Source organism: Cryptomeria japonica, chromosome 9, assembly GCF_030272615.1.
Source record: "Cryptomeria japonica chromosome 9, Sugi_1.0, whole genome shotgun sequence".
NCBI lineage: Eukaryota > Viridiplantae > Streptophyta > Pinopsida > Cupressales > Cupressaceae > Cryptomeria > Cryptomeria japonica.
Window position 1 is genome coordinate 352001840 of NC_081413.1, and position 72089 is coordinate 352073928.

Here is a 72089-nt window from a genome sequence, read left to right on the forward strand (position 1 = left end):
AATGCCTTGAGCATCCCGTGGTTCACACGGATATCAAGTAACCTCATCAAATGAGTCAAGCCGCATAAATCAACATGAGCCTACTCAACCTTAGACAAATCCTGAACTAAAGCCATCGTGGGTGGATATACACATCTAAAGAGCACAAGAGGTAAACAAACCTACAAAACCCAACAATGAACATCAGAAAACATTCCAAGTTAGCCTACAAGAGAAGTTAAACATCACGCAAATCCAAATAATTTAAATACAAAACCAAAATTTCATGTTTAAACTTTCAAAAATTGTCACTGTTTTTTGAATGACAAAACATAGTTAAACAAAATCTCGTACGAGTCAGAAATGGCTCTCGTATGAGAAAACAGCCCCAAACGATAAAGTTTTATACATCACACGACAAAATGGTCTTTTAACCAGCCTGTCGTACGACACAAGGGTTGCTCCCGTATGACAATTCTAATGGGTTTAAACAATAAAACAAAATTTGCCAGTTTCTCGTACAAGATTGGATCCTGTCTTGCACGATAAACCGAGAAACTTGACTTAAAACCCGTCAAAAACGTGAAAAATACACAAAAAAATTCAAAATTGGAAACATACAGAGGCTCAAGATTGATCACTTATCACTGGCTCATAGTTTCGGGAATGATTATGTCTTCTTTGGTGCTCAAATCGATGCTGATGAGTAGGGACCACCATTTTTCTTCGCAGAAGGCTTTTTGAATTTTCAAACTTGGAGGGCTAAAATGAATTGAAAATGACACTTTTGTCCTATATATAGCCTAAAACCTAATTTTTCAACTTGCTCTGATGGACACAAAAATTGTACCCTTGGCTAATGTGCCTGTTCTGATTCCATTTTCAAGATTGAAATCGAAATTCGAGATCGTCTTGCTAGTCAATTTCACACTTTTGACCACTTAGCGCTTTTTTTTTTCTTTCTTCATTAATGCTCATTCCTTCTTCAAATTGCGCTCAATTTCAACGTTGAATCTTAATTCAATTTCAATTCTACACATCCAAATTTCAATTCTACCAATCAACTCTATGCTCAATTTCTCATCAATCATTGCCAAAATCTTCAGAAAAATCCTCAAAATCGATTTGTGCTCAAATAACTTATTTTCGCCAAACAATTGCCTATAATCAACTACCCTCGCTATCTTTCGATTTCGCTCCCGAGGGGCCATACTCATGACCTTATGACTTCACATCTCACAAGTCAAGAATTTTTTTCAAATCTTCATCAAAAGTTGAGCAAAAATCATTCCAATTAAAGAAAAAAAATCCTTATTGCTAAGGGGCATCTCAACTTCATCACTTCACATCAAGTTGAAATCTCTCGATCATCTGAATCAATCAATCACTAGGGGCATATTAGTTTCATCGCTTCAAATCAAGCTGATATTTGTCTTTCATCTGAATTAATCTCTTAACATTAATCAGTTTCATCGCTTCAAATCAAACTAATTATTTGTTTAAACTCAATCAAAAATTTAAAGAGTTTCTTTGGTCATTCTAAATCTAAGCAGGTGTTCAGTATTCATTTCTTGATCAAGCTGGATGGTTTATTCTTCGCTCATCGTGTCTTGATCAATCAAGTTCAAGATTGATTTTTATCATCATTCACTGTATCTGAGATCAATCAAGTTCTAGATCAGTAAGATCCGCTTCTTGATCAATCAAGTTCAAGTTCGGTATCTTTGTTTTCTATCGTTCCTCAGTTCAATCAAGTTCGGGATCGGTATCACTTTAATCAAACCTCATTTATCTTTGTCACTTCGAATCAAGCTAACACCTCACTTAACACCTCACTTTTTATCTAGTTCATGATCAATCAAGTTCAGAACTGGCATCTCCTAGACATCACACATTCTTTGAATCAAAGCGCTGCTTGCACATTAATTCAAAGAGGGGCAAATGTAATACCCTAAAATTGGTCATCTAAACCATGGGCCCCTAATCTCGACAACATCACCAAGGTCCTAACCAAAGACAATTAAATCAATCTTGAGCACATTATTAATTCTTTAATTATAAAAAATCACATGGCAAATCAATCACTCAATATTAATTAAATATTTATTTAATTAATTGAATTATTTCAAGAATAATCATTTTGATCAATTGTCCTATTTTAATTTATTAAATATCTTTTCATATTTAATTAATTAATAAATTTGCCATTCAATCATGCGAAAGGATTAATTTATTACAAAAGATGAATTAATTTATTACAAAGAGTTGAATTGAAACAAAACAAAAGTAAAAAAAAAAAGAATTGAATTGAGAGAGAAATCAAACTTGAGATATTATTTCTTTTTCTAAATTTAGAACTTGAAATCAGAAAAGCAATTTAATTGAATTGTTTAATTATTCTCTAAAATTGGAACTCAAAGCTTTTCAGAAAAAAGAAGTTCAGTTTCATTAAGAAAACTCTTTTCTTGATTAAATTGAAGAATTATCTATTTTTATCAGATGTGCTTGGAATTAATTTATTATTATTTTCCAATGCAACTTGGACTTCTAATTTGAATGCATTTCAATTAAACTATAATTGGAATCTATCTCAAGGTTAACTCAACTTGATTTCTCAATTATTTTCAATTAATCCTAAATTGAGCTTTTTGTAATTCTCTATAAATTCAGTCTTCAGCTCTCATTCCAATTCACCCCAGAGATTTTTGAGAACACGCTTGGAAATTATTATCATGCTAATTTCGCTCTAGAGTCATTGAACTCATTGTGCTTTTTTAGATTACTTGCATCCATTTTTACATTCATTATTGCTTGCATGCATTGTTGCTTGAATTTGCTTGAATTACTCATCCATCTTGCATCCATATAGCTTAATATCATATAGATTAAATCCTTCATCTTGGTGTAGTCTAGTCACTGGTATTTCTTATAAAAATCTGAGAGCAATCTTATACTCACATCTTTTAGAAGGCAATTAGTCACTTTGCTATGGTTTATTTCTTATTGATTATTGATTACTAACCATGCATATAATGACTTAATTGAAGTGTTGTGCTTGCAGCTACAGGTTCACTTTTTCACACACACACCTATTACTATCTATTGTGATAACACTGCAGCAATTGATATATCTAAGAATCCGGTATTACATTCTAAAACCAAACATGTTTTTATCAAACTGAATTTTCTAAGGGAAAAAGTTGAATCAAAGGAAATAAAACTGGTTTATGTGAATACTAAAGAGTAGATTATAGATATTTTCACTAAACCTTTGCCTAAGGAGACTTTTGAATATCTCAAAGATTAGCTTGGAGTCATACCACCACCGGTAGAGACTTAGACAATTGATGATTGTCATCAACCGATAGAATTAATAGAGAAATCTTTTATTTCAGTCTTTGATGAGGAAGCTACTTCTCAAGGGGAGTAGTTGGTATATTGAATTGATTGGTATTTTGTATATGAACTGGGTTTTATTGTAACTTTGGAATTTGATGTCAAAGGGGGAGAGATATATATGGAAAAACACATTATCTTTATTATCTTTTTGGGAGAGATTGGTATGGAAAAACTTTGGAAAACACATGTTGCTCCCAAGGGGAGATATTGTTATTTAGGAGAGATTATTACTTTCTGGTTATAATTTTTTTGGAGATTATTGGTTTTTGGTACTTGGCATTTCTATTTTGGCACTTTGATGGTTTTTCCATCTTGTGTTTCCATCAATGACAAAGGGGGAGATTGTTGGTATTTTGGTATGGTTTTGTCATTGATGTCAACACCTACTAAAACACTAGCACTTTGGAGATCCAACAACATTCACCAGCAAGAAAGTAACTATTGCACAGTTACTGGTATCTAATACACCGGCAAGATATAATGATCACCGACACTTGGAATGGCATGGAAAACACTTGGTAATGTTGAAGACATCATCTAGACATCTTGTCCTGGAGTTTTGCTCATTGGTATATTCATAGTTGCATATTTGTTGTTACCGGCAAATAGGTCTAGGGTTACACCGACAGGTTTATCTTCTCCAGATCAACATGGCACGCTATGAAGATGATTAATTATTGTTGTAAATGAATTAAGATGACATGTTCAATCGGTTATTGCATTGGATATTATATTTTTTGTAAAATGTTTTATTGTAATATCTTGTAGAGCCAACCTACTAAAATTGGTCTTAAGTTATGGTATAAATGTAGGATCTTATTTGTAAGATCAAATGTGGAATGCGCAAAAGGATTGTGTGAAGGTATATGCAAGATTAAGCAGAGCTATACATGCAGACATCATTTGAAGATTGAAGGAGGGTTTTTGTGGAAGCATATCAGCATTACACCGATACTGAATTCAGCATATGAAGATGCTATTTTGTGCAGTACATTCTTATTGGATTTAACCATCCAACTGTAGTCAGTGTGACTCCCATTTTGTGATTGAGTAGTGAGCTCTAAGCTGTTGGCCTATCTGCATGTGTAGACCCCATTTATGTACACTTACTATCTGCAGTAGTATCATCTGATTGTGGGTAAGGTTTCCCACTGTGGTTTTTCCCCTTATAGGGTTTCCACGTAAAAATATTGGTGTTATGTGTTGTGGATGACTTTGTGTTTATGTTTCATGCACTAATCCTTACCGGTATAGCAATTAACTATTATAACTGTCTACCGGCATACTTAACTAGTTTACCAGTATTAGGCATTAAGTTGGTTAAATTGCAACTGATTCACCCCCCCTCTCAGTTGTCTTTGGGACCCAACAAGCCATTCTTTGTAACTTCCCATATATCTCTTCTAATGCAATTCAAACATGTCTGCATTTCGATCTTTCATATACCATAGTTAGTTCCATCAAGTTTAGGACTGTCCTTTCTGAAAATGGTTGTTGCCATAGGATCTCCTCAAGCTGTTAGACTTCTACAAAAATAGGACTTTGCTCTGATACCAATTGTTAGGAACTGAAAGGGAAATTGAGTGGGGGGGGTGAATCAGTTGTCAATTAATTTCAACCCAATTATAACTTGATCCAAATTAATACTTAATACTAGTAAACCAAACTTAAAACCGGTTAACAGATTAGCAGTTAATATCAATACTGGTGAAACTTAATGCATGAAACAAAAAGAGAAACAACATCCACAACACATAACACAAATATTTTGACGTGGAAACCCTGTAAGGGGAAAAACCATGATAGGAAACCTTACCCACAATTGGATGATACTACTGCAGATAGTATGTGTATACAAATGGGGTCTGCACATGCACAAAAGCCAACCGCCTAGAGCACACTGCTCAAATGGGAGTCGCAATGACTATAGTAGGATGGTTAAATCCTAGAATAATGTACTACTTCAAAGTGCATCTGCAATGCTAGATTCAGTACTGGTTTAAGCTCTGATAAAGACCTTTAAACCTTCCTTGAACCTTCAAATGATGTCTACTTGATTCGCTTTATGATATGCTCATATGATCTTCAATATTCACGCATACCAAGTTAAAATACCATACCACAATTCCACTACATAACCATACCTTCATCTCATAAATGAGATCTTACATTTAGACAAAAAAAAACCAAATGTGTAGGTTGGCTCACTAAGAATATTAAAACTAAATCAATTATAAATAAGTCTTGATGTGATACAACATGTCGGCTCAATACATTTACAACAATATCCAATCAATAAATCATCTCCATAATGTTTCCTGCTGATCTAGAATAGATAACGCATACCGGTCCATAACCTAGACCAATCTGCCGGTAACACCAAATATGTCAACCCGATTAGCCCAATAACCAAAACACCAAAACCAAGTATCCAAACCATGTCTTTGACATAATCAAGTGATCTCTAGATGATAACAAGTCATCATCAGTACTGGTGAACAATATGATGAATAGTAAGAGGGGGGGTGAATTAGTATACCAAAAATCTTTGCACTCAAACACTTAAACAGTCTAGTGATAAACTGGTAAAATAGTTTAACAGACAAACCAGTTAACACACATGCAAACCAAAATGCAAATAAGACATTCACCCACAGAAGCAATACCACCATAACACAAGATATTTGACATGGAAACCCAAATGGGAAAAACCATGGTGAGATGGAACTCACAAGTAACTATCTGCAGAATAGGAACCAGACCGGTTAAGGTCAGACTGGTTAAGGTCTTACAATGTTCTTTACCAGAACAGATCCTGTTAGGAATCTCAATCTCTGTTAGGAGATAAGTTTGATTAAAGACTACCTTGCTAGAGGATTTTAGATGCACAGATGTGAACCACCTTGTTAGAGGATTTACAAAAGTCTTTTGGGCCTACCTGGTTAAGGCTACAGACTTGTCGAAGATCTGAGTAATCAACAAGTGAGTGATCTAGCAAATAGCACAAATTGCTTGATTAGATCCTTGATAGCTCGTTCCTAATGCATTCCAGCATTACTTCAGTATTCTACACATTCATACTCTCTCTGACTCCTCAACCACCTTAAACCCTAGCAACAATATCAACTTCACCAACAACAATAGCAAACGCCTAAAACCCTAGACATGGTGTCCTTATAAAGGAATCTGATTTCATGTTGGTCCAATAGGATTACAATACAATTTCCTAGGCTCAATGCATCTAGACATATTTGGTAACACGACACAAAAAGCACCGTTAAAGTGTCAGCACCGTCAAACAATTGGTGGATGGTAACTCATCACAAAATGTCAGTTGGTAACTCATCATAGAGTATTATCGGTTCATACAAAATACAGGTTGCCGGTTTGATAAAAATGAAAACTAGCAAAAATGTGTTATGTTGCTTTAATCTCTCGTACCACTTGGGATCCATGAACCGCTTGGGGTCGACATGTCACTTCAGACCAGTAAACACATTCTGCAAAACACCAATAGTCTAATGACTATAATACAACATACCATTTGCAACATATTCTGGTTGAGCTAAAGCTCATATATATAAAGGAGATCTCAATGCAGGTGTGTGTCCATCAATGACAATCACATCATAAACATAAAAAATGCCAACAATCTCCCCCTTTGGCATTGATGGCAACACTTAGGAAAATAAAATTTTGACATCTAAGTGTTTTACAACAAAATCATGCCATTAGCAAAATTGCTCCCCCTAAGCATATACACTATCCCTTTAACAATACAATGTATAACTATTTTGCACATAAAGATATCAGAGCATACATCAAAATTTTTAAATACCAGATACTTCTCCTCCTTAGAATACTTCTCCCCCTTTGCCAACAATGACAAAGTACAGCTGAACAACCCCTATTTTCATTTGGTATTAAAATAATAAAAGTTTATGACAATAAGGAATAAAACTTGTCAAAAATAGATTTAAAGTCCTGCAAGAATTGTTTCATAGATAAAGACCAGGACTCAAGTAGGGAGGTGGCTACTTCTCTCTCTGTCTACATCTGGGAGACCTGTTCCTCCATGGCATCAATTGAGCTCATCTCCTATGTCACTATTAAGGCATCCAGATTTAGATAGCACTTCTGAAGAATTTGCAGCCATGGGAGTAGAACCTGTTGTAGCTCCTACAAATCTCAAGACCGAGTGCTGATATCATGCTCCATTTTTGCTATCTGGATGTGAAACCGGTGAATGGTTTGTCCATAGGCTGTAAAGGAGTCATAAGGTGGCTTGAATGTGCTCATGTAGGACTGCAAGTCAGATTGAAGCTTTTGCTTCTGTGCAAGCACATCGTCACAGAACAGATGGGGTTGGCAAATCTTACTGAGTAGAAGATTCCCCTTATCTAGAGCGTCCCTTATATCCTTTTGTGTTTTTTGGAGTTCAGTCTGGAGCTCATTTAACTTCTTCACTAGAGCATTATTTAGAGCCTTTTGATGCTCTTTCTTAGCATTTTCCTCTGCTACCTCTTCTAAGCTCTACACTTGATCATCTACTACTATGCATAGGAGCTTTATTTGTACCAATGATGAGTCGGTACTGGGGAGGTTTGTACCGGGTAACAAACCAGTAAGAGTGTCCACCGCAACTTGGATCACATCTTCCTCCTTCCTCCTTAACACCTCAAGGTGTTCTTGAGCAACCTTGATGCTCTGCAGTAGCTCCATTTCACTTGCAGACTGGAGGTTAATGGGACTAGTAAGGTTAGCCAGTTTGGCTTGACTACCGGTTGCCTTAGGTGTCTCCATTTGCATGCTCTTTGCCACTTCTCCTGCCTTGTCCTCCTCTATTTTCTTCTTTTCTGCTTCTCTTCTCTTTTCCTCTTCCTTCTCTTCCTCTTCCTTCTTCCTTTTCTCTATTTCCTTCCACTTCTCCTCTTCCTTATCTTCTTCTTCTTTCTTCTTCTTTTCATCTTCTTGTTTCTTTTTCTCTTCTTCCTCTTCTTTTCTTTTCTTTTCTTCTTCTTTTCTCTTTTCTTCCTATTTCCATTTCTCCTCATCTTCTTCCTTCTTCTTCTGCTCCTCTTCATCCTTCTTCTTCTTCTCCTCTTTATCCTTCTTCTTCTACTCCTCTTTATCCTTCTTCTTCTTCTCCTCTTCATCCTTCTTCTTCTCTGCTTCATCCTTTGCTTCCTCCTTTTTATCCTCTATTTCCTTTTTCTTTATTTCCTGTTCTTCTTGCTTCTCCTATCATGTAGCTTGCGATGGTGTACCTTGAGCAATATCTTCTCTATCCAGAGCATCGACATCAATAGTGTCGATCGGTTCAGCATCCAGATTTCCTTCATCATCAAACACTTCATCTGGTTTAGTTATTGTTGGTTCTTGCTTAGCCTTCCTATTGGCTTTAGCCAGTCTATGCATCTTCAAGGCTTGTAGAGCAAGGGTGTGTGTATTCTTGAGCACTTATTTACCCTTCCCTTCAAGTAACAGGAGTCTTCTTCTTCTCATGAAGAAGAGGCCTTTGTATTTATTCATTACTTCAAACAGTTTTGAGTTTGATACATCAAGAAAGTGTTCAACAAATTTTTTTTCTCTCATTTCCTATTCTTGCTCTATGGCAATGCGCCATTTATTGTGTAAGGACTTATACAAAGAATTTGGTGTCTCAGATCTAATTTCTAAAGGCGACCGGTCATTAACACATAAATACTGAATTATTTCTTTTTCAACCACTTCCTTTTCATCATCATTAAAGTTATCAAAACAATCAATCAAATCATTCAACACTTTTCTCCTAATGTTTTTGATAGTTCTTTGATAATGTGTCAAAGGTTTGTAGGAGGAGATGTCAATATTTACCGGTGCCGATGATGTCGGTTCATTCTTTGTCTTTTTCTTTGCTTGTCGTGTCTTCTTTGGTTTTTCTTTAGACACAGTTTCTTTTGAGTCTAGAGAGGTATTCCTTGTCTTCCTCTTTCTCTCAGACACTTTAGCAGGTGCCGCTTTAGGTTTCTTTTTAGCCCGTGATCGCTTGGCCACTATAGGACTGGCTGTAGTAACCGGTGCCGATACTAAAGGCACTTCTTTTGCCTTCTGCACTGAAGGTTCTTTTCCTTTCTTTGCTGAGGGTTCCTCAATCGGTGTTATCCTTTCTAGGTAGGTGCCAGTTCTTTTTTCCTTTGGATCAAGCAATGAGGAAATAAGGGTAGAGGCATATCCTTCCAACATATCATTCATTACCTCATAGCCCATAGGCTCCACTTCCTCCTGTCTGGGCTCAACAGCCTCCATTATGCATTGATCCACTTTAATGGTGAAACGGATATCATCTTCATATTTCTTGACAATATCACCTGATATTCTCACCCTTTGACTCATTTTGCATCTAACTCATCAAAGTACTTGTTCAGAACTTCAGGGAAATCGGTTCCAACTACTTGAATGCTTTCCTTGATTTGCTTGGTTACTGGTTGGTCAGCAGACCACTGGACATCACCTACTCCTAGAAAGTAGCCTTGGAAGTAAAAGAACAACCCAACCAGTAGTTGTCCAAACTTGAATCTCAATGCATTATCCTGTTTGATCGATTTAAGATTCAATAGGAGTTGCCTTTGCATATCGATGTATAGGTCAAATGATGCATCCTCCTTGATCATCTGGTAAGCAGCATTTACCACTGCAACAAATACAGAGTTAATTTTGCTAGCTAAGAATGTCTAGTATCCAATCACCATACATGCATATTTCACCAGATCGTCCTTGATAGATTGATGGTCATACCTTGTGAGTCACTCACTAAACCGGTGAGCTTGGACATTTCAGTTTTGCTTACCGTCCTAGAATCGGGTGACGACATGAATTGCTTATGGTGTTATATCATGTGTTTTTTCCAGGTACATTTTGTCACCATGAACTCTACTCAGAATGATCCTAATGTGATCATCTGTGAAATCCTCCAGAAAATAAATAGCATTGTGGAGCTTTTTCCTCTCCAAAATACTCTACTCTGGTTTGATCTTCTTATCTTGTCCACAAAATAAACCTAGCTGTGAGTGAATTTCTAGAGACCCTATGTCTTTGATTTTACAATCTATGTAATCTGAGATTCCCTCTTCTACTATCACACTAGCTGGAACTTGTGATAGGGCATTATATCTAGACTTGCGTTGAATAAAGCTTGCTGAATCTACAGATGTACTAGAGGTAGTATGGGATGCAAAAGCCATGATAGAAACTGAAAAACTTGAAAAATACCTTTCAAAAATTATGAATTTAGGGCTTTCAGATTCTTCTCCACCTCACACTCCGTCGGTTACAGAATCACTGCTTTGCATTCTTCACTTGACCATTTGTAATTTGAATTTGAATCTCCTTCAAGGTTCCTTAAATTTCTCAAAATCGCAACACAAATCACTTTTCTTTTCTCAAAAACTGATAGTGAGAAATGATTTGAAAAATCCTTTTAAACATATTCCTCACCTACCGCAATTAATGCTCCACCATTAGGGCTAAAACCCTAATTTGCCTTTTACTGTTTCCGGTCTTCTGCCAAATGACAGGTATCACATACTGGTTAAGGTCTTTTACCGGTGTAAACTGGGGGTTCAAAACATTTCACCGTTTTCTCCCCCTAAGCTTTTTTGAAGCTTAGTTTGTCGATTCCGTGAATTCTACACTAGGTGCAGAAACCGGCTCCTCTTGTAACACTGCTGGTTTCTTCTTCTAGGTCTTGTTCATATCCGCTTGAACAGTGTCAACATCAATCTTTCCTTTCGGAGTGACTGGTATATCATCAAATATGTTTTTCCTTGACCTACAGAATCTGGTAATGTGACCCAGTTTGTTGCAGTGATAGCAGACTAATCCAGGTGCTCTCCAGGGTCCATTGTTCATGTTTCCATTCTTCCTTCTACATGTTGCAGTAGTGTGACCATGACCATGAAAAATCCAATAGTTTGCTCTCTATCCGGTTGCCGCTTGATAGCCACCGCTTCTTGGCTGATGATTGAAGGCATTAAACCAGTTGTGATTCCGGTTCACAAAAGGTTCAGGACCAACTCCTTGGGTCCTCTAAGGATATCTTCCAGTGTTATTCATAACAGAGCTGCATTTAGATGCTCTATGCCTAAACTTGTTGCATGTGTAATAGTTACCATTGAATTTATAGGATCTAGGCTTATCATTTAGAAAATAGGGAAAATTATTGTAAGCCTTACTCCTACACACATTGGTAGTATGTCCTTCTTTAAGACAGTTAAAGCAAAAAGGTTTAAACTTTTGTTTACCTTTATCCTTTGATGTCGGTTGATTCTTTGATGTTCCAACATTTTTACTAGAGGTCTCACCTTCCTCATGACCGGAATAACCAAGTCCATCAGTATTCTTAACCGGTTTGACAGATTCAAGCTTTTGCTCTAGCTTGACAGTACTCTTGTTGAACTTTGCAAGTATTTCCTTTGACTCAGAGAGTTCTTTGGAAATAGCAGCATTTGTTTCCATCAGGCTTTTATTCTTAGAGATGGCAATGTTCAGTTCTCCTTCCATATCTTCCTTTTCCCCTTTTCTCGCATGGAGTTGAGTAGTTAGGGCATTGATCTCTTGCTTTAGCTTGGAGATTTCATGATCCTTGTCTTTGACCAGATCTTCAGCTTTCCTTCAGTTCTGAAGCTCTTGGCACATTCGAATAGTCAATCCTTCCAATTCTTTTCTTAGGTTGGAATTGGATTCCATCAACTTTTCTACATGTTCTCTCCTTTTTGCTTGAGATGCCTTGTATTTGACCATAAGATCATCATAAGATTGCTTAGATTGAGTGAGCCAATGAGTAAGTTCCCTCAATGTGTGTTTGTGAGGCCTCACCTCGACTCAGTTTGACATTCAGTGGATTTTATATTTAGACTATTATGGATACTTTATTTTGATGCATTTTGAAACTTAGAACTTATATGATTTCAGGATTTGGATAACATTGCTATGTTTTGATGATTTACTTATATGCTTTATGATATTGCAATGATAGATGTCGTTATTGAATTTGCAGAACTTTACTATGATAATAGAACTATGATGTATGGTTAAGTTTATGTGAACTAGGATGAAATTTGCTTATGTAAAATTTCTTGATAAAAGATGTATTTAATCTGTGTAGATGAAAATTGTATGCAAGTGATGATGTGTATTGTTATTCCTTTGAATTATATTATATGCAGATATTTGAGAGTACTAATGTGTAAATTGAGATGCGCAGGAAATTAACCATGTGACCATGGAAAATTTATGGAGAAGCAAACCTAGACTTATGTATGTTCGTAAGCCAGGGGTTGTCTATTTGGAGAGACAACACCTTGTTTGTGTTGTATTTTTATTCATAACAGTATATGTTGCATGAGTGTTAAGTGTTATTTAAATTTAATGTGTAAAAACCACAAGAGACAATTTCATGTTTTATTTTGTAAAAGTGTTTTATTTGTGTCACTTGACACATGTGGATTTAAATTTAAATGTTTTATTTTTGTCTCTTGGTGGGAAAGTGTTCAACTATAGTTTTTTCAAATAATATAACATGTTGTCATAAATACCTTGGGAAAGGAATCTTTGGAGGGGTCAACATATGTTTGACCCGAAAATAAACTTTAGAGGGGTTTAAAATGGGTTAAATGAACACCTAGGAGTAGTTTAATAGGGTTTCCTAAGCCCATAAGGTATACCTAGGGGTTAGGGGTAATTTTAGGCAAGTTTCTACTTTTAAGTGACCTTTTTGACACTTTAAAAATTGGCTTTTTTGAGTTGTGCGAAAATTGAAATTAGAAGTTTGATCTTAGTTGTAAACTTTCCTTTTCGAATGAGTCTTTTTCCCATTCTGCCTTACTTTCCTTTTTGGTTTTTAGAAACTTGTGAGAACTCAGAGAATGAGCTTCTTAAGCAAGAATTGGAAAATTTGAGGGTAATCACCCACTCTCCATTTTTGGAGACAAGAGAATTTTTGAAAAGAAAAGAATAGTTTGGAATAGAAAATTTGACTAAGGGTAGAAGAAGAAGATCCATGGATTGGGCAGCTCTTCCTCAAATATTATACTACCATTGGGCAGATTAAGGTTGGTTTCATTATCCTTTAAAATGTCTACTTTCTTGTATGTGTTTGAGAGTATGATTTGTGTAAGAAATCTATGTTCTTGAATGTCTTTTTTTTTTAATTTCATTTGGTATTTTTCATTATGCTTTGTTGTGTTTTGGGAGTTTTCTCAAGACCTCTTACTCTTGGGAGAGAGGAGGATCTTGTGGGTGGTAGTAGTGACAACCCTCGAGTGAGAGACTCTCATTTGAGAGCGATCACAAGGGATTTTTGTGTGACCCTTGCTGCATGGCCTGTTTGTGCAATGGGGGTCATAAGGAGGGATATAAGGCTAGAATGCCTTTGGGGGGCATAAGGAATAAGGGGTTGAAATTCTTGATGTATTTATTGTGCCATGAGGTGGCTTCTGATTTTCCATACTTGCAGTTCTCCTCAGGGTATTGGTCCACTACCACCCTTAAAAAGGTCATCACCAAAGTGTGGTGTTGTGAAGCCAAGTTGGGAGTGTGTCTGAATATCTGTGTGTGTATTTATGCCTTCTATGTGTTTGCATGTTTGTTACCCGTCTAGGGCTTGGTTCTCCGAGCTTGGGGGTGGCTACCAATTAGCCTAGGCTGGGAGGTGAGCACTCCGTGGTCATATTTGTGATTTATTATGCAGGAATGTCAGGAGAAAAGAATAGTAAAAGAGAAAAGTTGCAGAAGATTATTGTTGAAGAAATCTAAATTTATTTGCAGTTATTAGTTTTGATAGGAGAAATATGCCTTCATTCGTTGAAATGAGAGGCAAGTTGTAAATTTGAAATATAGACATGAGAGTTGGGATTGTAGTTGAAAAAAGAAACATCCTGTAAATTTTGCAGAATATCTTAGAGTTGTAAAAAGCTTGTTTTATTTCTATTCCTATTTTTTTTTTAAAAGCTACTTTTGATTTGCATGCAATAGTCATTTTAATATGAAAATCAGTTTATTTGATTCAGTATTTTCTCTTATCTATGAAATTGCCTACATTCTACTTGCAGCAAAATATGAGAAGTATTTATTGTTAGCATTTAAATGAGTGTATGCATGTTGCTTTAAAGGTGTATATTGCAGTTTAATCTTCCTATTGTAAGATTTAAGTTTATGGATCCTAGAAAATAATAGTTGCAAGAATGAAATTTCATAATTAATTGTAGGAATAAAATCTAAAGCATTTTCTCTCTTCTAATCCTTTAACTTTAGTTTAATAAACTTTAGATTGTTAAGTTGCTATTAAATTTATTGATATCTGAAAATTTACCAAGCTACATAAATAGGAGTCAAAAGCACAAAGATAGTTGTTTTATTTAAATCTGCCGTTATTTTAATGCAGGAAATAAATCTATAGCTATTTACTTTGTTGTTTTCTTTTTATATTTTTTTACCTCAGACTTTAGCAAAATCATATTTATGCCTTTGATAATAAACAGTAAAAAAAATCAGAGTGTTAAAAATATATAAATTCCATCCAAATCCTATATTCACAAAGCAAATGGACCAAAAAAAAACATTATACATTTCTGTCATAGAAAATATAAATAAACTTCTATCAATGTTTATAAATATACATAATAACAAATATATATATATATATAAATATATATATAAATATATAAATATATATATATATTTATATATATAATATATATATATTTAAAAAAAAAATTTAACAAAATTTTTTTTATCAAATTTGAATTAAGCGGAGGGTTCGGCTGGGGGCCGAGCTCACTGTGCAATGCACAATGGCCGGCGATCGAGCTCACTGTGCATGGCACAGTGGCCGGCGGCTGAGTCCACTGTGTATTGCACAGTGGCTGGCGACCGAGCTCACTGTGCACTACACAGTGGCCGGCGGCCGAGCCCACTGTGCCCTACACAGTGGAGACTTCGGCGGCGCCGACTCCCGCCTCTCGCCTCCTCCCTGCGTTCACTCATCCTGTCCACCGCCCATGGCCACCCTGCATAATATTGGGTCCAAAAAAAAAAAAAATTAAAAGGGGAGAAAACCCTAGCTCGGTTAGAGCTAGGGTAGAGGAGGAAAATAAACAAGTTTAAGGGGGTTTTAAAAAAAAATGTCAAAGAAGTAATTTTATTTTATGATTTAAATTAGGGTTAACATGAAAATTATTTTTAAAGTTGTGGAAAATTTATATTTAAAATTAGTTAGGTTTTCAATTTAGATAGATGGGGGAGTTTTAATTCCAATTAATTATTTTTAGAATTAACTATTTGTGAAGCCTTGATTAAATAGAAAGGGAAATTAATTCCTTGAAAACTAAATTTGACTTTAGAAAGATAATTTTCCTCATCGAATAATGTCATTAAGAAATTAATTTGACACTTTAATCCATTAAATTAATTAATGATTTAAAATGTTTTTTAGACAATATGGGTTCATTGGAGATCAATTTTTATCTACGTCTACCATTTAAATGAGTTTAATAAATTAAACTAACGACTATATTTGACGAGAAAATAAAATTTAAAACATTTAGTTTTCCGCAAATAAATTTTAATTAAATTTTGATACTTGGTTTAGTATCAGAATTAGCTCGAATATAGATATGGAAAATACATTAGTGCATGTCGTGTTAGTGAACTTTGTTAATTAACTAGCTGTTTTAAAATAAAAAAAATCATTTCATTTTTGCCCTAAATTTTGGGCATGACAGTATTCCCCCATATCTCTTTCCAAGTGGTTAAACTTATAGAAAGGTAGGCTCTGATACCAATTGATGAATACTAAGAGGGGGGTGAATTAGTATACCAAATCTTTGCACTCAAACACTTAAACAGTCTAGTGATAAACTAGTAAAACAGTTTAACAGACAAACCGGTTAGCACACATGCAAACCAAAATACAAATAAGACATTCACCTACATAAGCAATACCACCATAACACAAGATATTTGATGTGGAAACCCAAATGGGAAAAACCACGGTGAGATGGAACTCACAAGTAACTATCTGCAGAATAGGAACCAGACCGGTTAAGGTCAGACTGATTAAGGTCTTACAATGTTCTTTAGCAGAATAGATCCTGTTAGGAATCTCAATCTTTGTTAGGAGATAAGTCCGATTAAAGACTACCTTGCTAGAGGATTTTAGATCAACAGATGTGAACCACCTTGTTAGAGGATTTACAAAAGCCTTTTGGGCCTACCCAATTAAGGGCTATAGACTTGTCAAAGATGTGAGTAATCAACAAGTGAGTGATCTAGCAAATAGCACATATTGCTTGATTAGATCCTTGATAGCTCGTTCCTAATGCATTCCAGCATTACTTCAGTCTTCTACACATTCATACTCTCTTTGACTCCTCAACCACCATAAACCCTAGCAATAATATCAACTTCACCAACAGCAACAACAAACACCTAAAACCCTAGACATGATGTCCTTATAAAGGAATCTGATTTCATGTCGATCCAATAGGATTACAATACAATTTCCTAGGTTCAATGCATCTAGACATATTTGGTAACACGACACAAAAAGCACCGTTAAAGTGTCGTCACCGTCAAACAATCAGTGGATGGTAACTCATCACAAAATGCCGGTTGGTAACTCATCACAGAGTATTACCGGTTCATACAAAATACCAGTTGCCAGTTTGACAAAAATAAAGACTGGCAAAAATGTGTTATGTCGCTTTAATCCCTTGTACCGCTTGGGGTTGACATGCCACTTCAGACCGATAAACACATTCTGCAAAACACCAATAGTCTAACGACTATAATACAACATACCGGTTACAACATATTCTGGTTGAGCTAAAGCTCATACATATAAAGGAGATCTCAATGCAAGTGTGTGTCCATCAATGACAATCACATCATAAACATAAAAAATGCCAACACCATATAACCTGCTGGTGAGCATATACAAGTGATTGTGCATAGGTCACTGACCTTATCGGTGAACATAATGTGTCGGGTCAACAGTAAAAGAATATAACCATTGTGCCAAATCAACAATGTAGATCTCCAGAAGGATAAGTGTTGAAATCAATGATAAAACCAATGCAACACATCCATAATACCAACATTCTCTTGCAACAAGGTAGGACATTTTTCTTCTAGATGCAAGGAGAGAATGTCTAAGTATGATAGACATGATAAAATTAATATGTATGGTAGAAATGATAGATATGAGAAGCATGAGAAGTATGTTAAGCCTTACAAGTCTAACTTGAAGTATGAGCATTAAAAGAACTATTATTATGTTGCTGATGAAGGTGTAACAGATGAAGAATTAGAAGGAGATGAAGTTGTGTTTATTGCTATCAAAGAATATGGACAGGTTCCTATTGATTCCATAAGCTGCATTATTGAGGAGAAATCTTTAGCTACTAAATTTGAAGAGAAAGATGAATGGGTGAGTGATAGCAGTTGTTCACATCATAAGATCGGTGATAAAAGCAAATTTGTGAATATGGAAAGATATGATAGTGGAATAGTAATATTTGGAGACAACAAAGCCTATGTGATCTGTGGTAGAGGTTCTATGGTAAGCATAACACTGATGATGTCTTGTATGTTGAAGGTTTGAAGTATAATCTTTTAAGTGTTGGACAAATGGTTTACAAAGGTTATGATTTACAATTCAAGAATGGAAAATGCAAGATCCTAAATGCCTCTGGTATATATATTGCATCTGGAACTAAGACTAAAGGTAATATCTTTCATTTGGATGCTGGTAAGAAAAGTTGCCTGATTGCTCAAATTGATGAAAGCTGGTTGTAGCATAGGACAATGTGTCATGCTAATTTTGATTCAATGATTAAGATCAGTTCTACTCAAGTTGTTACAGATTTTCCTAATATTGTTAAGCCTGCTAATCTAGTATGTAATGAATGTCAAATGGGTAAGAAAACAATAATTTCTTTCAAGAGAAAGCAATATACATCTAAGGGATTGCTAGATCTTGTGCATATTGACCTATGTGGACCTACAAATGTTAGAAGTGTGTAGGGTGACATAAATTTTATGTTACTAATTGATGATTATTTTAGAATGATGTGGGTTGTCTTTTTGAAGGAGAAATCAAAATCATTAGATAAATTCAAGATATTCAAAGCAAAGGTTGAGACTAAGACATGATTGAAGGTGAAATGTCTAAGATTTGATAGAGGAGGAGAATTTTGTTTTGGTGAGTTTGCTTCATTCTGTGAGAAGCATGGAATTAGAAGACAATTATCTGCTCCTAGAACCCTACAACAAAATGGAGTTGTTGAAAGGAAGAACGTGACTGTTTTGGATGTTGCAAGGACTATGTTGATTGAAGGGGATGCTCCGAAGACCTACTGGAGAGAAGTTGTTAGCACTGTTGTTTACACATTCAACTGAGTTCATATAAAAGGTGATACTAGTATTACTCCTTATGAGCTATGGTTTGGTCATGTTCTTACTATGAGATATTTAATAATTTTTGGTAGCAAGTGTTATATCAAGAGAGACGAGGATATAGGAAATTTTAATGCAAGAAGTGATGAAGGAATTTTCTTGGGATATTCAACAAAGAGAAAAGCCTATCGGTGCTACAATAAGAGACTGAGGAAGATAGTAGAAAGTGCAAATGTGAAGGTTGATGAGAACTATGGAAAATAAATCAGAGCATACAGATATGATGATGGTCAACATATTGTTTTAACACATATTTAGATTGAATAATTGAAGGAGAATGATTTGGTAGAAATAGTTAACCTGGATATTGTTGGTGTCGGTGGAGAGATGCATGAACCCAAAAATCAGAATAATCAGAAGACTTTGAGGTATGTAAGATTAAATCATTCTGAATATCAGATTATTGGAGATAGAAATAAATGTGTGATGGATAGAAGAAGGCTAGCCGCTGAAGAGGTATATTTGATTTCTAAAATTGAACCTAAGGATGTTGTTGAAGCTTGCAAAGATGACAATTGGATAAGAGCTATGGAAGAAGAATTGAATCAGATTGAAAAGAATAACACATGGGAACTTGTGCCTAGACCTAAAGATAAGAATGTGATTTGTAATCAATGGGTATTCAGGAACAAATTGAATGAAGTTGATGAAGTTGTCAGAAATAAAGCAAGATTGGTATGCAAACGTTATTCACAGAAAGAAGGAATTGATTATGAAGAGACTTTTGCTCTGGTAGCTAGACTTGAAGTTGTTAGACTGTTTCTTGCATATGCTACCTATAAATATTTCAAGGTATATGAGATGGATGTCATCATCCTTTTTGAATGGTGATCTTGATGAAGAAGTCTACATTGATCAATCTGATGAATTTTATTATTAGATGATGGAGACATGGTATGCAAACTAAAGAAATTTTCTTATGGATTAAAACAAGACTCTAGAGCTTGGTATGATAGATTTGATAATTATTTGTTAAAATCGGGATTTAATAAAGGTACTATTGATAGTAATCTATATTTTAAGATTGAGAATGATAACATCTTGATTGTTGAAGTTTGTGTTGATGATATTATCTTTGGAGCAGATGATAACTTGAGCATGGAGTTTGCTGATGGTATGCAAAAAGAATTTGAGATGCCTATGATAGGAGAGATGCATTCTTTCTCAGGTTTGTAGATTTCATGGACTAGAAAAAGGTATTTTTATATCTCAAACTAAATATGTGAAGGAATTGTTGAATATGTTTGGGTTGGATGACTCCAAACCGATTTGAACTCATATGGTGACTGGCTATGAATTGTCTAAAAATGATGAATCACCGAAAGCCAATCATCTTTATATAGATCTATGGTTGGTGGATTGCTATATCTTACTTAGACTAGACCAGACAGTATGCATGCTATGTGCATGGTTGCTAGATATCAAGTTGATCTGAAAGAGAGTCATGTCACTACTGTAAAGAGGATATTCAAATACTTGAAAGGGACTATGGATTATAGTTTGTGGTATCTGAGGAATGATGTTTTCACACTGATGCTGATTGGGCTAGTGTTGTTAATGACCGGAAGAGTAACTTCGGTGGTGCTTTATTTTTGGGTAAGAAATTGGTTTCATGGGTGAGTAAGAAACAAGATTAATTGTCTTTATCTATCACTGAAGCTGAGTAGATTGTTGTTGCCACTAACTACACTCAGGTAGTTTGGATGAAGCAAATGTTGAAGAATATTAGAGTTATCTATGATGAGCCTACTATCATATATTGTGATAATTCCAGTGCTATTAATATGTCAAAGAATCCTATGAAACATGCAAAAACTAAACATGCATCAATCAAGTATCATTTTTTGAGAGAAAAAGTCAGTAAAGAAGAAGTAAAGTTGGAATATGTGTCTACAAAGGAACAAATTATTGATATTTTCACTAAGCCTTTGCCTGCAAATACATTTGTCTATTTCAAGGACAAGTTAGGGGTATCTACCCCTCTTGATGAGAACTAGATGCATTGAGTTGCATCAATCCGGTGGACTTCATAGTCTTATCCTTTTATCCGGATTGATGAGTTGGTGTTGCTCATCTGGTGGAGTATTATATTGGATTGGTTATCTATTTATGATGGAGATAATCATGATTTGTTTATCAAAGGGAGAGAGTAAGTTTGGTTTTTTTTTTCAGATCTTTGGAATTGTTGTCAAAGAGGGAGAGAAGCATGTGAAAAACTATTTTTTCTGCTTGATCTTAGGAGTTTGTTGGAGATGTTTTCTTTCTTTGCATTGATTGTTTTTCACATTCATATGTTGTCATCAATGCCAAAGGGGGAGATTGTTGGACATTGTCGTTGCTAGGATATATTGTTGTCATTCATGTCAACATATTCTTGGTATGGTGATTGCAGATTGGTTTATTGGGATCATAGCTTGGTTTATGGAGCATTTCTAGTATCATTGTATTCTTATGTATTGGTTTTTGTGATCTAGATAATTTAGTTGATCATATCATATGATCCGGTTTTGCAGTTTATTTTTTTAGATTAGTCCTTTGCAGAGTTCAGTATTTCCTCCAGTATATTCTAGTGTGATCATATCTTGAGCTGATATTTTGGGAGATTGTTTGGGATGGTCTTGTGTATCTTCATTTCAGATTTCCTGTGATTTGGTGCTCCACAAGTTATCTTTCTTTGTGATAGTTGTTGTTGTTTGAGTATTCTTGAGGTTAAGATGTTGATCGATGAAGATTTGATAAGTGGTATTGGTACAACTATTAATAATTATTCTAACGTGCTTGCTGGTGTTTCCTAAGTATTTCCTACTTTTTTTGATGATCCGCATTGATCGTTATGTGTGTTCTTGGTGATTTTGTTGAACTGGTGATGTTCTTCATGTTATGCGGTTTTCCTGGTGGTGTAGCATGTTGTAATTGATCTTGGTGTGATTATCGGTGGTGTTGAGCATTTGGGAATTTGGTTTAGGACCATGTTATGTCATGTATATTATTATATTAGTTCAGTGGTTGATCTTTGTATCATGTGATGCAATTTTGTAATTGTGAGCTGAGGGTTTAGCCGAACTTCTTGTCAAGGTTGATGAATTGTATAAATAGGTGATATAGTCATTTAATTTAGGTATCAAGGTTGAATTTGAATTATCATAGAGTGGTATATGTGCAAACAAGTGATTCATCCTTTGGCATTATTATTGAGTAGATATTGGTGTTGCAGAGAAAACAATTGTGCTTAACCAAAACTGTCATTAGGCATTTGCAGATGCTATTATTGTAGTTTATTCCTTCCAAATTATAGTTTGAATCTTGTTGTAAGTCAGTGAGACTTCCCTGAGGGTTGTATCCTTCTAGGTTATTACATTTGAGTAGTGAGCTCTAGGTGGTGTGCTTGAATGTTGGTGCATTCCCCATTGTAGTATTTTCACATACTATGACAGAGTATCATCTTATTGTGGGTAGGTTCCCACCATGTTTTTTCTCTTAACCAGGTTTTCCACATCAAAATCTTGGTGTTGTGTGTTGTGCTATCAATTTTCTTATCTTTGTTGTTGCTACAGTTTATCACATGTGTATTTGAGGTTGAGTTTGTTAATCTGGTAGAACACAGATTCACCCCCCCTCTTAGTTTTCTCTCATTGTTGTTGCTAATAGGTCACACATATGTCTTTCATGTATCACCTTAGTTTCACATAGTTTGATGCTATGGTCCCCGATCCTAATCATATTCACTCATTAAATATTGAAGTTGTCATCAAATGTTATAAGGTCAAATAGGTACTGATGTAGAATGATTCTACCTTGAACCTATTTACTTTAAAATTTGTTACTCAAGAGGGGTACACTATCACAGATATGCACAATCAATGTATCACTATCAAGCCTTATGAAAATGCACAGAGAAGTTTAGTAGGGATGATCAATCTCCCAATTCAAGTCAGCCCAGTAACATAGAGCACTTTATGCCATGTCATTGATGTTGATTTACCTTTCAATATTCTCCTTGGTTGCCCATGGATTCATGCCATGTAGGTCTTCCCTTCGACTTATCATTAATGCTTCAAATTCCCATATCAAGGTTGTGAAATCACAATCTGTGGTGACGCCCAACTGTTCAAGAATTATCTTGCTCTCGAGGTTTCCTCACTCTATTCCTATCATTACCTATGCATCAATGTTTGAACTTCACAAGCCTCATCATCTTCCTTATATGTTAACTTGGATTCCATACTCATTGCTACAAAAGAAAAGACTTCCATCTCCTCATCCCAAATCAAGATCAACACTAGTTGTGGTGAATATGTTGTACAAGGAACTTTCATATTAGGTGCCTTACCTCTGGATCCACATGCTCATGGAAATCCTACTAAGGAGCAGAAGAAGAAGGAATATATATTCCAACAATTTGGTTCCACCACACTCCAATATTAGGTTGAACTAAATCACAAGGCTATAGAATGAGATATTAACCAATGGCTCTTCAAGGATGTCCCCATAGATAATGATGCTCACCTCAAGTAGCTCAAGGAGAAATACCCTGTCACCCATAAATGGGCTACTAAAAAATGAAACTACCAAGGTGGTGGACTAGGCCAATAAGAAAAAGGAATCAGAAGACCTATTGATCCAAATCCTAATGTAAACCACCAAGGGCTTGGTTTTTGACGTCCCTCACATGAAGCCTTAGGTTCAGCTGGCACTTGCAGAAACAATGAATTTTTTTGGTCAATACCAAAGACATGCCTAAGGAGGTTGTCAAACAAGCATACAATGATATAGATGGCTCCTCATCCTTTGGCACATCCTACCTCTTTGACACATTTGTCCTCCTCATTGACCTTCCCCTTCGCCACCCTGAAATCATCGATTGGGGCCAAACTGTTGTACATCTAGACACATTACAGAATGATACAATGCTCTTATAGTTTACAGGAGCAAAAAAGTGTGCACCATATTATCATTCCGAGGAGAAAATTTTCTACATGCTAGATCATCAAGGCTATTTTGGGGAAAAAGAAATCCTTAACCACAAAAATGAAAAAGAATAAAAAAACCAAGAGTCTTGTGGTGAAAACCTTTCCAAGGAACCTATAGACCATAAAATAGTAAAAATAAAGGGTGTATCTCCTGGAGAAAACCTCTCTAAGGTGATAGAAGATGAGGATTCTCTTCTTCTCTTCATTAGTGATAATGGTCCTAAGATATTGCCAATCCTAATACATCATACCAAAGAAATAAATTTGGGCACCACAAAACATCCACACATCATTCATGTTGTTGCCTCCTTATTTGACAATGAATTCCAGGTGTTCTCTAAGATACTTCATAACTGGCTCATTAATTTTTCATTGGTCTTATGCAGGCATGCCCGGTCTTGATCACGAATTGGTAGTTCATCACTTCGTGATTGATCCAAATGCTAAACCAAAAAAAAAAAATTTGTTCAAAATGCATCCTAGAATTGCATTGTTGGTCAAGGAAGAGTTAGAAAAGCTCCTAGAGGTCAAGTTTAATTGATCAATTGATTTCTTAGAATGGATTTTCAATATGGTACCTATTTTAAAACCTTGTGGTGCTATTAGAGTGTGCATAGACTTAAAGTATCTGAACAAAGCATGTCCCAAGGATGACTCTCCACTTCCCAACATTGACATCCTTGTTGATCTTACAATAGGCCATGAAATTATTTCCCTCATGGATTGATTCTTGAGATAGAACCAAATAAAAATCACAGAAGAAGATCAACATAAGATAATCTTCATTACCCCATGGGGAACTTTCTGTTACTAGGTCAAGTCTTTTGGTCTCAAGAATGTAGGTGCCACATACCAACATGCTATGATGGTGATTTTTCATGACCTCATGTATAAGATATTAGAAGACTATGTGGACGAAATACTAGGTAAATAAAAGAAAAGAGGAGAACATTCGTCTATCCTAGAGAAGATATTTGAGCACCTGGCTAAGTATAAATTGTACCTAAATCCTAAAAAGTGTGTGTTTGGAGCTACATCAAGTAAGTTCTTAGGATTCATAGTCTCTAGGTGCGACATCAAAATTGATCTTTAAAAAATCAAAGCAATCTTAGAGATGCATCCTCCCAGAATGTTAAGAAATCTACATAAATTGCAAGGAAAGTTACAATATGTCTGCTGCTTCATCATTCAAATTGTAGATAAGTGTCAACCTTCTACTCACCTTCTCATAAAAGGTGCAAAATTAAAGTAGGATTCCCAATGCCAGCAATCATTTAATAAGATAAAGGAGTATTTGGCTCATCCCCTAGTTTTAATGCCACCCATTCTAGCTTGTCCTTTTCTCTTATATATTTTAGTTACTCCAACAACTCTGGGGGAGCTTCTCACCCAACATTATGATCAATGAAAGGAAAGATAAATTTACTACATCGATCAGACCTTGGTTGGATATGAGCTAAAATATTCTCCCTTAAAAAAAGCATGTCTTGCGGTTGTCTTTTCCTTGCAAAAGCTTCAACATTACATGTTAAGTCATCCAATCAATCTCATTAGAAAAATTGATCCCTTGAGGTATCTACTCTCCAAGACAACTCTCACTAGTCGCATGGCTAAATGGGTCATGTTAATGAATTTTACATCCAATATGTAGATGGAATGGAAATCAAAGGCTAGGTTATCTCTAATTAGTTGGCTAAATCACCCTTGGTCGATGCTTATCCCCTGGTCACAGAATTCCCAAGAAAGTACGTATGCAATGTCACAACACAGTATCCTTGGAAGCTATACTTTGATGGATCCCATACTCAGAATGGCTTAGGAGTAGGTTTCTTGTTTGTCACTCCTTAAGGCAATCTCATCCCCAAGTCATTCCGGTTGTCTTTCCCATGTACCAATAACATTTTTGGAATATGAAGGACTTATCACTAGTCTAAAGTTAGCTATTCCATGGAATATCACAAATCTCTTGGTTTATGGAATTCACAACTAGTCATCCAGGAGGTAAATGATGATTATAAAGATAAAGATGACAAGCTCTTGCCATATAAAAGAATGGTCGATGACCTTAACCAAAATTTTTGGAGTATAATATTTGGTCAGATCCCTAGAACATAGAACAAAGTAGTTGATACAATGACCACCATTGGGTCTCTTCTCACGATTGACTCAGATGGCCCTAAATATAAGTTTTTAGTAAAACAACTTCTTTAGCCCACATTTGAAACACCGCATATGGAAATGGTTTGCAACAGTATTGGACCTCGATCACCTTGGTACCATGACATCTATGCATACATACAAGATGATACCCTTCCACCCAACATATCCCATAATGATCGTCATAACCTCATCCATCATTGTGCCCAATACATCCTTATAGGAGATAATCTATATCATCATGACTACCATGATATCCTCACTCGATGTCTAGATTTGGATGAATTTAATCTTGTGATGAAAGAAGTGCACACTAGAACTTGTGGTTCTCATATGAGTGGATATGTTCTTTCCAAATAGATCTTAAGAGTGGGCTATTATTGACCCACCATGGAGCATTATTTCTATGAATTTGTTAAGAAATGTGTATCTTGCCAACAACACAGAGATCTGATTCACGTTCCAGCTTAGGATTTACCATGACCTTTCTCTACATGGGGCCTCGACCTCATTGGTAAGATACATCCCCCTTCCTCAGACAAACACACGTTTATCATTGTTGCAACAAAGTATTTCACCAAGTGGGTGGACGCCATCCCTCTCAGCCTCACTACTAGTGTCCAACTGTCCAAATTTATCCTCTACCACATCATTTGTCGCTATGATATCCCTTTCACTATTATAATAGACAATGGAACCCCCTTAAAAAACCAACATATGTGTGATCTCTATTCTACATTCCATATTCAACACCATTGGTCTACCCCATATTACCCTCAAGGGAATGACCAATCGAGGCAGGTAATAAAACATTACTCTGTATCCTAAAGAAAGTTGTCAATGAAATTGTTTGTGACTTGCATCTCCATCTCAGTCCCACCCTTTGGGCCTATCGCACCAGTATCTAGACTCCCATTGGAGCTACCCCATATTCCCTTGTCTATGGTGTAGAAGTGGTCTTACCAATTGGGGTCGAATTTCCATCACTGTGCATATCCTTGAAAGAGTTTATTTCTCATGAATACTATAGAGTGGTGAGACTAGCTTAACTTGATCTCCTTGACGAACAATGTCAGAAATCATATCATCATTTGCAAGTTTATTAGAATAGATTAAAAAGACAATATCAAAAAAAATTTCACCCTCATGAGTTTGAAGCAGGTGATCTTGTGCTCTACAAAAATCCATGAAATCAATAGGATTGAGAGAAGAAAGGAAATTTTGAAGCTAACTAGTTATTCCCTATGTGGTACAAACAAAGTATGGTTATGGGGCATCTCAACTATCAACTCTGAAAGGGGAGCCTTTAAATGATCCCCTAAATATCCTACACCTAAAAAGATTCTATGCCTAGTTGGTGGTAGTGTACCTCATGTTCAAAAATAAAAAAAATTCAAAAAAATAAATTTGTCCAATGGCAAAAACTTGGCAAAGAGGCACCTTGGACATGTACATATGGTGAAAATCTAGCAACAGGTGCTATATGTACAAGGGTAGTCCCATTATCCTTTGGACATCACATCCATCTTTCTATGGAATGGTATCCATTGTTACCTACCCCCATTTACATCTCCATTGCATCCACCTCTTTTTCTCATGCGGTATTGCATGTTACCCACATCCTCCTTATGCATTTCTCACCTTCATCTACCTTGCCTTGGGCCTACCTTGTGTATAGTCCTTGTAAATACCCCTCCACACTTGGTCCTCTTTACATAGTGTCAATTTTCTTTGTGGCCTTTGTATATAGGTGACTGTAAAGAGGCATGCCTTTTTCTTGCGCATCCTGATCATATCCCATTAACTAGTTCCCCAAAAATTATCTTTTAGCATCTTGGTCATCACATTCCTATCAAGTGCCTTTTGTCAGTAAATTTCATTGATATGTCATCCCATCATCCATCTTTAAAGGATGTATCCTTCCTCTAGTCAGATCGTATCGTCAATCCTCATTTGTCAGTCATCCTTTTGATATAATATATCTAAGACACTTGTGTTGGCTTTTGATTCTTTTGGATCTTTGTTTATCTTTTTAGCGCTCTTGAAGTTTTGTCTTCTCTCAATCACCATGATCTTTTATATCATGGTGTGCTGGGATTAGAAAATCTTTGGATGTGTCCCTTATTGTATCCTCATGAGGTCTCAGCTATCTCATGTTAAACTGGGGCATATCTCCTACTTGTGGTTATTCTAGCATTGTTTCATGCAGGGCCTTTGTAACTTTGTGTGGTGTTGTATTAGCCTTGCATGTTTGTTTATATGTGTCATTCCATGCATTAGCTGTGAACTTCCACCTTGGTTCCTCATACCCTGGTGACTCACAAATAATGTTAAATCAAAATAAGTGCTCACTAGATGGCGTCTCGTTTTGCATGGGTTCTCACACTCCATGATATCTTCATTTCCATTGCATTGCATTTTCTTGGTTCTTTTCATCCTCTAGTCCTCATGGTAATGTGTGCATATACCTGAGTATTTCTATCGATCTTTCCATCCTTGCCTTGCCTCCCTAGATTATTATGCATCACCTCTTGCATCATATATGGGTTAACACCTAATCCATACATAGTTCATGTGCATCACATCCATTACATATGGTATACTGATCACATACCATGCATATCATATAGTAATAACCTCATAAATCACATCATACATCACATCCTACATCATAAATGGGTTAGCACATAATCCATGCATTGCATATTACATAGCCTCATGCTATATCTCATCATAATAGCATCACATATTGCATCACAAATTTGTCAGTACATAGCATATAAAATCATATCATAAACCATATTACATAATGAAAATGATCCATGCATACATTGCACCTTGCATCAAACATGTTAGTATTTTATATCATGTGCATCCATACACTATAAATCATACATGCATCATAATCATATAAAAGTACCATATATATAGCTCAAAATGAAGTATCTGTCATATATCATCACTATCTAAATGTATGTCAAAAGTATCTGTACATGCATATACATATGTACATCATCTGGTACATCTAATCTCAAAGAATAAAATACATATCAAGGAATCAATTAATAGTGATCACCTCGCATGCTCATACAAACTGCATGGGGTGTCAAGAATCAATACAATCAATGAATGAATCTCTAAATCTGGTATATGGTACAACAAAATAATCCTCTACATCAAGCTGTAACAAAATTATCTGAGGTGGCTAGATAGGTCCCTACCCTGTGTTAGGTATCAGGAAGGACAAATGAGAGGGGGGGGGTGAATCAGTTGTGAACTAGTTGTCAATAAATTGTAATCCAAATGCAAGTTATTCCAATTTAAACTTAATGTTGGTAAACCAAACTTAAGTGTTGGTAAAATAGATTAATAGATATAGCAATACCGGTATAGCTTAATGCATGAAACATAAAGAGAAACAACATCCATAATACATAACACAAAGATTTTGACATGGAAACCTGGTAAGGGAAAAATCACGATGGGAAACCTTACCCACAATTAGATGATACTACTATAGATAGTATGTGTATACAAATGGGGTTTGCACCTGTAGAAAGGCCAACCACCTAGAGCTCACTGATCAATCACAAATTAGGAGTCACACTAACTATGCAATTGGATGGTTAAATCCAATGATAATGTACTTCTCAAAATAGCATCTTCAATGCTGGATTTAGTACCGGTTAAGCTCTAAACATGAGTGTCAAAACACCTTCATAACCTTCCTTCAACTTTCAAATGATGTTCACGTGATTCGCACAAGGATCTGCTTATTTTCACTCTTCAATATTCGAACACACTCATACCATATCCTATATCCCGATCTTCAATAAGATCTTACCATCATTTATACAAAACCTAAGACCAAATGTATAGGTCAGCTCACTAAAGATATTACATTTAAATCAATTACAAATAAGTCTTGATGCGATACAACATGTTGAGTCAATACATTTACCAATCAATAAACAATCTCCATAGCATGTCGGGCTGATCTGGAATAGATAACATGTACCGATCCATAACCTAGACCTATCTGCCGGTAAAGGCAAATCTGTCAACCCGATTAGACCAATAAGAAAAACACCAAAACCAAACTTCCAATCTATGTCTTCGACATAACCAAATGATCTCCAGATGATAACAAGTTATCATTGTTGCCGATGAACAATATAATGTGCTGGTGAATGCATATCGGTGACTATGCATAAGCCATTAACCATATATCGATTAACATAATGTAAACCTCCAAGAAGACAAGTATTGACATCAATGACAAAACCAATGCAACACATGGAAAAGTCATCCATAATACCAACAATCTCCCCCTTTGGCATTGATGGCAACACTAGATGGAAAAACATCTAAGTGCCAAAAACAGAATACCAAAAATAGTAAACCAATCAATATCCCAAAGATAGATCAATACAAAGTTTGTTACAGAACCAAAACCAAAATAGATATATCCAAATATTATATCTCTCCCCCAATGAATACTCTCTCCCTCAAGAAATAATATTTTTCCATAGATATCTCTCCCCCTTTGACATCAAATGGCAAAGCAGTTAAGAATTCAAATTTAACATTCAGCCAACTACTCCCCCTGAGAAGTAGCTTTCCTCCATCAAAGCCGAAAAAAGATTTATCTGTTTCGTCTCTACCAATTTGATGACAATCCTCAACATCTAAGTCTTTTCCGATGGGGAAATTACCCCAAGCTTCTCTCTAAGATATTCAAAAGTTTCCTTTGGCAAAGGCTTTGTAAAGATATCTACAATTTTCTCTTTATTATTCATGTAAACCAATTTCACTTCATTTGCTTCCACATTCTCTTTCAGAAAATTATACTTAATAGAAACATGCTTTGTCTTAGAGTGAAATACCAGATTATTTGATATATCAATTGCTGCTGAATTATCACAATAAATGATTATTGGTTCTTTGCATTTTACCTTTATATCCTTCAACATTTGCTTCATTCATAATACCTGAGTACAATTAGTTGTTGTTGCAATATATATCCAGATTTTGTTGTTGATAATGATGTACAAGTCTGTTTCTTACATATCCATGAAATCAATCTTCTACCAAGAAAGAATGCACCGCTAGTGGTACTCTTTCTGTCATCTATATCACCTACCCAATTTGCATCAGTGTATGCACATAAATAAAAAAATTCATCTCTAGGATACCATAAACCAATATTTGATGTGCCTTGTAGGTACCAGAAAATCCTTTTAACTACTGATTCATGATTTTCTTTAGGATTGCTTTGAAATCTTGAAAAAATACATACTGCATTCATTATATCAGGTCTTGTTTGTGTCAAATATAGTAAACCTCCAATCATGGATTTGTACCTTGTCAGATTAATAGGAGCTAAATCATCCTTCAATGTCAATTTATCAGTTGTAGTCATAGGAGTACTTACTAGTTTGGAATTCTCCATACCAAATTTATTCAAAAGTTCCTTCAAGTACTTTGTTTGACATATGAATATACCTTTATCTGTTTGTGAAATCAGCAAACCTAGAAATTTTTTTATCTCTCCAATCATAGACATTTCAAATTCTTTTTGCATCTGATTAGCAAAGTCCTTACACAATCCATCTTCACCTCCAAAAATGATATCATCTACAAAGACTTCAATAACCAAATTATCATCATTGGTAACTTTGTAATACAAATTGTTGTCATCATTACCTTTTGTGTAACCAAGCTTCAAAAGATATTTATCCAATCTAGCATACCAAGCTCTGGGAGCTTGCTTCAATCCATATAAATCTTTCCTTAACCTGCAAACCATATCCTTATTATCTGTCAAAGAAAATCTATCAAGCTGTGCAATGTAAAGTTCCTCCTCAAGATCTCCATTCAAAAATGCACATTTTACATACATTTGATAAACTTTATAGTTCTTATGAGCTGCAAATGCAAGAAATACTCTAACTGCCTCAATTCTGGCTACCGGTGCAAAGGTTTCATTATAATCAATTCCTTCTTTCTGTGAATAACCTTTACAAACTAATCTTTCTTTGTTTCTTATTACTTCTCCATCTTCATTAATTTTATTCCTATATACCCATTTAGTTCCAATTACATTTTTGTCTTTAGGTCGGGGAACCAATGTCCAAGTATTGTTCTTTTCAATTTGTTCTAAATCATCTTCCATTGCTTTTATCCAATGTTCATCCTGACATGCTTCAATAACAGATGATGGTTCAATTTGAGAAATTAAACATACCTCTTCATTTTCCAGTCTTCCTCTAGTCATAACACCTTGATTCTTGTTTCCAGTTATCTGATTCTTTGAATGATTCAATCTTACATACTTGGGTGTGTTCTGATTAACATTCATAGGCTGCTATTCTTCAATCACTGTTGAGTTTTCTGATGATGTCGGTGTGACTGGGTCTTCATTTTGTACCGGTGCAATCTGTGTTTGCTGATCTATAATCCTTTCAACTGTCGGTTCAACAGATCTTGAATCTCCTCTAAAGTGTTCATCTATCTTCACATTAGTACTCTCAATATTTTTCTGTAACCTTTTATTATAACCTCTATATGCCTTGCTTTTATATGAATAACCAAGAACTATTCCTTCATCACTTCTAGGATTAAATTTACCAATATACTCATCTCTTCTAATATAACATTTGCTTCCAAATATTCTGAAGTACTTAAGAGTAGGAATATGACCAAACCATAGTTCATAAGGTATAAACCGTTGTATTTACTACTTCTCTCTAGTACACATGAGGTAGATTTTCTTCCATTAACATGGTTCTTGTTGCATCCAGAATAGTTATGTTCTTCCTTTCCACAACTCCATTCTATTGGGGTGTCCGAGGTGCTGATAGTTGTCTTTTGATTAAGTTCACTTCATAGAATGCATTAAATTATCTAGATGTAAATTCTCCTCCTTGATATGATCTTAAACATTTGATTTTGTTGCCAGTTTCATTCTCTACCATTGTCTTGAATATCTTGAATCTTCCAAAACCTTCTCATTTCTCCTTGAGAAAAGTAACCCAACACATTCTAGAATAATCATCAATTATTAGCATAAAGTATCTATCTCCTTGTAGACTTCTTGGTCTTGCTCGACCACATAAATCAGTATGAATTAAATCAAGAATATTATTGAATTTCTCAGTAATACTTTTAAATGTTGTTCTAACTTGTTTTCCCATTTGACATTCCTTACATACCGGTTTATGATGTCTCATAATCTTAGGTAAATCCCTTACTGCCTTAGTTGAACTAATCTTTACAATATAATCAAAATTCACATGACAAAGTCTTTTATGCCATAACCAACTTTCATCAATGTGTGCAATTAAACATTTCTTATCACTGGTATAAAAGTGAAAGATATTACCTTTAGTTTGATTATCGGTTGCAATCTCCAATCCAGTCTTGTTTATGATTTTCCATTTTCCATTCTTGAACTATAACTGAAATCCTTTCTCAACTAATTGACCAACACTCAAAAGATTATTCTTTAAACCTTCTACATAATAAACATTGTCAATGTTGTGCTTACCATCCAAAGATATAGTGCCTTTTCCTTTGATCAAACAAGCTTTATCATCTCCAAACCTTACTAGACCTCCATGAATTTCTTGAAATGATAAGAATTTTCTTTTATCACCAGTCATATGATGCAAGCATCCACTATCTATAATCCATTCATCCTTTTCTTCAATTTTTGCTGCCAGCACCTGCTCTACTAGTTTGACAATACGTGTCAGTTGATCTTCCTTTATTACAACAAAATCCCATCCATTATCTGTTGGATCTTCATCTGAGTCATTTGTAACACCTTCATCTGCATACTAACATGACTTATCTCCATTTTTTCTTGAATCTATATCTCTAATATTCAGGGTTAGGCTTATATGATCTTTTTGCTTCTTCCCTTAGTCTTGCATGTCTATCAGGACATCTAGATGCTATATGACCAACTTTATTGTAGTTAAAACATTTGAAAGGTGATTTACCTTCATACTTACTTCCTGATGGACCTTTAGGCATCTTCCTTGCAAATAGTGCTTCAATTTCTTCATTTTCACTCCTCATATCTTCAAGTTCTTTTGCATAAAGTGCTTTCCAATCAATTTTGTCAGATGATGATGATGCTGATGATGCTTTGAAAGCTAAATCAGTCTTTATAGTAGCAACAAGACCAAATTTCTCAAGCTCAAATGCAGAAAGTTTTCCAACCAAAGTATCTCTAGAAACTGAAGTATTAGGCATTGTTCTCATTTCATTAATAGCAGTTACTTTCATTTTGTAAGCCGGTGGCAATGCTCTTAAAAATTTAGACACAATTTCATCTTCACTTAAGGATCCTCTACAACATTGTATTCCTAAAACAATTTCATTAACTCTTTCCATAAATGCAGAAATTATTTCATCTTCTTCCATTTTCAAATTTTCATACCTGACTCGGTAACATTCCAATTTTGCAATTTTGATAGTGGTATCTCCTTCATTTAGTGTTTCCAGTTTATCCCAAATAGCTTTAGTAGTAGATCGGTTTGATAATCCCATGATTTGCCGATCTAATAATGCGCTCAAAGTGCTTCTCTTGCTTTGAAATCATTGTCCATGTCCTTAGCCAATGTTGGTGGATGAGGTTGATTCAGAATAGGAGCAACATATCCATTCTTTGTAACATCCCAATATCTCTTCCAATGCAGTTCAGATGTGTTTCCATTTTGATCTTCCATATACCATAGTTAGTTCCATCAATCTTTGGATTGTCCTTCCTAAAAATATTTGTTGCCATAGGATCTCCTCAAGCTGTTAGGCTTCTGCAAAAAGAAGACTTTGCTCTGATACCAATTGTTAGGTCTCGGGAAGGACAACTCAGGGGGGGTGATGTAAGGAAGTTAAGTAGCGGAAACAACTTCCTACACTAACCTTGAGAGGAGGGTAATGCAAAAAAATTTCAGATCGTTACAACAGTTACAGAAAATAGAAATTGATATAATAGCATTCATACCACAACACAGTGATTTACGTGGGGAAAACCCTTTCGGGAGAAAAACCCCACACTCCAAAAGCAGCTCAATATTTTATTCAGTAATCAAAAACAGATTACAACATACTTGCAGAGCAAGCTCTTCGTAGGAGTACCACTAATCAAAGATTCAGAGGCAACTCAATAGCCATAAGACTCTTACACACAACCTCTATCTCACACACCTCATAAATAAGAGATACAATACAAGAAATCGTCAAATAGTATTTAAAAACCATGGGCTAAAACCACCCAATAAGGTGTAGCCGACCTTCTCTCCCTTCTAGATGCCCTATGATATGTTAAAGCACACATCAACACATGTCGCTCCCTTTTACAGCTCATTTATGTATCCGATACAAATTATTTTTCCTATTTCAGAAGTACAAACTTTCGGAGGCCATAACTTGAGAACCGGGTGTCCGATTTACGAACCATTTGAAGCGCCGGAAATCTCGCGAAGTGCTCTATCACCTCGTAACCCGCTACGCTAGTTACGACCACTTTTCAGGGCATTTCGGAGCCTCTAAAGCCCCCAAAATTAATTTTAAACATTTTGTCGCACCCCTCCAAGATGAAAACTTTAATATCTTCAAAACTAGCTGTGACCTTGTGACGCAACTTTACCGGAATGCTTATCTAGCCAACCAGAAGCTTCAGGGAGAGTTTCATACCATTTCATGCTCAAATGAAAACTTACTATAAATAGTAACCTCGCATAAATGCAAGGTTGAGACACCATTTTTCCCAACAAATCTCCCACTTGTCGAACACCTTGCAGGAGCGGAAGGGAATGCCAACACAATGAATCAATTGCTAGGGGCCATAAGGCCCATAGACTCTGAACACCATCTGAACTTCTCTGTGCTCACAACCTTAGTTAAAGCATCTGCAACATTCATCAAAGTTTCCACCTTAACTAGCTTCACCCTACCATATTCAACCATATCTCTAACAAAATGATATTGAACATCAATATGTTTGGTCCGGACATGAAATGTCGAGTTCTTAGCTAGGCTAATTGCACTCTGACTGCCACAATAAACTGTCACTGTACCTTGTTTTATTCCAATATCCGAACATAGTATCTTAAGCCAAATGGCCTCTTTACAAGCATGAGTAGCTATCATATACTCTGCTTCAGTAGTGGATAAAGCAACCACAGCTTGTCGCTTACTCATCCAACTAATTGCACTACCAAACAAAGTAAACACATAAGCACTGGTGGATTTTCTGCTATCAATATCACCTGCCCAATCTGAATCCACATAACCATGGATATCAAGGGAAGTCATGTCTCCAATTGAATTACCATGATAACACAAAGAATACTCTGAAGTACCCTTCAAATATCTGAAGACTCTTTTGACTGCATCCCAATGAACTCTACCAGGATTAGACATATATCTAGAAAGTACTCCCACTGCTTGGGCAATGTCTGGTCTAGTACAGACCATAGCATACATCAAGCTTCCAACCGCACTCTGGTAAGGCACTCTGCTCATGTCTTCCATCTCCAATGGGGATGTAGGACAATCTGAAACAGATAGTTTCGTTCCAACTGTAAAAGGAACACTCAATGGTCTACAATTCTGCATGTTGAACCTCTGTAACACTGAATTCACATACTTACTCTAGCCTAGCCATAGCTTTCTGTTCACCCTATCTCTTCTAATTTCCATCCCAAGAATGTGCTTTGCTGCACCAAGATCTTTCATTTCAAATTTAGCAGCGAGCTGAGACTTCAGTTCTAAAATCATACCTTTCCCTTTACCAATGGATAACATATCATCAACATACAATGTAATGAATAAGAAATGATCACCATCAGATTTATAATAAATACAGTGATCTGATTTAGAACATTCAAATCCCAAACTCAACACATATGTATCAAATTTATGGTACCACATCCTAGGACTTTTGTTTGAGGTCATACAAAGATTTCTTCAATTTACAGACCAAATGACTTTTGTCTTTCACCACATAGTGCTCCGGCTGTGTCATATAAATATCTTCCTCCAAATCACCATGAAGGAAAGCAGTTTTCACATCCATTTGCTCAACCTCTAAATCATAAGTAGTAGCAATAGAAAGCAAAAATCTAATGGACGTCATTTTTGCAACAGGAGAAAATATCTCACCGTAATCAACACCCTCAACCTGAGAGTAGCCTTTTGCAACCAACCTTGCTTTATACTTCTCAATGCTTCCATCTGAACCAATCTTTTTCTTGAACACCCATTTACAACCAACAGGTTTTTGTCCTTCAAGCAATGGTACAAGATCCCATGTATCATTCTTTTTCAAAGTTGCCATTTCTTCCTCCATAGCAATCTTCCAGGATTTTACATCATTCATACCTAATGCCTCTTCTATAGATTTCGGTTCATCCACACTAGTATTCAGAGCAAAAATACATCTCCAATCATTAGGTGAATACCTTTCAGGTGGTTGTCTATGTCTTGTAGACCTTCGAACAAGCTGAGTTGGAGGTTCTTCCTCCTCTTCTGAAGATTTAGAGCTAAACGAGCTCTCCTCAACTTCTTGCCTATCTAGGGGTCTCGATTCAACTCTTTCAGGTGTAGAAGGAAGTTGAATCACATCTTCTTTTTTAGTCTGTTCTGGCTGCAATGTAACAGAAGGAGACTTAATTTCTCTAAAAATAACACTTCTACTGTTAATTACCTTTTGTGCAACAGGGTCCCAAAGCTTGTATCCTTTCACACCATAACTATACCCGATGAAGATACATTTCACAGCCTTGTTCTCCAACTTTGTTCACTTCTCCTTTGGCACATGTGCATATGCCTCACAACCAAAAACTCTAAGATGTTTCAATGAAGGCTTGTGACCTGACCATGCTTCCATAGGTGTTTTATCAACAAGAGCTGATGTAGGAGACCTGTTAATAAGGTAGCAAGCAGTGGCAACAGCTTCAGCCCAAAACTTTTGTTCGAGACCAGCACCACTCAACATACTCCTAGCCTTTTCCATCAGTGTCTTGTTCATTCTTTCTGCAACTCCATTCTGCTGTGGAGAATACAGAGTTGTCTTCTACCTGTTAATTCCACAGTCTTTACAGAATCTATCAAAATCATTAGAGCAAAACTCACTGCCATTATCAGTTCTCAAACATTTTATTTTCTTTCTAGTCTGCAACTCAACCATTGCTTTATATTCTTTAAAACGACTAAAAACTTCAGATTTGCTCTTTAGAAAATAAACCCATGTCCTTCTACTAAAATCATCAATAAATGAAACGTAATATGTGGATTTTCCAATCGAAGAGACATCTACTAGACCAAACACATCAGAATGGATAAGATCCAAAACACCACAAGTTTTATGAGAACTAGAGTAAAACTGAACACGGTTTTGTTTTCCATAAATGCAATGCTCACAGAAATCAAAGTCAAGATTACAACATTCAAACCTTCAACAAGGTTTTTATTTTTCAAGGTCCTTAGACCCTTTTCTCCAATGTGGCCAAGTCTCTGGTGCCATAACATAGTCTTCTCTGTAGGTAACTTTGCTTTAGATGAAAGAGCACCCTTAGGTACCCAAAAACCATTTCCATCTACTGAAGGTGAAACCTTCAAATCTTCCAGTGAAGTATCTGCAGATTTACTTTTTACAGAAGTGCTATTACACTCAACAGTGTATGCTTCAACCTTATACAAAGTGCCAAACCTGACACCTCTAGCAACTACCATAGCACCCTTAATAATCTTACATCCTGCTTCAGAAAAGACTACCTGCACACCCGCATCTATCAGTTTGCTCACAGATAACAGGTTTCATTTTAATATAGGGATATGCAACACACCATTAATCTTTTTTATTCTACCATCAGAAAACCTGATTCTAACTTTACCTCGACCAACAATGTCTAGATGTGAATCATCACCCAAGTACACCTTACCTCCATTAAATCCTTCATATTCAGAAAACCAATCTCTATTGGAAGTCATATGAAAAGATGCACCTGAGTCAATTAGCCAGGCATCATTACCTGCATGAGTTGCCAAAGCCGCAATAAATGCATCGCCATCTTCCTTCTCGGACTCAGAATTAGAATCGAACTTTTTCTTTTTCTTCTTCTTCTTTTCTTCTTTGCAGTCCTTACGGATGTGACTCGATTTACCGCAGTTCCAGCAAATGACTTTGGACTTTCCAAGAGATTTCGATCTCCCTTTGGATTTGGACTTGTCGTGCTTCTCATTCTTCTTGCCTTTCTCCTTTGGTCATCCACGAACGGTTAGGGCTTCCTTTGAACTGATGGATACCTTCCTTCACATCTCTTCACTGAGTAGGGCACCCACCACGTCTTCAGATTTCAAAACAACAGAAGTACTACCGATAGCCATAACAAGAGAATCCCACGACTCAGGCAAAGAACAAAGTAAGATCTGACATTTCTCCTCTTCGTCCATCTTAACACCGACGGATACTACTTGAGCCACCAACATATTGAATGCTTCCAGGTGGTCTGCAATTTGTCCACCCTCTTCCATCTTCAAGGAATACAATTTCTTTCTTAAGAAAATTTGATTTAATAAAGATTTCGCTTGATACATCTCACCAAGCTTAGTCCATAGCTTCTTTGTAGAGTTCTCTTCATGGACATTGATTAGAACAGAGTCTGCCAGACACAGTCTGATTAGGCCCTTGGCTTTTCGGTCCATAACATCATACTGAGCTGCCGCAGTAGGATCTGAGGGCCTTTGGACATTCGCATCAACAGCATCCCAAAGATCTCGATCTATTAGCAGATCTTCCATCTTTAGCTTCCACATCTCAAAATTACTTCCATTAAATTTCTCCATCTCTATTCTCCCTGACGAACTCGCCATCTGAATATTCCTGCAACAAGATCAAAAAGTGTCTTCTGCACAAGCTCCCACTCAAATCTGGATTAGTTAAAAAAACCCAACTGCCCACAATTGAAACCAAAGGTGATCAGGCTCTGATACCACTTGTAAGGAAGTTAATTAGCGGAAACAACTTCCTACACTAACCTTGAGAGGAGGGTAATGCAAAACTTTTTCAGATTGTTACAACAGTTACAAAAAATAGAAATAGATATAATAGCATTCATACCACAACATAGTGATTTACGTGGGGAAAACCCTTTCGGAAGAAAAACCCCACACTCCAAAAGCAGCTCAATATTTTATTCAGCAATCAAAAATAGATTACAAATTACTTGCAGAGCAAGCTCTTCGCAGGAGTACCACTAATCAAAGATTCAGAGGCAACTCAATAGCCATAAGACTCTTACACACAACCTCTATCTCACACACCTCATAAATAGGAGATACAATACAAGAAACCGTCAAACGGTATTTAAAAACCATGGGCTAAAACCACCCAATAAGGTGTAGCCAACCTTATCTCCCTTCTAGATGCCCTATGATATGTTAAAGCACACATCAACACGTGCTGCTCCCTTTTACAGCTCATTTATGTATCCGATACAAATTATTTTTCCTATTTCAGAAGAACAAACTTCCGGAGGCCATAACTTGAGAACCGGGTGTCCGATTGATGAACCGTTTGAAGCGTCGGAAAGCTCGCGAAGTGCTCTATAACCTCATAACTCGCTACGCCAGTTACGGACACTTTTTAGGGCGTTTTGGAGACTCTAAAGCCCCCAAAATTAAGTTTAAACATTTTATCTCACCCCTCTAAGATGAAAACTTTAATATCTTCAAAACTAGCTGTGACCTTATGACGCAACTTTACCGGAATGCTTATCTAGCCAACCAGAAGCTTCAGGGAGAGTTTCATACCATTTGTGCTCAAATGAAAACTTACTATAAATAGTAACCTCGCATAAATGCAAGGTTGAGATACCATTTTTCTCAACAAATCTCTCACTTGTCGAACACCTTGCAGGAGCGGAAGGGAATGTCAACATAATGAATCAATTACTAGGGGCCATAAGGCCCATAGACTCTAAACACCATCTGAACTTCTCTATGCTCATAGCCTTAGTTAAAGCATTTGCAACATTCATCAAAGTTTCCACCTTAACTAGCACCACCCTACCATCTTCGACCATATCTCTAACAAAATGATACTGAAGATCAATATGTTTGATCCGGGCATGAAATGTCGGGTTCTTAGCTAGGCTAATTGCACTCTGACTGTCACAGTAAACTGTCACTGTACCTTGTTTTATTCCAATATCTGAACATAGTCTCTTAAGCCAAATGGCCTCTTTACAAGCATGAGTAGCTGCCATATACTATGCTTCAGTAGTGGATAAAGCAACCACAGCCTGTCACTTACTCATCCAACTAATTGCACCACCAAACAAAGTAAACACATAAGCACTGGTGGATCTTCTACTATCAATATCACCTACCCAATCTGAATCCACATAACCATGGATATCAAGGGAAGTCATGTCTCCAACTGAATTACCATGATAACACAAAGAATACTCTGAAGTACCCTTCAAATATCTGAAGACTCTTTTGACTACATCCCAATGAACTCTACCAGGATTAGACATATATCTAGAAAGTACTCCCACTGCTTGGGCAATGTCTGGTCTAGTACAGACCATAGCATACATCAAGCTTCCAACTGCACTCTGGTAAGGCACTCTGCTCATGTCTTCCATCTCCAATGGGGATGTAGGACAATCTGAAACAGATAGTTTCGTTCCAACTGTAAAAGGAACACTCAATGGTCTACAATTCTGCATGTTGAACCTCTGTAACACTGAATTCACATACTTACTCTAGCCTAGCCATAGCTTTCTGTTCACCCTATCTCTTCTAATTTCCATCCCAAGAATGTGCTTTGCTGCACCAAGATCTTTCATTTCAAATTTAGCAGTGAGTTGGGACTTCAATTCTGAAATCATACCTTTCCCTTTACCAATGAATAACATATCATCAACATACAATGCAATGAATAAGAAATGATCACCATCAGATTTATAATAAACACAGTGATCTGATTTAGAACGTTCAAATCCCAAACTCAACACATATGTATCAAATTTCTGGTACCACATCCTAGGACTTTGTTTGAGGCCATACAAAGATTTCTTCAATTTACAGACCAAATTACTTTTGCCTTTCACCACATAGTGCTCCGGCTGTGTCATATAAATATCTTCCTCCAAATCACCATAAAGGAAAGCAATTTTCACATCCATTTTCTCAACCTCTAAATCATAAGCAGTAGCAATAGAAAGCAAAAATCTAATGGATGTCATTTTTGCAACAGGAGAAAATATCTCACCGTAATCAACACCCTCAAACTGAGAGTAGCCTTTTGCAACCAACCTTGCTTTATACTTCTCAATGCTTCCATCTGAACCAATCTTTTTCTTGAACACCCATTTACAACCAACAGGTTTTTGTCCTTCAAGCAATGGTACAAGATCCCATGTATAATTCTTTTTCAAAGCTGTCATTTCTTCCTCCATAGCAATCTTCCAGGATTATGCATCATTCATACCTAATGCCTCTTCTACAGATTTTGGTTCATCCACACTAGTATTCAGAGCAAAAATACATCTCCAATCATTAGGTGAATACCTTTCAGGTGGTTTTCTATGTCTTGTAGACCTTCGAACAAGCTGAGTTGGAGGTTCTTCCTCCTCTTCTGAAGATTCAGAGCTAGACAAGCTCTCCTCAACTTCTTGCCTATCTAGGGGTCTCGATTCAACTCTTTCAGGTGTAGAAGGAAGTTGAATCACATCTTCTTTTTTAGTCTGTTCTGGCTGCAATGTAACAGAAGGAGACTTAATTTCTCTAAAAATAACACTTCTACTATGAATTACCTTTTGTGCAACAGGGTCCCAAAGCTTGTATCCTTTCACACCATAACTATACCCGATGAAGATACATTTCACAGCCTTGTTCTCCAACTTTATTCGCTTCTCCTTTGACACATGTGCATATGCCTCGCAACCAAAAACTCTAAGATGTCTCAATGAAGGCTTGTGACTTGACCATGCTTCCATAGGTGTTTTATCAACAAGAGCTGATGTAGGAGACCTGTTAATCAGGTAGCAAGCAGTGGCAATAGCTTCAGCCCAAAACTTTTGTTCGAGACCAGCACCACTCAACATACTCCTAGCCTTTTCCATCAGTGTCCTGTTCATTCTTTCTGCAACTCCATTCTGCTGTGGAGAATACGAAGTTGTCTTCTGCCTGTTAATTCCATAGTCTTTACAGAATCTATCAAAATCATTAGAGCAAAACTCACCGCCATTATCAGTTCTCAAACATTTTATTTTCTTTCCAGTCTGCAACTCAACCATTGCTTTATATTCTTTAAAATGACTAAAAACATCAGATTTGCTCTTTAGAAAATAAACCCATGTCCTTCTACTAAAATCATCAATAAATGAAACGTAATATGTGGATTTTCCAATCGAAGAGACATCTACTGGACCAAACACATCAGAATGGATAAGATCCAAAACACCACAAGTTTTATGAGAACTAGAATAAAACTGAACGCGGTTTTGTTTTCCATAAATGCAATGCTCACAGAAATCAAAGTCAAGATTACAATCATTCAAACCTTCAACAAGGTTTTTATTTTTCAAGGTCCTTAGACCCTTTTCTCCAATGTGGCCAAGTCTCTGGTGCCATAACATAGTCTTCTTTGCAGGTAACTTTGCTTCAGATGAAAGAGCACTCTTAGGTACCCAAAAACCATTTCCATCTACTGAAGGTGAAACCTTCAAATCTTCCAGTGAAGTATCCACAGATTTACTTTTTACAGAAGTGCTATTACACTCAACAGTGTATGCTTCAAGCTTATACAAAGTGCCAAACCTGACACCTCTAGCAACTACCATAGCACCCTTAATCATCTTACATCTTGATTCAGAAAAGACTACCTGCACACCCACATCTATCAGTTTGCTCACAGATAACAGGTTTCGTTTTAATCCAGGAATATGTAGCACACCATTAATCCTTTTTATTCTACCATCAGAAAACCTGATTCTAACTTTACCTCGACCAACAATGTCTAGATGTGAATCATCACCCAAGTACACCTTACCTCCATTAAATCCTTCATATTCAGAAAACCAATCTCTATTGGAAGTCATATGAAAAGATGCACCTGAGTCAATTAGCCAGGCATCATTACCTGCATGAGTCGCCAAAGCCGCAATAAATGCATCGCCATCTTCCTTCTCGGACTCAGAATTAGAATCGAACTTTTTCTTTTTCTTCTTCTTCTTTTCTTCTTTGCAGTCCTTACGGATGTGACTCGATTTACCGCAGTTCCAGCAAATGACTTTGGACTTTCCAAGAGATTTCGATCTCCCTTTGGATTTGGACTTGTCGTGCTTCTCATTCTTCTTGCCTTTCTCCTTTGGTCATCCACGAACGGTTAGGGCTTCCTTTGAACTGATGGATACCTTCCTTCACATCTCTTCACTGAGTAGGGCACCCACCACGTCTTCAGATTTCAAAACAACAGAAGTACTACCGATAGCCATAACAAGAGAATCCCACGACTTAGGCAAAGAACAAAGCAAGATCTGACATTTCTCCTCCTCGTCCATCTTAACACCGATGGATACTACTTGAGCCACCAACATATTGAATGCTTCCAGGTGGTCTGTAATTCGTCCACCCTCTTCCATCTTCAAGGAATACAATTTCTTTCTTAAGAAAATTTGATTTAATAAAGATTTCGCTTGATACATCTCACCAAGCTTAGTCCATAGCTTCTTTGCAGAGTTCTCTTCATGGACATTTATTAGAACAGAGTCTGCCAGACACAGTCTGATTAGACCCTTGGCTTTTCGGTCCATAACATCATACTGAGCTGTCGCAGTAGGATTTGAGGGCCTTTGGACATTTGCATCAACAGCATCCCAAAGATCTCGATCTATTAGCAGATCTTCCATCTTCAGCTTCCACATCTCAAAATTACTTCCATTAAATTTCTCCACCTCTATTCTCCCTGACGAACTCGCCATCTAAATATTCCTACAACAAGATCAAAAAGTGTCTTCTGCACAAGCTCCCACTCAAATCTAGATTAGTTCAAAAAACCCAACTGCCCACAATTGAAACCAAAGGTGATCAGGCTCTGATACCACTTGTAAGGAAGTTAAGTAGCGGAAACAACTTCCTACACTAACCTTGAGAGGAGGGTAATGAAAAACTTTTTCAGATCATTACAACAGTTACAGAAAATAGAAATAGATATAATAGCATTCATACCACAACACAGTGATTTACGTGGGGAAAACCCTTTCGGGAGAAAAACCCCACACTCCAAAAGCAGCTCAATATTTTATTCAGCAATCAAAAATAGATTACAACATACTTGTAGAGAAAGCTCTTCATAGGAGTACCACTAATCAGAGATTCAGAGGCAACTCAATAGCCATAAGACTCTTACACACAACCTCTATCTCACACACCTCATAAATAAGAGATACAATACAAGAAACCGTCAAACAGTATTTAAAAACCATGGGCTAAAACCACCCAATAAGGTGTAGCCGACCTTGTCTCCCTTCTAGATGCCCTATGATATGTTAAAGCACACATCAACACATGTCGCTCCCTTTTACAGCTCATTTATGTATCCGATACAAATTATTTTTCCTATTTCAGGAGTACAAACTTTCGGAGGCCATAACTTGAGAACTGGGTGTCCGATTGACGAACCGTTTGAAGCGCCAGAAAGCTCGCGAAGTGCTCTATCACCTCGTAACCCACTACACCGGTTATAGCCACTTTTCAGGGCATTTTGGAGCCTCTAAAGCCGCCAAAATTAAGTTTAAACATTTTATCGCACCCCTCCAAGATGAAAACTTTAATATCTTCAAAACTAGCTGTGACCTTGTGACGCAACTTTACCGGAATGCTTATCTAGCCAACCAGAAGCTTCAGGGAGAGTTTCGTACCATTTCGTGCTCAAATGAAAACTTACTATAAATAGTAACCTCGCATAAATGTAAGGTTGAGACACCATTTTTCCCAAGAGGTGAATCAGTTGTGAACCAGTTGTTAATAGATTGTAATCCAAATGAAAATTATTCCAATTTAAACTTAATGCCAGTAAACCAAACTTAAGTGTTAATAAAACAGATTAACAGATATAGCGACACTGGTATAGCTTAATGCATGAAACATAAAGAGAAACAACATCCAGAACATATAACACAAAGATTTTTACGTGGAAACCCTATAAGGGAAAAACCACGGTGGGAAACCTTACCCATAATCAGATGATAGTATTGCAGATAGTATGTGTATACAAATGGGGTATGCACATGCAGAAAGGCCAAACACCTAGAGCTCACTGCTCAATCACAAATTAGGAGTCACACTGAATACACAATTGGATGGTTAAATCCAATGATAATATACTACTTAAAATAGCATCTTCAATGCTGGATTCAGTACCGGTTAAGCTCTTAACATGAGTGTCAAACACCTTCATAACCTTCCTTCAACCTTCAGATGATGTCTACATGATTCTCACAAGGATCTACTTATTTCTGCTCTTCAATATTCGAACACACTCATACCATATCATATATCCCAATCTTCAATAATATCTTACAATCATTTATACAAAACTAAGACCAAATGTATAGGTCGGCTCACTAAAGATATTACATTTAAATCAATTACAAATAAGCCTTGATGCGATACAAAATGTTGGCTCAATACATTTACCAATCAATAAACAATCTCCATAACATGTTGTGCTGATTTGGAATAGATAATATGTACCGGTCCATAACCTAGACCTATCCGCCAGTAAAGGAAAATTTGTCAACCCGATCACACTCATACCATATCATATATCCCAATCTTCAATAATATCTTACAATCATTTATACAAAACTAAGACCAAATGTATAGGTCGGCTCACTAAAGATATTACATTTAAATCAATTACAAATAAGCCTTGATGCGATACAAAATGTTGGCTCAATACATTTACCAATCAATAAACAATCTCCATAACATGTCGTGCTGATTTGGAATAGATAATATGTACCGGTCCATAACCAAAACCAAACTTCCAATCCATGTCTTTGACATAACCAAATGATCTCTAGATGATAACAAGTCATCATTGCTACCGGTGAACAATATAACCTTCTAGTGAACACATACTAGTGACTGTGCATAAGCCACTAACCATATACATGTGAACATAATGTAAACCTCCAAGAAGACAAGTGTTGACATCAATGACAAAACCAATGCAACACATGACAAAGTCATCCATAATACCAACACCCTGTTGGTCCTTGTCCATGATCTTGTCCCCAAGATCCCTATATGGATCCTGATGTTGACCCTGTACTCCCCTCTATGTGAGTCCTCCTCCTGCTCGATCCACCTATACTCTGAATTGATTTGCTTGTCCTCCTGTTGGATCCTCTACTGCATGAAGAGATGGCTGCCCTAGCCTTGGGTGGTGGTACATAGGCCTCTCTCTGATCTGTCAGTACAAATCTCTCATACTAAGCTCTATACCACCCTGCCTGATGAGATACCGCCTCTATCTTTGTCATCTACTTCTCCACCATCCCTACCAAAATCTCTTCTCCTCCCCCTCCTCTTGCCTGTCACTTGGCCTCATCTCACTCATGTAGGTACCTGGCCACCATCTTCTTCATTCTCCATTGTGCATGCTCTACGGTGTCCCTGGAGGCTAGTGCTACATCCCTCTATCTATGTCATCTACTGCTCCACCATCCCTACCAAAATATCTTCGCCTCCCCCTCCTCTTGCCTATCACTTGGCCTCATCTTGCTCATGCTGGTACCTGGCCACTATCTTCTTCATCCTTCATTATGCATGCTCTATGATGTCTCGGGAGGCTAGTGCTACATCCCTCTCCTGAAGGATCCTATCCCTGTCTACCTGTAGCTCTAGTTTGGTTTTCTTTGTAGTGTCTCTCTCCTGACATAAGTTGTCCCTCTTTGTAGTGACCTCCTATAATCTGTGCTTTGTCCTAGTCACTACCCTCTTGAGGGATCAAATCTATGTTGTTGGATCTGGTGTTGCTACAAATCCCTCCCCTCTCTCCCCTCTCCTAGCCCTCCAAGGTGGTATCTTCCGTAGGGAATTCCTTTCCCAACTGTGTCTCTTCAGTGTCTTGGTGTGGATCCCTATGTGGGTGGATCCACTTCCATGGCCTCTCCTCCTACTCCTCCATCCCCCCATCTCTTCTTGTCCCTCCATCTCCTCCCTCTCCTCCAGCTCCCTCCCTTCATCCCTCTCTCCCTAAAACTAATCTACATCTGGTCTGAGTCACTACCTCTACCACCCTCTTTGCTAACTTGTGACTCAGCTGGTATTGGTTGACTCTACTTCCCATAGCCCTAATCTGCACCCTCCTAACACTAAGGTGGTCTATTCCTTCCCTTCCAACTAACCTTGGTCTCTTCTCTATCCACCATGTCTAGTAAGCTGTTGTAAAACCTACATCTGCTAGCCCATCCCATGGATCCCATTATGTTAGTGCAAATCATGTCCATCCATCAATCAAACCTTCCCTATCCTATAGGGATGGCCCAAACTCAACCACCCTCTCCTTGGTGATGCATTGAAACGTATGAGGTGCCTTAGGTATGTCTTGTACCCACTCGAAGTACCGCTGCACTCTATTTGGCCTATACATCTCAATCATATACTCCCATTTAGCAATGATGTATCCTAGTGTAGTCATATAGGGGATGTGTCATGGGTCCTCTATCCATGTAGCTATCATCATGTAATGTCTCCATGTAATGGTATCCACAACTAAATTGTCAAAGGTAACCTTCCAATGATCCACATCATCTGTCACTTCATAGTGTAAGGGCTCTCCCTAGTAGTACACCACCAGCTGTGTGAGATCCTTATCTTGCTGACCAAGTGATTGTGTGACAATAATATGCTCCCACACCCATACCTATAATAATGTAATGTAACCAAACCTCTGCCCAGGATGATACATAATGTTGTGGAGCTCTTTGTATAGCTCCGCCAACACCAATCTCCCCCATGCAATGGGACATCCAATATCAATTGTATCAATCACCATTGGGATCATCCCTAGAACAATAGACCTACCTCCATAGTTTAAAAGTATGTAACTGCTGACTAGTGCACAAACATAGAAGTAAATCCATCTCGTAGGTTGTGCTTGGGCTAGTGCCTGCTCTAGCAAAATCTGACCATGACGCAATAATACATCAGCATCAACTAGTAGTCCCACCGCCTTTTTCTTCTCTATCCTTTGTGCTATCCCTCACACTCCTCATATTGACAACCTATATATGTGATACACATCCGTTGGGGTGATGACGATCTCTCTCATCGACAAGTGAAAGGTGGTGATCTCACTCCTCCATCGCTCGATCAGTGTCATTAGCATCACCATGTGAGATCTCACGTGGTGCATCCATGCCACGTATCCTAACCCAATCAACTTTATTCATGCCCACTCTTCCAAGATCAACTCATATCCAAGCCTTAAAACCATTGAGATCCTCTCTTGGCTCACCAACATATCTACGCTCCATTGCAGGACACACAACAGTTAGTCAGTTTATTGGTTTCTCCTTTCTTCTAGCATATCTTGTTCACCTCTCAATGATTTGTCCCATTTCCCTCCCCTCTTTTTTATTTTATCTTTTCTTGCCCTAGTGGGTTTGCAAACCCGCTAGTTCTCCTCTCATGGGAATGCATTCACACTATCCCTCAGCGAACCTGCTATCACGGGATTTCTTTCTCGTGAAGCATCTTTCTTTGCTTTCCTCCCCTGTCAAGTTCGATAACCTGCACGCGTAGGAATGAAAACCCATCCTCTCTCCCATTCTTTCTTCCCAAATGTGATCTCGTTGTCCTAGGATCACAATCCCATGGTTCCCCATATGAACTTACTACACACAATCCAATGGGAACACATTTTCCCTCCCCCCACATAAACCCTAAAAACATGATCAAAATGAAAACACAAGTTAGGTTTTTTGAAGCCTACCTCATGATCCAGTGCTTGATGTCACATGACACTCCTCGCCATTTCCATCCAGTACCTTGGTCGTCCCTACTCAACCATCTCATCCATGCGCACAATAAGCTCTAATATGCATTAAAATAAAAGAATTCTCTCTTAGAGCTCACAAATATCACAAGAAATGTATACAAATGAGCCCTAAATTATCTATTTTTGGGAATATAATATGCCCAAGCTGCTCATTTTGGTCATCCTGGGCCCTTCCAGAGCTTTTTTGGCATATCTTTCCCTATGATCTCCTTTTTGAGTGTCATTTTCGCCTCTTGCTTTTGTTTCTCATCCCCTTCTCTCTTGTTTGTCGGTGCACTATTCCTTTCAAGATGCCACCCATGCCCTGCTTCCCATGGACCCTCTCGAGGGGGAACCCCTTCCCTTTTTCTCCATCCATTTTCAGTTCATCCTTCATTCATTGTTAGTCCAGTTTGGGGCATTTTTTCTTTGCACCCTTTTCTTCTAGTCGCAAGTATCTTATTTTCTTCGCATCAATGCTATTTTAATGCAACAACAAAGAGGGGCAAAATGTAGACACTTAAATTTAACTAATTAATTTAATCAAATTTAAATCCCCTAGTCACTCACATCAATTAAATAATTCTTATTATTTAATTATATTATGACATTTTTTTCCCTTTGGCTAAATTAATTTAATTAATAAGGCCATACCCCATTAATTGATTAATCTCATTAATTAATTAATTTCCCTTTCAACCTTTCTTCTATTAAAGAAATCAAATTCACTTCATTTTATTTAACTCATTGTTCATTTCCTCTAACCTATTTGAAAAGGGGAAAATTTGATTTGGCAATTTGCAACATAGAGGGAAGAAACAACCAAATCAATTTTCACTTGGAGCCTTTACATTCAAAAGAGGGAAGGGAATCCACTAGGATCAATCACAAATCAGATAAGGACTAAATACTAAATGTATTAAATTGGTTTGTGAATGTGTGTACTCTCATTTGTAAGTTGAAATGTTGATTTAAGGTAAAGTGCTGAAAAATGAAGGTAAATTTGAGAAAACAATGAGCTATAGATGCGAGATTGAGTTGGGCACTTGGAATTAAGCAGTATAAGTCAAGTTGGATCTAACCCTTGAAAAAGATCCTAAAAACCCGAGACCATGATACAACACCACAGTCCTCTAAAATTTTTGTGCGTCGAAAAGGGTTGATTCTTCTCTGTGAATGAAACTTATTCTGAGAAGTAAATCTTTGTACTTGTTTCACGCACACAGAAAGAAAGGGAAATAGGTTGGGAATAGGGGTTTGCCTTAGGTCAAATCCCAATTTTGGAATTAACCATTAATATTAAATAAATTTAATTGAAATGACTATAATGAAAGGTTCTCCTTTTGAGGGAGATGTTGAATTATGATTGAAAATTGAATGATTATACCTCCTTGTGAGGTTTTTCTTACCTCCACATGGAATTAGGGTTTCATGAAATATGATGTATATCTCCACTTCAATGCTTGAATCTTGAATTTATTGTATCTCCAAGGCTTGAAGGAAGAGTGAAAATGCTCAATTGTTGTTGAATGCTTGAATGCTTGATCTCATGTGTGCTTGAATTTTCTCTTGGATGTAATAGATTATTGATCAATTTCTAAGATGTTCAAATGAGAGGGGAAATCCTCTTTATATACTTTCTCGTTGAGAAAACTAATTAATTTTTTGACATGAGCTGACATGGAGAGCAAATTTCCACTCAAATTTGAAATGTGAAAATGGGTTAAAGGGGCCCCAAAAAAGAGGGGGACCATGGCATGGTGCCATGGTCCTATTGAGGACCAGGGTGCCACACCATGGTCCTACCCTATTTTGGGGAAAGAATCAAGTACCTTATGAATAAGAAATGTCAAAAAATGATGCAATATGGAAGGGGCATGAGCATAATCAGGTTCCAAGCAGGCCATGGGGTGAAAACACTAAGGTAAGGATCCAAATGCAGTCAAAATTGCAAAGGGGTGAAACTTTAGGACACTAAATTTAGCCCTCACTTTAGCAAGAGTATGAAGCCAATAAAAATATTGGTAAAGTACAAAGGGTTCACATTGAAATACTTTCCCCAAGTCATCAAGGAGGCAATCTATACAGTAAGCCCCCAGTGAACTTTAGGATCTTACAACTTCAATGATAAGGTAAAAGGGAAGATCATGAAAGAGAAAGAGAGAGAACCATGAATACAAAATAGTAAGTTTCTCTTACTATGAGTCATGAAAAGAAAAATACCAAAAATCACAAAGAAAAAGACAAAATTTTCTTAGTAACTTTAAGTATCAAGATATGCAAGAGAGAGAATCATTGAGTGAAGTTTATGCCCCCATGTTAAAGTGATTGCTTATGCCTTATCCGAAGCAATTTCTTTAAGGTAGGATACACCCAAAAAGACAAGCATGTTATCACAATAATTTAGGCCCCAAGAGAGGACAAATCAAAGGGTAATGAACACAAAACACAAAGTATGGGGTGGTTTCACTTAACATTGGAGTCTGTATGCTTTTTATCATAACCAATGTATATCATGTGTATATATATGCATATAATTATCATCATACTCTAAAGAAAGGAAACCACCATGGAAGAAGAGCATGTGTCTTTTAAGTCAACATAGGAGAGACCCAAAAGAGATCTCTACGCTTTGTAGTTTCCTCAAGTAGACAACAATAGGGACAAAAAAAAGAAGAATTAAGAGAGAAATAGAAGAAGATCATGAACAAGCAAGAGAGGAGAGAGAGAGAGAGAATCTACGGTGCTAATGAAGCTAATCAAGCATGTTGCCCACCTCCTGATCTTGCTAATCATTATTTTAATAAGGTGGGAAACACGAAAGAGGAGTGACAACGAGCATAGTATATGGAGCTATCACAAGTTCCAAATAAGGACCATGCTCTAATGATGAGTCACTTTGTCTGTTACTAGGAGCTATGATTAATGCTTTTGAAATTTTTTAAGATAAATCATTGTCAACATCAAAATACTTGTTGGTGTAAATAATTATTCATCTTGGATATTATTACACCTTACTTAAGTTTACTTAGGAAATACATTTCATAGCAGTTTGGGTATGAGACACTTGGGTGTTTGTGCCTCATTGGGATAGTGTGTGTAGGAGAATTTCCACCTTTTATGGTGTGATCTTTTTACTACTCTATCATATCCACTTATTGTGGAGTGATAATTCCACCTTCGGTGGGTGATCCACCTCATGTGAAATATTTTATTATTTCTCCTACCTACCACACCTATTTACTACCTACCCTTGTTTCTTATTAAGCCACATGTCATGTTTGTGTGCTCACATATTCATAAAGCCTTGCCTATATATGCAAGTTCATTTACATTGTATGTAACAACTATTGATCTTTTGATCATTTATGTATTGATGAAAATACAATTTATTCTTGCCATATATTTTGTCTCTCTATTTTGTACATTTCATTTGGCTCTAGATCTTGGCAAAATCTCACATGATATCAGAGCCATTGGAGCATCATTGATTCATCTTTGAGAGGCATTATTGCAATGTCAAGAGGCAGATCTGAGGAGTACCATATTTTGGAGGCATTCTAGACCAGATCTGACCTTGCCATTACATCCGAGTGGCCATTTCCAAGAATTTTGAGTATTAATTCAGCTTATTTTGGTGAAAATCAAATTTGGGGCGTGGAGGAAAATTTTTGCCCAATTTGGGCGATATGGTATGAATTTTGGAATTTTTTTTAACAAAAAGAAAAAAAACATATATATTATGGGGGAGGTGTTACGTTGACCCCACCCCCCATACTGCACATGCTCACAAATTTTGCAGGTGTCGTACCATATTCTACATGCCGCTCATACCTCCTTTCGAATAGCAGTTGCTCCGTCCGCCGCTGAACTTTTGCTCCGGTCTCCCTCTAGTAGCCGCATGGGCGTCGATCTTCTCCTGCATGGGCCCTCTGCTTATGCAGGGTCTTCTGGTAGGCCTGCTGCCTCCCTGCCACTCCAACTGCTCCGACTGTCATGCAGCTTCGTGCCCTGGCTGCCGACACTCCAGTCACCGGCGGACCCCACAACCCCTACCATGTGGCCCCGCCACATCAGCAGGCCACCATGTTGCAAACCTATCACCTCTCAAGTGCCACATTAGAAAACTTGTACAGTAATCTACTACATCATTTTTTGTACCTTGCCACATCATTCGACATGACAATGTCCATACGGACATGTCAGTTTTTCCAACCAATCAAATTCTGCCGCGTGTTAGTCCATACCATACGAACATCCAGTCAGTAGGGAGGTGAAGTTTTCACCACGGTCATATGGTTGTCAAATTTATCCTTGATTTTTTATGATGTCATCATTTTTTTGAAAATTTGGTAGGCCCTCTCTGTTGAGCTTTTTGATTTTTTAGTTCAACTTCAAATGGCCATATCTTGCTCATTTTTGCTCCTTTTTTGGTGTAATTTTTTTTGAAATGGGATAGTTTTGTGTGTACTTTCTTGTGGTGGCATTATTTTATTATTTTTATGGACATATGTTTCATAAAAATCAATTTTTGTGACTGTACCTATCCAATTCCTATTTCTACAACTTCGAGGACTTCGTTTGGGCTCATACAAACTCCTTTTCAAGTGTCATTTTTTTTCAAAGTACATAATTTTTTGTCTACTTTCATAATCTACTTTTTTTTGCAGTGATTTTAAGTACAAATTGTACTTTCATCATATGGTCTTTTTTGGCCAATTTGGCACTTGTATTGCATAGATCAATCTTTTTGATCTTTTCCATTGTAGTTCTTAGCCTATTGGGGAAGTTTAAAAAAAAAATCAGAAGTCCACCTTGCCATTGTTTGCAAGTGGCCTATTGTACACGCACTACATATAAAGTGCTAAAATCATCATTTTTGGGGGGTTACTTTGATTGATTAAATTTGGGGGGTGTTTCTTGTGATTTTGTGATCTTGTGTTCTTTCCATTTTTCTGCTATGGGTTCTCCTAAGTTTCATCTCTTAACTCCTCATAATTATGCTACGTGGAAAATCGATGCATGGAGTAAACTTATGGAAAAAGGACTAACTCATTATATTGATGGAACTATTGTTGCTCCCACTGATCCTAAGGATAATCCTATTGCTCACTTGGATTGGCTCACTAAAAATATCATGGCAATTGGTACCTTAAGGAAGTATGTATCAAAGGATCTCATTTTTCATATTAAGAAATGTACCTTAATCAAGGATGCTTGGCAAAAGTTTCAACACTTGTATGGTCAGGTTGATGATATTAGGGGATATCAAATGGATAGTGATCTCACCATGTTAGATCCCAAGAACTTTGATACTATACAAGATTATGTTGTTAGAGTAAAGGTTTTAATTTAATCATGTTGATTAAATTACCTTTATTCCTCTCTTAAGATTTCACTTTAGTTTTCATTTGTGACATTTAATAATTATATTAATTATTAAATGTCTACCTATTAGGGTTTCTTTTAGGGTTGCACAATATCCTTTTATAAGGATTCATCATTGTAATTTATCTCTCTTGGATGAATACATTTTTTCAGCTTTCAGAGCACCTTTGCTTGTTTGTCTCCATCTCTTCTTTCTGTGACAGGTTATTTGCATGCAGGTGATCTTCGGGGTCTGTGAAGTTGGCTTTCTCAACTTCTACATGGTATCAGAGCTTCAGACCTGCTACTTCCTGTTCGTCTTCTGAAGAATTTGGAGCTATGAGGGTTAGATCTGATTTCCAGGTTTTGGTTGCATCAGATCTGTGTTTGTCTTCTATTTTTTTATTTTGGAATAGGGGGTATTTTTTTTCGGTGCACTTTGAGCCCAAACGAACCTCACCGTTGAGCTCGTAGCACCCAAAAACCCCTATTTCCATATAAAATTCATCCAATTTGGACACAGTTGCACCAGAAGGCAAATTTTTTTATGCCCCAAGGCCGTACGGCCCTAGGGCATGCAGACCGAGGCAAATCCAAAAAAAAAAAATGTCGTTTCTGTTTAACGGCGGGCGCAGCCAGTTTCCAACGCAGCGCCGCCCAGCGGTCACTGCCCGGCCGCCGCCGCCGGCGGTCACCACCGGCCGCGGCCAGGCAGCTCCCACCATGCCGCAGGCGACGCCTGCAGCCGCCGTGCCGCCCGCTCTCTGCCGCCCGTGCTCTGCCGCCCGCGCCCAGCCCGCGCCCCACCCGCGCGCAGTCCACGCTCCGCCGCCCGCGCCTCGCCCGCGCACAGCCCGCGCGCCGCTGCCACCCCCGCGCCGCCGCCCCCTGTGCCCGCCCCTGGTCACCCAGAGGACCAAGGGCTTTCTTTTTTTAAGCCCTTGGGGGCTTAAAGGCCCATCTGGGTCCTCTTTTGGAGCAGTTTTACAAAATCGGGCATAACTCAAGCATTTTAGCTCGGATTTTCGAATGGAAATAGGCGTTGGAAAGCTGGTTCTGAGCCCGATCTAATTGATGGATGCTTTTTCTTTGATTTTTCCATTTTGCAGTGTTTTTTGCCAGTCAAAGTCAGAACAAATTTTTTGCACTCCAGGAGCCATATCTTTTGCATACGGAGTCCGTTTTTCGCAAACGAATAGGCATTGGAAAGGGGTTTCTGTGATAGATCTGTCATTTATTTTTCCAGAATCTCCACCAGGTACATTTTATTCAGTACTTTGTGTTTTCACACATCTACAAATTACTTGGACATTTCAGACTTGGAAATGATTTGTTTGCATGGGATGGCTTTATTTGATCTGCTTTATCAGTATTAAAGTCATTTAGTCTCAGATTTGTTAATTTGAAGAGTTATCATGGGTTTTTCTACTCACCCTTCAGTTGTATTTCTAGAATGGGGTAATTATGAGTCATGGGCAAAGGGCATACTTACACAATGTAGGTGGCTTAATATTTTGCCTTATTTGTATGATCTCATACCTGAACCAGCAACTTTAGAGGGAAAACTAGCTTGGGATATCATTAGAAATCACATAGTAGGAGTTATTTTCTCTAGTGTTGATTCTGACACTGTGTGGGCTATATCAGGCATTGATTGTCCTCACTCACTTTGGACACGTCTTTGGGAGATCTATGGAGACCCCAGTCTTTCTCCATTCCCAAAGGATCCTGCTTCAGATTGTCTTGTACCCATTGGTTGGAGAGATAACACACCTTTTGATCGTGATACTTTAAAGGAACTTCAATATTTAGACACCCTTACATATTCCGATGAATTAGAGGATTGTCTCACAGTTCCTACTCTTCAGACTGAGATTATACATGTATCAACATCATCTCTTTTTGTTCCTAATCAGTTTGATATTGCCTCTTCTTTGGCTCCTATTGATTCAGCTAAGCAGGACATCATACATCTTTCAGACATGGCTACTTGGGATTCTTATCTTGCAGGCATTTCGTCTTTGTTTGTAGAGTCCTATATTGCAGACTTGGAGGATTACTTTGAGGATTTTCAGCTCCTCTTTGTTGACAGCCATATTCCAGCTGTTAGCCCACCATCATCTGTGCATTCAGAGGTTGCAGTTTTTGAGTCTTCAGTTCAGTTTGGATTTGACATCTTTTGTTTCAGTTCAGACAGAGGGATTCTTCAGCATCCTATTATGGCACACATCTTGAGACCGATTGATTCTTCTCTCTTCACAGGGTTTCTTCATCTTCGTCCTTTGGATCCATTTCTTCCCAAGGGGAGGAATATTATATGCCGCTTCAAGATCTCTTTCTGGATTCTACCTCAAGCATCCATATGTGCGACAGGAGTTTCTTCATTGTGGGGGGGGCTTCTAGTCTCTTTCTTTTTCTCCTATGGAGACCATTGTATATGTACTTATATGATAGAAGTTGTCTATGGGGGGTATCATGTTATCCACCTCCTATCCTTCTGTTATTAGTGCATTTATTTCTTTCATCTCTTTTTGGAGTAGAGTTTTTCCCATGAGGTTTTCTCTATTTCTCCACTTTACAGAGATTTGGTTGTAATTGGGTACCTGATCAGGCCTTGTTGCCGGGACCCAAGTTTACTTTCTTGCATTGTAGTTACCTTTTCTTTCTTGCACATGTTTGTAACTGCACTTTTTCTCATCTTAAGGGGGGGTGTTAGAGTAAAGGTTTTAATTTAATCATGTTGATTAAATTACCTTTATTCCTCTCTTAAGATTTCACTTTAGTTTGCATTTGTGACATTTAATAATTATATTAATTATTAAATGTCTACCTATTAGGGTTTCTTTTAGGGTTGCACAATATCCTTTTATAAGGATTCATCATTGTAATTTATCTCTCTTGGATGAATACATTTTTTCAACTTTCAGAGCACCTTTGCTTGTTTGTCTCCATCTCTTCTTTCCGTGACAGGTTATTTGCATGCAGGTGATCTTCGGGGTCTGTGAAGTTGGCTTTCTCAACTTCTACATATGTCACTAAGGAAAAAGAATTGAGGGTACAACTCAAGGATTGTGGCATTGATAAGAAGGATACTCAATTGATCTTCAATTTGATGGGCAAGCTTCCACAAGAATATGCAACATTTGTTTCTATTTTGCAAACCCATAGGATGACAATGGGTTCAAGCTACACAATTCCTAATTTGATGCTTTCTCCGAAATGTTGATGATGGAACAAACTAAGTTGATAAGCATGGGCATTATTAAGGCTTCTAAGTCTCAAGCATTAGTGGAAAATCAAGGGAACAAGGGAAATCAAGGAAAAGACAACTCAAACAAGAAGAAATGGCAATCAAAGCCTAAGGACAAAGCATCACCTTCTGCACAACAAGGAGATTCATCCTCTTCCAAGAGGGACAATTCACCAAAGAGGGAGAGACCTACTTGTGCCTATTGTAAAAATTTTGATCATGAGGAGGGTCATTTCCATTCTAAGAAGATTGATGAGCCCACACACATCCTCAAAAAGCACAACAATGATTTGCCTAATGCCTACAAGAAGGATGATTCATCAACTTCCACTATCTCATAATAAAAAGGGAAAGGGCAAGCATTCATGGCTTTTACAAGTGGGAAGACTCACTCTTTTGGGACAAGAAAAGTAAAATATCTTTGTGCTATTACAAGTCATGATTCAGAGAGATGACTTCTAGATTCAGGGGCTTCTCATCATATGGCATCTTCATAGTCTATGTTCTCTTCATTTGATCCTTGCACCATGCTATAGATTTTGATGGGAAATCATACATAAATGGATGTTATTGGGAAGGGATCTATTGTCATTGGGGATAACTCCTTCAATGATGTGTTGTGTGTACCCCACTTGACAAACAATCTCCTTTCCATCTATCAAATCACACATGGGGCAACTAAGAGGATTGTGGAGTTCACACCTGAGTTAGTTTTCATTAGAGACTTGGAGACGAGAGCTATCATTGCGACTGGGGTGATTTATCATGCATCTTGGTTATATTCCTTTTTAGATTTTGTTGATGATGATGATTTCACATATGATGATTCTACACATGACGATCACACTTCTTGTGATGTTTCAGATTTTGAGCAGAACTTTGGGTGCTTGAACTTGGGTTTTCTCACATGTGACCCCATTCTTGAGCCTTGTGTTTCATCTCCTCCTATTGATATCACATCGCCTATTGCACTTGATGATGCAGATAGTGTGACAATTTTTCCTTCTTGTGATTTAGTGTAGTAGGATATCTCATGTCTTCTAGCTTCGGTTGATTGCGATGAGTACTTGACAAACATTGCAGGTTTTTTTGTGGAATCCTACATTGCCGATTTTGGAGACATCATTGATGATATTCATATTTTGTTTGATGAAGATGATCCTTCTTCAATTGTTGCAAGGGAAAACTATGGCCCTCTTGTTCATTCTCTACATGATCATTCTTTTGAGGTTGGCATGATTATGGATACTTATGCACAACAGTTGGAGGAGGTCTCTTTATCTTTTGAGGAGACATGTGAGTCTTTGGATATTGTTCTACATTCATCTCCACTAGATCTTGGAGTTCCTTTTCTAGCAGTGTGGAGTAGTTTACCACCTTTGGAGGGGGTATCTTTTAGCATCGACATGGGGACACTTGAGCAGTTTTTCAGAGATTTCTTTCATAGTGAGTTTTTTTCCTACATCTTCCCTTCATGATTGGGGAGACTTCATGGATACACCTTTGGTTTTGTTTCTTCCTAAGGGGAGAAATGTTGTTTGATGTTCATGGAGCTGTTTCTTCAGTCATTCTCAAGCTTCTACCATTGGTGCAGATTCTACATTGAGGGGGGGCTATCTAGCGTCTCTTCTTCTCTCATATGGGAGGGAGTTTTTCCTCACATGGGGTTTTGTTCCTCACACACTTCTATGAGAGTTCTTTGTATATGGTTTTCATCTCTCTTTTGGGGGAGATTTGTTTTCCATTGGGTTTTTCTCTCTTTCCCTGCTTTGTGAGAGATTCCATTGCATTGGTTTGCATGCATTTGCATTTGTACATGGGTTCCTAACATGGCCTAGTAGATGAGACCCATCTTGTATTGCTTAGTTTCATTGTAGACTTAAGTGCATTCCCCTAAGTTTCACTTAAGGGGGGGTGTTGGTGTAAATAATTATTCATCTTGGATATTATTATACCTTACTTAAGTTTACTTAGGAAATACATTTCATAGTAGTTTGGGTATGAGACACTTGGGTGTTTGTGCCTCATTGGGATAGTGTGTGTAGGAGAATTTCCACCTTTTATGGCGTGATCTTGTTACTACTTTATCATATCCACTTATTGTGGAGTGATAATTCCACCTTCAGTGGGTGATCCACCTCATGTGGAATATTTTATTATTTCTGTAGATAAGAAATGTGGAAATCATCAAAGCAATATAAACATTAGCCTAGCTCAATCACAAAAACTAAATTGCAATGATAAATCCTAATTACATTCAATGAAAACATGAAGACAAGACATTCAAAATGAGATCTAAGCAAACCAAATGTAGATGTCTCCTTCATGTGGCTCCATTGTCCTTCTTTCTCCTTAAAATTACTTTGTTTTGTGGATCTCACCTTCAAGTGCATAAGCCTAATGTGAAAGCAAGATTGACAAGACGAGACGACAGCATAAGCGTACTAGAAGCGTGATTGATTCGACCTTTTGATTGAAGAAATTCATCCAATTTATAGACAAATTGGAGAAAAGACAAGATTAGCATGAATTTGATTCGAATAGAAATTTCAAATCAACAATGACAAATATGACAAATTATGACAAATTGACACTTTCTATGCAAGATTGATTGATTGACAAATTATGACAAAATTGACAAGGTTGCTATGCAAAATTGATTGATTGACAAATTATGACAAATTATGACAAATTTGCTATGTCATTCCCATGAAATTAGGAGAAAATTAGGAGAAAATAGAAAATTAGATGAATTAGAAATTAGGAAATTAGAAAATTGATGAAAATTAGAAAATTAGGAATTAGGAGAAATTGGTAAATTGGAAAATTAGGTAAATTAATTAATAATTTTTCATTCATTAATTAATTCACAAAAAGGGAGGAATTAGTTAACCAGTTAAATAAACATTTAATTGTGACAAGAAGACTTAGGATAAATAAACTATTTAACCTAGAGAGAGAAATGACAAACAAGGCTAAATGAATAAATCATGAAAACCTAGAAAATGCAAGGACGACAATTAGGTCTTGACAAAAGATAATTGATATCGATTCGATTTGATCATGATTCTGACTGACAAAGGACCAGTGCTGATAAGTGATTTGATTGAGATTGGTTGACAAAAATCAATGACAAATTGACCAAATTGACATGATTGAAAAGGACAAGGATCGATGACAAATCGATCGCAATATGACAAGATTGACAAGGACAAAGATTGACCAAAATCATGACTAAAGATTGTTATCGACAAGACCTAATTCGAAAGCAACAAAAATGAGGAATGCAGAAGGAGGACTCGATGCTCGCAAATGATAAAGAGCAAGTGCGCAACATAGAAGAAATGTTAATGCGACGCAAAAACCCTAAAATAAGGCAATGCGCCAATGTTAAAGTATGACTCCACAAGCGTTGACCATTTTTAGACGTCTACATTTTGCCCCTCTTTGAGACAATGCGATATTAAGCGTTGTTTCAAAGAACAATAATGAAAATGCCCCAGATAATGACAATGACATATGCAAATAGCAAATTGGTCTAGCTCAATCATGAAAACTAAATTGCAATGATAAATCCTAATTACATTCAATGAAAACATGAAGACAAGACATTCAAAATGAGATCTAAGCAAACCAAATGCAGATGTCTCCTTCATGTGGCTCCATTGTCCTTCTTTCTCCTTCAAATTGCTTTTTTTTGTGGATCTCACCTTCAAGTGCATAAGCCTAATGTGAAAGCAAGATTGACAAGACGAGATGACAGCATAAGGGTACTAGAAGCGTGATTGATTCGACCTTTTGATTGAAGAAATTCATCCAATTTATAGACAAATTGGAGAAAAGACAAGATTAGCATGAATTTGATTCGAATAGAAATTTCAAATCAACAATGACAAATATGACAAATTATGACAAATTGACACTTTCTATGCAAGATTGATTGATTGACAAATTGTGACAAAATTGACAAGGTTGCTATGCAAAATTGATTGATTGACAAATTATGACAAATTATGACAAATTTGCTATGTCATTCCCATGAAATTAGGAGAAAATTAGAAGAAAATAGAAAATTAGATGAATTAGAAATTAGGAAATTAGAAAATTGATGAAAATTAGAAAATTAGGAATTAGGAGAAATTGGTAAATTGGAAAATTAGGTAAATTAATTAATAATTTTTCATTCATTAATTAATTCACAAAAAAGGAGGAATTAGTTAGCCAATTAAATAAACATTTAATTGTGACAAGAAGACTTAGGATAAATAAACTATTTAACCTAGAGGGAGAAATGACAAACAAGGTTAAATGAATAAATCATGAAACCCTAGAAAATGCAAGGATGACAATTAGGTCTTGACAAAAGATAATTGATATCGATTCGATTTGATCATGATTCTAACTGACAAAGGACCGGTGCTGATAAGTGATTTGATTGAGATTGGTTGACAAAAATCAATGACAAATTGACCAAATTGACATGATTGAAAAGGACAAGGATCGATGACGAATCGATCGCAATATGACAAGATTGACAAGGACAAAGATCGACCAAAATCATGACTGAAGATTGCTATCGACAAGACCTAATTTGAAAGCGATTAAAATGAGGAATGCAGAAGAAGGACTCGATGCTCGCAAATGATAAAGAGCAAGTGCGCAACATAGAAGAAATGTTAATGCGATGTAAAAACCCTAAAATAAGGCAATGCGCCAATGTTAAAGTATGACTCCGCAAGCGTTGACCATTTTTAGACGTCTACATTTTGCCCCTCTTTGAGACAATGCGATTTTAAGCATTGTTTCAAAGAACAATAATGAAAATGCCCCAGACAATGACAATGACATATGCATGCCCCCTCGAGTAATTGGCCTAAAACATCCAGAAAAGAGGCCAATTGATCGATAAGAATGATAGAAAATGATAGGATCAAACGGACTGCCAAGACTGATGGAAGAAATGTTAGTAAGAAGAAATTAGATAGAGGATAGTTAGAGACGGAAAAAAAACTTTCTTTCACTAATGCACTTTGTAGGTGAGAACCTTTATTTAATGTAGCAAAATGGATGCATAGCATCATGGCATTGAAGGCCAGAGCTGAAATGCAACCCTTTTTGCAAAAGACAGACACATCGAACACAAGGAATGAGTGAAGCATCCTAGGGTGCATACATCAAGGGTCAAGGTATGTGCAGCGTTTACAAAGCAAACGTACTTATCCTAGACACCCAATGATATAGTTGCCCCAGTTTGTGACAAACATTCCACAAACAGCAAATGCAACAATAAAAAGAAAGGGACCATGAACCATCTCAATCACTCTAAATCACTCAGTGACATCATCGAGCAACATAGGAACATGATCGAAGCCAAAGATAAATCAGTAAAAAGATAAGATGCACAAATTCAACCAAGTCAAACAAACAGTCTGATTGTCATTGTCAAAGGTGGAAAACAGGAACAATCATGTTGTCTGGTTTCAGGGAATGTGGTACCCCATCTAAGATAGGACACAGTCTGGTTTCGAGTATAGCACACCCTGTATAAGACCCATGATAGTGTGCCAAGGACCAATGACATTTATGTTGATTGATTGATATGACAATTTTAATCAATTTGAATGTCTGGTTTGATTGAAAAGTTCATCTGTTAATGCGTGATTTATTAAAGCACAATGTTTGATTGATTGCCGTTGGATGTATGCTCAGCGATCTGTCTATGCACAAAGGGGATATTTATTGACAAAATGCAAAATGCCAAAGGAATTTTTTTTGGAATTTGAATGTTTTTGAATTTTTTTTTAGGACTTTATTTGACTTTTTTAGGGATTTTTTCAGGACATTATTTGATTTTTAGGGATTTTTTTAGGACATTATTTGATTTTTAGGGATTTTTTTAGGACATTATTTGATTTTTTTGGATTTTTTTTCAAGACATTATATGATTTTTTTGGGATTTTGACATTTCAGCTGAAAATGAACACATGATTTTTTTGATGTTTTTGAATGTTTTTTAGGATTTTTTTTCAATTTTTTTTTTGATTATTTCAGGACATTTTTCAATTTTAATGATTTTGTCCCCAGTGTCTAGCAAGGAAAGGAATATGACAAGTGAATAAATAGGCTTTCTGAAATGATGGTGGATAGAGGGAAGACAAATGCCTTTTATCATCAAGACAATATGGATGCAATTTTCAAGGGCTATGGCGTGATGGGACAAGAGACTGGATATGACAATGTAAAGCAGTGACATGGCATGAGGGACATGTCAAGAGGTTTTGGAAACCATGTTTAAATTTTGTGTCCTTATGTCAGATCAAGATCAAGGAATGAAAAGAGTGTATGGATAGTGATAAGATATGGATAGGATAAGTAAGACCAAGAATGGATAAGGGACATGGACTGAGGGTCGGGGTAGGATACGGGATAGTGGCAGAAAGTTGCAATAAGCTAAGGAATATGGATGAAAGGTTATAATTTGCAAATGGATAAATACCAAAAGCTATGATAGACTGAAAGCTGCAAACAAGATGTATGATGCTCATGAATATCTTTAGCCTTGTCAAGATCAAAGGTGGGAAGAGGAAATGGACATGAGGGACAAAAGGATAATGGAGGAGTATGACATGGTATGATAGGATAATGGAACAATGAAGGACAAAAGGATATGATAGGATAAAACCTGTCCCCAAGTGTGGTGTGCAAGAAGTTCATAGATTACGCATGATGCCTGTTTGCTAGGTTTTCATCACGGTACTTGCCCAAGGCGCCTGTTTGCCAAGTTTTCATCAGTGGACGAATTATTTTTGCTTTACGTTTTTTTTTCTTTTTTTTCTCACTTTTTTTTTCTTTTCTTTTTGCTCACCTTTTTTTTTTTTGTATTTTGACTTTTTCAAGAGAAGATGGACACATGATAGGGTATGGAAGAAGGACTCAAGCGTCTTTTTTTTTTTTGATAGTAGCCTTGAAAAAAATGGACCATGACCTTTAAAAGTATGCTCAAAGACGTTGGTAGGATAAGGACATGGAAAATAAGATGAAACTAAGGCAAGGATTTATGCAAAGGATTGAATCAAAGGGATCGAAGGATGAAAAATATGCATTGGATAATGGATAGGATATTGGAAGAACTGTGCTTGAGTGGATAGAAATGTTGGCAAGATTAACATTGGCACACACCTTGAGGGGTGATGGACTGATGCAGGAAAAATGTATTTTGGATATTGAGATTTTGAGGAAGGAAAGGCTATGGATTTTGGGACATAAGGGCCCAAAATGGATGAAGAAGGTGGTGGAGAAATAGACTTGGAAGGTTTGGATGGAGGAATAGCAATTTTAGATGCCGATTTTGATGTTTCTTTAGGCTTTTGTGCTTCAAGAAGTTGCTTAGGGATCCACATGGTTTTTGATTTGTCATGCTTTTGTGGTTCCTTGGAGTGCATTGTTTGCACAAGGGATTTAGGAACCCATATATATTTTGACTTTTTGTTTTGAGAAATGGGCCTTTGTGACCTTTTGGATTTTTCCTTTTCTTTATAGATCAAATTTTTCTTTGTTTTGACATGTCGATTATATTGGACATGTTGATCCTTGAATACATGTGGATTGCCAGACTTATGACTTTTATACTTGGCATCCAAATTGCTTGGAGGGGGAAAGGAATGCATGGATGGATATGAATGAAATGGAGTTCTTTTGGATGGATGAAATTTACTCAAGGATGTGTGCCTTTGCTGACCTTGCATAGAGGAGGAAGGGTTATAAGGACCTAAGATGGATGGAAGGTATGATGGGGAAGGGATATGTTTTGATTTTGATGGAGGGATACCAACGTCTTGAGAGTGAGTTGTGTAGACAAGACCCTTAACATTTTCTTTGACATGAAGGGATTCTTTCTTATGGAGATCTACTCCTTTGCCTTTATGAATATCTTGACTTGTAGGATACTCTTTTCTTTGGGAAGAAGACGCGAGTCCATTATGAGGTGGATATGATATGAGAGAAATAATGAGATCTTGAAGTGGATCAGATTGTACCAAAGTGGAAGAACCCATTGTGCATGTCGAGGGTTCATGAACATCTTGCACTGACACGTTAGAATCATGAGGGGGATTAGGATCATGAAGGGGACTAGGATTGTGTAGTGGACATAGTTCAATGACAGGCTCTTCAAGAGATGGAATGGGAGAAATAATGGGATCATCAAAAGAAATACAATCTTGGAGTGTATATGGAGCATTAAGACAAGGAGATGGAGGAACAAAAGGATCTTGTGGAGGATTTAAAGGAATAATTTGATCTTGACAAGGAGGAAGATCATTGGAATCCTCTTTAAAATTGCTTTGCTCTTGAATTTCAATGGGATCATCGGAAAGGATGGAAGGGATATCTGGAATGTCAATGGGATTTGAAAGGACATTTTTTTCATGAAATGGAAGGGGATCGTTTGGGATTGGATGGACTAGGATATCTTGATCTTGCTCAAGGAATGGAGTGTCAATAGGAATTTGGATAGGATGGACAAGAATAGGAGAATCATCGTGAGTGTTTGGGAAGATGAGATCCTGGTCAACAATTGGATGGGATGATAAGGTTTCAGGATCTTGATCTTGATCTATTTCAAGACACGTTTCTTCGTGCTCTAAATTATCCTCTTGACATGGGGTTGGACTTTGGATATGCATGGAGGACTCTGACAAGGGATCAATGTTTTGGCATGAAGGAAATGCACTTTGAACATTTGTGATGGATTCTGGCAACGAATCAATGCTTGAACATGAGGAAGAGGGACTTCGAATGGGGTCCTCTAAAACAAGTAATGGCAATAAAGTGCATGGTGGCATTGGGTCTTGTATTTCTGAAACATGACAAGGATGTGCATCATGAATTGGATTATTTTGGCAATCAATTATAGATAGCCCTTGGATAATTTCATCCTTGGGTGTATTGTTTGATGAGGACAATACGAAAGGTTCTTGTGAAACTTCTAAAGGTGTAGGGATAGATGCCACTGGAGAGTCAATTTGTTTGTGGGGGGATGAGGCATTGCTAGACATAAGTGTATTATCTTTATCTTCCTCAAAGAACTCACTTGGTAGTTTCCTTAAGATCATTGCAATAAAGCTACCTTTCTTTCGAGGTTTTGACATAGTTGTATCTGGAATGTGAACTTGTTTGGAAAGGAGTTGGTTCTGGTCTGATGTCATGTTTTGATTTTGAACTAGATGTTGATCAAATTGGTTTGACATGTTCAAAATTTGGCTTGGTGCATGTTGCAAGTTTTGTTTTTGAATGTTTGGTTGTGGTTGTTGACATTGATATGTTAATTGAACTTGTTGATATTCCACCATTGGTTGAACTATTTGTGGACATTGTATAGTTGGTTGGACATATTGTTGAAATTGGACCATTGGTTGTGTTGGTTGTATATGTTGGACCATTGATTGTGTCTGTTGGAAATGTTCGAACTATTGAACAATTGGTTGTGATGGTTGAAAATGTGATTGATAGTAAACACCTTCTTGTTCTTGTTGTGAAGGCACATAATGTTGTTGTCTCTTTTCTTGAAATTGTTTCATCATCTCTATTTGTGAGAGGAGAGCTGGTATGTCTAATCATTCAAGAAGAGATCTTACATCAATTGGCTCAATCTTTGGATTTCAACCTGGAAATTTTTGAAACATTTTAGATATTTGTGATCTATTCTTCTCAATGTTTTTCACTCTTTGTTCCAAAATCTCATTTTCTTGAGCTAGTTTCTCCTCTAGTTTTTGTATTTGGAGACTTGTTTCATCATAAAAAGTTTGATCCAAGTTTTGAGACATGTAGAGATTGGATTGACATGATTGATTGCTCAATTGTGATGACATGGCTTCATAAGAAGGTTGAGACCTCATTTCAACAAACATGTCACTATGTAATGCAACTAATGGGTATGCAATGCAACTAATGGGATTGACAAATGCAACCCAAAAGGATGACAATGCAACTTAATGTTTTTGTTGTTTTTCAAGATTTTGACAAACTCATGAATGCAATTCTAAAAATGAAACCCTTAGGAAATTGAAATGATGTCTAGACCTCAAAGGACAAAAGGACCAAGTGACAAAAGGACAAATTGACAATGTCTCACCTATATGCTTGGATACTAAGCTAGGTTTGACCAAATGACATTGATGACAAAAAGACAAAAGTTTGATAAGGTCAAGACTTCCTAACAATAACTTAGGGTTTATCAAATATTTGCATTACTCTAGTATGACAAAACCTAGTTTTGACACTATATGCAAAGGGACAATTACTATGCAAATGACCCTAATATGATATGATAATGACCTAAGCTTAATGAAGAGACCTAGGGTATGTAAATGTGACCTAATGTTATGAGGACAAAGATGCAAATGCCAATGTATGGCAATATCAACCTAAGACCAAAACCTAAGGTTGAATTATGAAATGGTATTACTCTAATGCAAGAAGACACATGCAAATGGATGACCCTTATTGATATGCAAAGGAGTATGACCTAGATGAAACCTAACCTTGGTAGTTGACAATGAATTTGCAAAATGCAAACCTAGGATGAACCTAAATCTAAGTGACATGAATGTTGAGACAGGATTTTGAAAAATGTTTGACAACCATGTTTGAAGGTGTTTTGAACTTTGTTGAATGAAATAATCTTGTGTTTAACCTTGTTTTGAATCAATTTGTCTTGTTTTTGAAATGAGACACAACTCAACTTTTGACAAGCAAAGAAGACAAGATATTTCAACTTAGACTCAAGACAATCATGCTCATTCACACATTTCTTATGGTACGTAAGGACAGTAGGTACTTGAGAGGTAGACTCGTTATGAGATTCAAGGAGAATACATAGATGCTTGACCCCACGGGCTCCCCTCCATGGCACTCACTTCTTAGGGCAGCCAAGCAATAGTTCCCATGGAAATCTCCCCATGGCGAACTTAGTATCTCTTCCAAGTATCCGAACTTGTCCTTCTCAAGCAACTAGAAGGATTTTTGGCCTCTAAATACAAGGTGTTTAGTAAGGATTTATGTTAAGCGTTACTCCTTGGTGTCATGCAAGCGTGATTGAGACATTAAGCCCACCAAGATACCAAACAAATGTAGTCGCGCAAGCACGATTTAGACCATCAGGCCCTACTTAGATGTTGATATGAGAAAGAGTTCAAGGGTCATCACTTCCCAAGTAACTACAATTCCCACGTAACCCTTCCTTCAAAGCTTTCGCCCATTAGGTATTTATTTATAGTGAGTTAGAATTCCAAGGTACTCTGGCTGTGCTCACTTTGGGTTGTTCCCTTCTCACGGTTGTCACTTGCTTGCAAAAGAAAGCAAATGGCCGAGAAGGTAGGCCCTCTAAAGGTAACAAACAATCTGAGCCATGAGAATGGTATCAAAGATCTAGATTTCTGATCACCCTAAGAAGGATGAGAGCATACTCTCCTACTCCAATGTCAAACACAACAATCAAAGAAAACACACATTCATTCAATCCTACTTAGCAATCATACTAGGTGCCTAATTATGAATCACAAACACAAAAGTTCGGTTGAAATACAAGGCAACCTGCAAAATCACCAAGTTAGAAGTTTGATTTGTTTGGTCTTTGACTAGCGAATCTGCATAAAATTTGTTAGTAGTTTCATTTTTGTCTTTGCCATGCATAATGCCAAGGTGCTGCACAAAGAATCAGTACCAAAGAAAAACCAAAATGCAGAAACAGAATGCAAAACAAAGTAATTTGCAAGTAAAAACACTACTTTTTACCTCTGTTTCTGGCCTTACACAGGCACAGAATGTCTTACACAGGCACAAAATGTAGTAACATAGGCACAGAATGCATTGAAACAGGCATATATCCCTTTGACATAGGCATAGAATGCAGTAACATAGGCACAAATCCCTTGACACAGGCACATAACTCTCCTACACAGGCGCAGAAGTGCCCAGAAAGCCCTGAATTACCCTGTTTCTTGGGTTTTCACTTGCAAATCAACTCAAAAGCACTCAAAAGAATGGTTAGGGGGTTATTTCATGTCAGGTTCACCAATTAATGTAGATAGGAAATGTGGAAATCATCAAAGCAAATAGAAAATTGGTCTAGCTCAATCACGAAAACTAAATTGCAATGATAAATCCTAATTACATTCAATGAAAACATGAAGACAAGACATTCAAAATGAGATCTAAGCAAACCAAATGCAGATGTCTCCTTCATGTGGCTCCATTGTCCTTCTTTCTCCTTCAAATTGCTTTGTTTTGTGGATCTCACCTTCAAGTGCATAAGCCTAATGTGAAAGCAAGATTGACAAGACGAGACGATAGCATAAGGGTACTAGAAGTGTGATTGATTCAACCTTTTGATTGAAGAAATTCATCCAATTATAGACAAATTGGAGAAAAGACAAGATTAGCATGAATTATATTCGAATAGAAATTTCAAATCAAGAATGACAAATATGACAAATTATGACAAATTATGACAAATTGACACTTTCTATGCAAGATTGATTGATTGACAAATTATGACAAAATTGACAAGGTTGCTATGCAAAATTGATTGATTGACAAATTATGACAAATTATGACAAATTTGCTATGTCATTCCCATGAAATTAGGAGAAAATTAGGAGAAAATAGAAAATTAGATGAATTAGAAATTAGGAAATTAGAAAATTGATGAAAATTAGAAAATTAGGAATTAGGAGAAATTAGTAAATTGGAAAATTAGGTAAATTAATTAATAATTTTTCATTCATTAATTAATTCACAAAAAGGGAGGAATTATTTAGCCAATTAAATAAACATTTAATTGTGACAAGAAGACTTAGGATAAATAAACTATTTAACCTAGAGGGAGAAATGACAAACAAGGTTAAATGAATAAATCATGAAACCCTAGAAAATGCAAGGACGACAATTAGGTCTTGACAAAATATAATTGATATCGATTCGATTTGATCATGATTCTGACTGACAAAGGACTGGTGCTGATAAGTGATTTGATTGAGATTGGTTGACAAAAATCAATGACAAATTGACCAAATTGACATGATTGAAAAGGACAAGGATCGATGACGAATCGATTGCAATATGACAAGATTGACAAGGACAAAGATCGACCAAAATCATAACTGAAGATTGCTATCGACAAGATCTAATTCGAAAGCAATAAAAATGAGGAATGCAGAAGAAGGACTCGATTCTCGCAAATGATAAAGACCAAGTGCACAACATAGAAGAAATGTTAATGCGACGCAAAAACCCTAAAATAAGGCAATGCGCCAATGTTAAAGTATGACTCCGCAAGTGTTGACCATTTTTAGACGTCTACAGTTTCTCCTACCTACCACACCTATTTCCTACCTAC